Below are 71,500 nucleotides of genomic sequence, written 5' to 3'. Positions count from 1 at the left end.
CAAGTCATTGAGGATATTTATGTATATGTGCAAGGAAAATCTCTTTCTTTTGTTTATTTTTCATGGGAAGGGGATTGCAATGCAGGAAGTTTTATGTTTGATATCTTAATCAGTTAGCATCTTTACTCATTAGAGAGTACATGCATTTTATTTGTCAGGTTGAGGATGCTCAAGGCCATGAAGCACCAATAGAAGGGCTTGCTGATCCAATAGCTGGATCTTTTTGTATACAGTATAATGACTCTCAGCTACAATATTTGGTTTTTGGTATGTGGTGATTTTTCTTTCACGTAATACAAGTGTTTACAAAAATGTCATTATGGTGAAGTTGAAGTTTTGGATAATTGTAAATGTCAACAGAAACAAAGGGAGGTGGAATCAGAGGAACATGTAGTCGTGAACCTGCTTTCTAACTGTGCTCGAGGCTCGACATGGTAAAATATTCCATCTACTAACTTTGATTTTCCTTTTTGTCTACATGCAGTCAATTTCAATTTGTCTGCATGACTGTTGTTAATACTTGTAAACATGTGCAGTGCATTTGCTGTTGTATTTTATTTGTAGTAGTATATGAATTGTATAGTATATTTTAGAATTATACAGTACATTTTGGTGGGCCAAATTGTTATTTTTTTTTTTATATATTCACCAAATTTTGCCACTAATGTTGGTGGCATTGAGAAAACACATTGATACAGTAACAGTGGGAGAGAATCATTGGTATGCCACTGTTGTTTTAATAGTGTGGATTGTCCTAATAGCACATGCAATAGAGGGGACTGATATAGACTGATATCTTATTAGTAGCTGCATGGTGGCTAATGCCGGCTAATGACATTAGCCACTATTATCAGTGTGCTTTGCCCCAAATAAGGACTAATTCAAATAAGTGTGCTTTGGGGAAATTTGTTGTAGTGGAATTAAGGGACTGAAATTTCGTAAAAGGCCAAACATGGACACTTGTATTAATATTTGAAGTTTTGAATTAAAAATGGTGATTTTTCTACTTGTAATACCCTAAAATTGAGTGAATATAAACAATCATTAGATGGCTAAGTAGGGATGGAGGCTTATACAAAACCCGCAGTCTTCGCTGGCTCCATTCAATTGAGTCCACTTCCTATTTTGTAGAAATTCCCAACGCCCTTGAATGCTAATGCTTAAATATTCACACCAGTCATCGTACTTTGTTTTTCTAAAAGAATGTTTCTTAATTTAATGGCTTTGGGAATATGGAACTCTAAGCAAATTTGCTGCCCAACCTTAGCGAATTAAGGGACTGAAATTTCGTAAAAAGCTAAATATGTGCCCTTGTATTAATATTTGAAGTTTTGAATTAAAAAGTTGATTTTTCTACTTGTAAATACCGTAAAATTGAGTGAATATAAACAAGCATTAGACGGCTAAGCAGGGATGGAGGCTTATACAAAACCCACAGTCTTTGCTGGAATGCTGGCTCGACTATTAAAGGATAGATAATATCCTGAAATGGACTTTATGATGGCCACAATTCGGGGTGATGTGTCTTTTGCTCGGCGGAGCATTGTGAGAGGGCAGGATGTGTTGAAGAGGGGTCTACGTCACAAAGTGGGTGATGGAGCCTCAATCAGGGTCTGGGACAACCCATGGTTGCCTTTACTGTACAGTTTCAAGCCGTTCACTTGTCCTATGGAGGGGTTTGATAACCTAATGGCCGATACAGGACCTGACGGACAATGAAGAAAAGGAATGAGTTTTTCCCATGATCAAAGAATTATTTTCTGAGACGGAATGGGAACTTATTGCTAGTATTCCATTGAGTCTTTGGGCAACTACGGATAAGTGGGGGTGGCACTTTGATAACAAGGGCCTATATAGTGTGAGAAGTCGGTACCATGTCTATAGAATGACAGAAAACCTAGCGAGTTTGGCTTCTTCGTTTTCGGGAAGTTCAAGATCGATATAGGAGATGCATACACGTATTGAAAGGGAATTTGGAGTGCACGTGTTCCTCCAAAGGTTCAGTCTTTTATTTGGAGGTTGCACAGAGGTATAATTCCTACGAGTGCTGCTTTGATTAAGAAGTGACCAATTCCGGATGTCACATGTGTTTTTTTGCTGTGATTACTTGGAAGATGACATGCATGTGTTCATGGAATATAAGAGAGTGGTGGACTATTGGCTGCATGGACCTTTAAATCTTAAGCTACGTACTCAGAATGGTGGTAGTTTAAATGATTGGCTATTGCTTATGTATGACTCTTTAAAGATTGTCTCTCTCTGTATGACTCTTTGTCCCACTCTATGTGCTTGAGAGTTGAGTACAAGAGAATTGGCTCCGTACTCCATAAAGTCAGAAAAAGCATTGAGACCATGAGAGCTAGCCTGCGAGAAAACCATTACGTCATCTGCAAATAAAACATGAGATGGGGGAGATACCCTTACTAAGAACCTACTCTGCAAGACAGAAAATCGATCAGTTTAGGAAAATGCTTCCATAGCCCGGTGAAGAAGGATAATTGTTCGTTCAATAGTATGATATGGGATGAATGTAAATTTGGAGCTTTCGAAGAAAACTTGGACTCAATGACCTCTGAAAATGAAAATAAAAAATAGGGCTGGAGCATCGATTATAGCATTGACATCATGACACTGTCCGTGTAAAGAAAACCCTTCCAAGTACTGAGCACATATATTCATATGTTTCAATTTCAAGCATCTTTCCAAGATCACGCTTTCCAACGGAAAGTCTGATGAAACGATGGAAAGAGATTCAAGAACTTCGACAAAAAGTTCAGCTCGATAAGCCTTGCTGTGCTTAATTTCCAAGGATTTGAGTGTCGGATGACCTAAAAAACAATCTCGGAGAGTTCAAAAGAACATGAAGCTAACCAAAGATGCTCGACTAAACTAAGAAGAAGAGAGCATTGTGATCAAATTGAACAGTTTTAGGAGACATGGTTTCATGGCATATATATATGCGCTTTATTTGGTGCATGCTTGACGATCACTCAACGGTCGTAGGCAATGAATGGCTTCACGACCATGGAGGCGTTTCGGATATAGTGCCATCCAACCACCTCAGAAACAAACTGTTCGTCAGCCAGCACCACCCAGCCCTGCTTCGGCAGGTCCATGTGAAATGCCATAGCAACATCATCCCCAAGAATACTGCATGAGATAAAGAATCAGAGACGTTAAATACATAGTTGTTCGACCAACAATAAATTAGGATGTTATATTTTAATGTATAAAAAGTTAAACTTTTAGTCTTTTACCGATCCAGATATTCCTTGATTTCGTAGTATTCAAGGGGAGTGTCTTCATCAACACTGAAAGTCAGGTAAATGGTCCGAGACCCTGGAGATAGAATAGTATGTTTATATAGTAGATCGAATAAACAAGGCACATTAAAATTATAAACAAGTTCTATCTATCCAGTAACTACTGGGCTAGCTAGCATCAAAATGTTATGCTATGGGCCAATCTATAACTGCATGTCTTTCATTTATTTCATTACTGTACTTACCTAAGAGCTATAAACACTAATATATGAAATAACTTGGTTTTCAAGTATCAATTTCATTACCGTACTTACCTAAGAGCTAGAACACTAATATATGAAATCACTTGGTTTTCAAATATCAGTCATCAATTGAACCCAGTAATTAATGCTATCTAAACTCAACCTAATACCAGAAACATAATTATTATTACTTAAACAGAGAGAGCAAGAGCAAGCACCCAATAATTACAAAATAAGACCTAAGCATTTAAAAGGTAATTAATTAACATGAATGACGCACTTTCATAGGAGTTGACTCTTGCCCGGGCCTCGCTAGCTTTGTGCTCAGGTTGCTGTCGATGAGGTTGCCTATAAAAAGCCCCGTGGCCTGCTATATAGAGTTAAGAGAAAGATTAACTAAGATTCTTCAAATTCAGACCAAAAAACAAAAACTAAGATTTCTCAAATATATATAAGTTTGGAAGGGAAAGAACCTAAATTTACAGTCCCTTTATATACAAACCAAATCTCAATTATTAAAGGCCCACTATATAAAGGCCCATAATCCTAATCTCCAAAAAAAAAAAAAAAAAAAAAAGCCCTGTGGCCTGCTATATAGAGTTAAGAGAAAGATTAACTAAGATTCTTCAAATTCAGACCAAAAAACAAAAACTAAGATTTATCAAATATATATAAGCTTGGAATGGAAAGACCCTAAATTTACAGTCCCTTTATATACAAACCAAATCTCAATTATTAAAGGCCCACTATATAAAGGCCCATAATCCTAATCTCCAAAAAAAAAAAAAGAAGCCCATAATCCCTGGAAGTAGAGACAAACTAACCAACCTGCATGAAAAGTGAAAACCAACCAATTAAGAACCTAACCACCCCCTAGCCAGCATGTACCAGTATCTAAAAAGATGCAGATTTTCCAGAAACAACCAAAGTTTCCTAGCTAAATGCAAAATCATGAGAAACTCTTAAGGCGTTAACCCAAGAACCTAGCTAACCTCGCAAAAAGCTTTCAAGCGCATCAATTCGGTTATCAAAAAACGATACGGAGTTGAAGAAATTAAAACCCAAATGCAGAATGATGATAAAGATTTGACCTTTAACTCATGCCGTAGATAAAAGATTTAACCTTTCACGTACCTGCTTGGTGTGGCCCATTTCTGAGAAGACTCCCAGTGCGGCGGTTCGTGAACGGGAAGGCTCTCCTGGCATTGTAACGGTTGTTGCTTCTTCCTCCTCCGCCAGCTTCAACATTCAGAAAGGGAACCTCCGTCAAGAAACGAGAGAGAGAGAGAGAGAGAGAGAGAGAGAGAGAGAGAGAGCAACTATGGGAATCAGTACCCATTTCTGTTTCAGTTGAAAATTTCGGTGACAGAGACGTTCGTCTTGGAAAATATGAGAGAGCGATCAGAGCAATCTTGAAAAGACGAAGACTGTAGAAGACGAACTGAAATGAGAGAGCGCCCAGTCGCTATATATTAGTGTACCGTACGACGCCGTTTCCCAACGAACTTTTGTCTGCAGTCTCTACACCGTCCGATAATAACAGTCACTCCATCGCACCCGTTCATTGATCTTAAAATGTTTCCTGCAACTGTTAGTCGCCACGTGTCCCCTGCCCGGTGCATTTCCCTCGTCTGTGTGGGCTCATGGCTTTGGGCCTGATCCAATTTTGTTCATAATCTCCTCCAAATTTCTCTTTCTAATAAAGTGACGGTTTAACTTTGTTTTAAACATCCTTTGGACAAAGATTAGTGATCTCGTGTTTTTTTTATTTTTCGGTCTGAACAAAAACTATATACCTTGCAAAATCAAAATCAAAATTAAAATTATAGGTGACAATAATTTCATGCTAGTATTATTCTCAACCTCTGCTTCTAATCTTTCCGAACCCATTTTTTCCATTGGTAACGTCATCAAACCTTCTTGTTCACCATAAGCCCCTTGGCTATATTTATTTTTAAATTTGGGGGCACAGTTTGATTTTAAACTTTTTAAAAAGGATTTATTTGAGGCCCCATATATACTAGATTTATATGTTTAATAGAAGCGCTTTTCAATAAAACTAACACAAACTAGTATAATGTACCCCCTAATTTGCACCTCTTCAAGTCAATGGCGTTACAAGTTACAACACCCCTTGCCTTTAGACTGCTCCACTAAGCTACTTTAATATAACGTTATGCAAGGTTCTAAAGCCTTTTGATTTTAATAAAACTATTTGTAAAGTAAATTACAAAGCTATCGGAAACGTGAATGAAATCTTGTGGTGATTTCTTATGATTGAAGATTAGCTTTTGTTCTAAGCGTAAATAAATGTTGAATAATACAATATATAGATCCCAAAATTGTGTACAAAATTGCTTACCAAGTGACGTGGCATACACAATGTCACCACTTTCTTTTGAAAATTATGCTGACATAGATATCTTGTTAGCTATATAGAGATAAGAATTGATAATAATATCAATATTAAACAAAAATCGATCACAATTAAACAAAAATAGCAAATTAACATTCCTTTGAACTAGAAGGCCTCTCCGAGCTTCTCGGTGTGACTTGGTTTTCGAAACCTGGGTTTCGACTAGCGGTGGCGCTTCTTCCTTCGAGAAAGGCAACGATCGTGGATAGCAGTGACGTGGGGAGGGATCTCTGCGGCGATTGTGGGTGCGGCGAGGAGTTTTCTCAGACCATGGTGGCGGTTTTCTGTCCAGGCGGTGAGCGACGAGGGCGACAACAGCGGAGTGCGGCTGGGGATTGTCTTTGCTGTTGTCGTCTGGGCTGCAGAGGAGGAGCGAGCACAAGTCGGGTCTGACGGCGATGTCTGGGCTCGAGGTCGCAAGGCTTTGAGTCGGGCTTGGCGGCGAAGGTCCGATCGTGGTTGTGAGGTCGGGGCTCGGAAGGCAGAGGCTTCGGCAGCCTTTAATCGAGATGGTGATGCACGGTTGGAGAAGCCGGCCGCCAAAGCTATGGTGCGTCGCCGGAGAATAGACTGACGGCGGCGGCGAAAGAGCAGTGTGCAGGGATGCCTCTCCCTTATTGGCTCGGGTTTCGGCCTGGGCTCAACCTTGGGCTGATGGGGCAGGGGCCTATTCCTGCTAGGTAAGGTTTGACTTGGGCTTGGGCTTAAATCAAGACAATTTGGGCCCTAATTTATTAGGGTATGAGCTTGTTTGAGGGTGGGTTAACTTCTATGATTCTTCTAAAACATTTATAGTCTCTTGTTTGTACCACAATTTCATGATTGGCAAGTCAGGGCTAGTTGAATGATTTCTTATCCATAGAAGGCGAGGTTTTCTCATTCTTGTACGCATAGGCTCTCTTGAATGTGAGCGTGTCACTGATCTTTAAAGGTTTGCTTTAGCTTAGATAGGTAACTCCGGATTTTCTTGCCGGATTTCTTATGTAAGTTTTGATAGACTTCAGCCATTTTGCTGTTGATCTAATGCATGCAACTTGTATTTCAAAAAATAGCAAATCAACAATGGATGTTGAAACACTTGAATAGGTGCAGAGGTATTTGGAGATACCCCTTGCGGAATGATCCTGGAGTTAATTAAGTGTAACGTATTTGTCCCCAGTTACTCTGCCTCCTCCTTATTAGAACAGCTGCAATTTTCCTGTAATAAATTTTAAAACAGGCCTCTGTATATATTATATTTGTGAAAACAAGAAACAATTTTTGTTGTAACTTGAACGAATCAAGATTTAAAATGTCCCAAACCATTCTTGTTTTGCATGCATGCCTTTAACGATTTGATCAGAGAAGCTCCTATGTCTACGAGGGTAAAACGATCCATTACGGATCGATTCAGAAAATTAGAAACCTAATAGAGCAGGAAAAACAGCTTGGATTTCAGTCTTAATGAGTCGATCACATTTTGTCACGACAATATAATAAAAGGTAAACAGATTTGTGCTCCTGATTTCTACATATTCACCTAATGAAGAAACTAGCTAACTAGTTTAAATACACATCCGACTCAATAAGCTTCAGAGCAGGTGCCATCCAATGCAAGGAGTCCTTCAAGTTTTGCTTATCTCTCTCATATGTAGGAGGGTTCTCAATTGTAAGTTCAAGAAATTCGAGATCTGCCAATATTGGTGAAGCCAAGGTCTTTCTGAAATCTTCTGGAAATATGAGAACCTCAAAATCGTCAACATAGAGGACCATCTCTTTGCAACTACCAAATTCTTGGAGAAAATCTTTCAGTTTAGGAAAATGCTTCCATTGCCCGGTGAAGGAGGAGAATTCTTCGTTCAATAGTATGATATGGGATTTACATAAATTTGGAGCTTTCAAAGAAAATTTGGACTCTAAATGACCTCTGAAACTGAAAAAAAATAGGGCTGGAGCTTCGATTACGGCATTAACATCATGGCATTGTCCGTGTAAAAAAAAACATTCCAAGAACTGGGCACATATATTCACATGTTTCAATTTCAAGCATCTTTCCAAGATCACGGTTTCCAACGGAAAGTCTGATGAAACGATGGAAAGAGATTCAAGATCTTCGACATAAAGTTCAGCTCGAGAAGCCTTGCAGTGCTTAATTTCCAAGGATTTGAGTGTGGGACTTAAAAGACGAATCTCGGAGAGTTCAAAAGAACATGAAGCTAAGGAAAGATGCTCGATGAAAGGGCACTCCCAAACTAAGAAGAAGAGAGCATTGTGATCAAATTGAACAGTTTTAAAAGACATGGTTTTCAAAGAAGGAAGAAGGCGCAGAGAGATAGAGTAGTCAATAGGCTCGACCCAACTGTCAATGTTCTTCATTCTCACATACTCCAAATTTAGAGTGGTTAGAGTTTTTGCATTGATAAGGTTGGTCCGGCACAGGTAGTAGTAATTTTTCACGGTACACCCTCTAAGGCTGATATCCAACACTTTCACGCTTCTCTCGATTGAACTAGACAGTAACTTATACACCATACTGGCGTCTCTAGATGAGTATCTCGTCATGCGAAGCCTGAATTTGTCTAAGGGAGTTGTTTTTGTTGCTTCTCGATCTTTCTCACATAGTTCCAAATACTTTTGTAAGATATTGATGAACTTGCTGTGCTGAATAAAGTTGTCGTTTCGGTCAAACCGATGATCACCACCCTCGTCAAAGTCTAACATGGGGAGTGAAGACAACATGCCTTCCCATTGCTTGGAAACAAAGCTCATGCGAACAGCGGTTTTAGTGGTAACAAGTCGGAAGATTTGGTTGATAACCAGGTCCGGTAAGTGAGCCATAACGTGGTTACACTTGTGTGTTTTTGCTTCGTGCGTACTCCTCACCTATAGCAGCCATTAGCCTCTTATATACCACATATATAAGCTTAGATAGAATCCATCTGGGAATAGAATACCTAATCCTACTCTAACAACAAAACCTGACCAAAAAGAGTAATAGTAAAATTATCCATAATATATAGTAATTAAACCTTAGACTCCTTTAAAGTGAAATAAGTGTTAAATTATGTTAAGTTTATAATGTAAGCGGAGCGTCAAATCTAAGGGTTCTTAGAGTTAACACATCACTCTATCACTAATTTTATAAAGGGTGTAATTATTGTCACTCTACCATTTTCTAATTTCACCCTACAAACATATAAATTATTGAAAGACTATTACCAAAATGTAAAATGACTAGTAAGTACACTAATTTTTAAAAATTTAAATATGTAAGATAAAATTAAATATAAAGACCTACTTAATTTTTCATTGGATAACATTAATTTTTATCTTCTCCACCCATATTTGAATTTTTTTTTTGTCTTTTTGTTGCCTCCTCATCATTAATTCGTTATTCAATTCATAAAATCATTAGTGCTAACTTCATCAAAATCTTTGCAATACCCTTTATGAACACCGCAAATAGAAAATTTTAAACACCAAAAAAAAAAATCAATCTCTTCTTCATTGCTCATAGTTGTAAATTTACTAGTATTTTACATGGATTGAAATTGAGAACATTGAAATAGAAAGAAAAAATTTAAAAAGGAGGTAAATTTAATGAGAGATTTTAGTTATTTTTATTGGATAGGTCATATAAGGATATTATTGGAATAATGATTTGGAGGAAGAATGGTGATTTGGTCTAGGATTTGGTGTATTTAGGATTTGAAGAAATGTAAAGTTAGTGAAAATTCTCTTTTTTATTTTTTATTTTTTTATATTTATTTGGAGGATATCTGTTTAAAAGTAGATACATTTTTTGGAGGAAAATTTAGATCAAAATGTACATAAATATGGACTTTCTTTTAGATCATCAAAAGTTCCCATCAAATTGTCCTATTGGCAACTCTAAATCCTGTGCTTTCACCGAACAAGGGGACTGGGCCACGTTAATAGGTCGATGTACAGGCTTTAAAGCATTTCCGATGGTAATTCAGTAATTGTATGAAATGTGGTCAGAATATGTTCATGTATACTGTGTTAGTGTGTTATGATTGCATCAATATAAAACAAAAACTAAACTATGAGATTCCCTTACATATCCGTAACATATGAAGATGTGTAATCCATTACATATCATCAACATGATATTACAAGTAAATGAAAATTTATGATTTGTTCTATTTAAAAAAGAAGGGTGAGAATGAAATGTGCTTGTCACTTACAAAATTAATTAATTTTTTTTAGGGGAACGTAATCAGGTTGCATTAATATTAACGGCATCACTCGATCAAGCCAGAGGAATTCGAAAATCCCTCGTATTACATCTCAATGCACAAATCAGCCTGCAAGAGCAGAGCTACCGAAAGCTAAAAAACCAAACTAAAAAAGAAAAAAGAAAAGTAAAAAGACCCCTACACCTATCCAACCTAAATCAAAGCAACCGACATGACAAGTATTGACGCCTGAGACCTTCATGGTGTACATCACGTCACTTACCGATTAATTAGTTTGTCGTCTTGCGTTTTTTTTTTTTTCGAGTTGAAAAGGTCATCCAGTATGCAATTCAGCAAGTAATACAATAATGACTTGCCCACATGGCTGTCAGAAAGAGCCATTACATAGAGCAACTATACTAGCACACCTCTCACACAAACATACTACTCGGTACACCCCTAATACACTCACCTTTTTGTTAAGCGCAAAAACAAGAAATATAGCTACCCCAGGAACAAATGAAATTAACCAAGAAGCAGCTCGTTTTTGTCGATCTCTCCCACTAAAAAAAAAAAAAAATTACCTAGTCTCCTTTTCTAAAAAAGAAGGCAGGCCCAAAACTAAACCAACAAAGAAAAAACTAAAGAAACCTAAACCCGCACAAGGAACGCCCAATCTTTATCTTGAGGAGGCCAGTCTCCCCACCCTTGGAAAGCCCTAGCCTGCACCATGTTCCCTACAACAACTTCTCCACCGTTAGCAGCATCACTTTCGGCGCTGCTACCACTGTCGCCGGTATCAATCCCAGCACATGCAAATCCACCAGCACAAAGACGTCGTCGGAAAAGCTGCTGCTTCGGAAGTTGTCAAACTTCATAGCAGAGCCACCAATGCCATAATTGCCACCATTACCGACAGAATGAACCAGAACAACACCAACATCGTCCAGTTCCATCAAGCTGCCAATCCAAGAACCAACATGCAAATTTGGTGAACCACCATCAAATCGCTGCACCATCACCGCAATAGATAGTTTCACTGCAGCAGCCCTTTGACCCGAACCCGAAATCAAAACCACAGACCTACCATCAACACGTCTCCAAACCGGAGACGGCATTGGAATCATCACTCGCCCAGCCACCGGATCACTGACAAAGACACAGAGAAGGAAGAAGCCAATAAATAGGGAAACACGTCGAAGAAAAACATCGCCGTCTCTACCCATAAGCCAACCAGAGAGAAGAAAGGAACAGAGCCCCGCCCACCTAGTCGTAGGTATACCACCATCGATCATGGTGATGAAGTTTTATCGAAGACGGCAGTTGTCGAGAAAACTCTAGCAGAGCTAAGTCAGAGATTCATAACCCTCTTACCTGATTAAGTGAACATGATTAGTGCGCTTTTATATTAAGGATTAGTTGGCAAAGATCCCTAATAAGAATCAGAAGATCGATATGTAGCAAAAAACTTAGGAAAATTATCCTCACAATATTTGGCAATTACATGTCATCAACATTATTTGTAGTGAAAAAGAATATTTTGTAGTGTTACTCTTGTCACACCCCAAATTTTGAATAAGCAATTCAAATTAGAAACATGATTAAAACATACTAACCTGTTCACAAAACTCAGAATTTTTTTTTTTTTTTTTTTTTTTATAAATAAACCAACACCACTCAAATGAAATTCCAATCTTAAGAAGAATATCTCTCGAGTTGATTATTACAACATCAACTTAAATAAAAGTTAAGCTCACAGGAGTCTATAAAACACACCGAAATAAACTTAGTGCCACTCGTGAGCCGCTGCACTACCCAACTCGGTCACCACCCTAATTCTCCTGACCTGCAGGATTAGCCGCTACATCATTTGAATAGTGTACTGTCATTGCAATTAACAATTAAGCCTTTTACAAATCTTGTATGAGTAAACTTAAAATAAGACCAGCTAACAATTTAAGTCACAAATCTTTTAACTCAATAAACAAACCACAACCACAACATCCACAATGAAATTGTTAACCCAACTCACGGAAAAACAAACAAAGGAGACAATTAACAATCCCCTAACTACATAACGTTGACGTTAAATTGGTATCCCACAACATGTTAGAGCTCTAACTACATCGTTATCGGTCACCTCGGCCAAGGTTCAAGTAATCGATATATTCTCAGGTTATCTTAATAACCTTCAAACTTTGGATCATTCTCCCCTCAGAACAACAATTACTTCGGTGATTTCTAAACCGTCGAACTTTAGACATTCCTGTCCTCAGAACAAATCATACTTCAGTTATTACTATAACCATCGAACTTTAGACCATTCAGCCCTCAGAACGGACATACTCAGAATCCTTTATGACCCACCAATGTCAACCATGATTTCAAACACACATTCATCAATAATGATCATCACATATAATTATGGCAATGCACATTCAATTCCATATTATAACTGAAAATTATCACAATTCCACACTACTCAATGTCACACCATTTCATATATATTCACGTAAACATATAGATACGTAATCACCCACATAGGAATTACTATTAATACCAACTATCGTTCACACGCATTAAAATCGTGAAATTCATTTTTATATAGTTAAATATCATTTTACTTACCTATGGACCGTAATAGATCAAGCCCATATAATTTAAAAAAAAGTATTTATTCCATAAATATTTTCACAACAATTACAATACAAATAAGGAAATTAAAAGTATTCAGTTCGTAATATGAACCATGTGAGATTTACTCACCTCTAATCCAGCTACGTCTTCTTAACAGCTCGAAATATACGATTCCCAGATCATCCACCAAATCAATCCGTCAATCACCTAATCAAATATGATTTTAACTTAGCGCACAATTCATAAAACACACTTAAACGATGATCCAACGGTTAGATTCTAAATTATACGATGATCCAATGGTCGGATCTAAATTAATTGATGATCCAATAGTCAGATGGAAATTAAACAATGAACCAACTATCCGATCCTCACATATCCCCCTTGGGATCATCCTCTCAAAATTATACGAAGATCCGACGGTCGGATCTTCCCAGATTGTTTTATAACATCTCCCTAAATTATACGACAATCCGACTGTCAGATCCTCACGGATCGCCTTTCGAATAATCATTTCACAATTATAATAAAATCCAACAGTCAGATCTTCATCATGACCACACAAAGTCATAGGAACAGTTCTAGGATCAACATATCAAAATTACTAGTCAATCGGACGGTTTGATCCTCACAGATCGAAACCGAAACGATAGAAAAATTCATAGCTTAATGATAGGATATCCAACAATTAAGTATTGTATATCAAAATGATCGTATCGATATGTAGAACACAAAGAGGACAGAAACTGTCCATGAGGTGGCCAGAAAACATGGCCACAGTGGCGGCGCCGCCGCTTGCCCAAAGTCAGAATTTGACCAAACTTCCTAAACCAAAAATCTTCTTTACAAATTACAACACTAATTATAACTTTCCCAACTACATCGAAGTCAAATTATAAGCCAATTGATCGAATTTTATGTTAGACCAATTCAGGTCGATTGAAACCCTAGGATTTCAAATCCTCTATTCGTCTTCCATGCGTGAAATCGATGCAAGCCACCTTGAGAGAAACCTTCCCAGCCTCTGGGCTACAAAACCTCTCAAGAAACACCGGCTATGGTGGCCGAAGGAGGGAGAACCGTCGATGGCGATTTCAGCTCAGTCGCCCTACTTCTTCGTCCTCAGCTCTTTTTGTGCTCGATTGCCACCACAAAATTCAAGAGGAGATCGAGGCGAACAAAACCCACTTTGTTTGACTTCCTATGGTGGCCAGACAGTGGAGAACAAAGCCGGCAAAGGTGAGTACAGCGCGCGGCTCGAGGAGAGAAAAAGAGAGGGACGGGTTTCCGTTTTTGGAAATCTATCCTTCTTTGCAATTTTTGCAAACTTTCATCCTTTATACTAAAAGATAAATTTTTTCCGAATGTGATAATTTCTTCATATGAACTCTGATTTTCGCATTCCACATATGCACGAACTCGTATCGATGACATCTACAACTTTCATGGAGGAAGTTTTCCCAAATTATGTACGTATAAAAAGTTGATTTTCGTAACCCCCCTAAAAACATGCGTTTCGAATAAATAATCGTTCGAATTTAATTCCATCGCACAAATACAACCGAACCGAGCTGAAAACTCATAATTCAAATAATGATTACAAAAATCAATTAAAAGAAAAGGGAAATGATCATTTACCCAATTTCAGCTTACAAATTGCCCACTTGCTCCGCTAACAGTTTTTTAACCCCATTTATCCAAAACACTCTAAGGGATTATTTCCCTACTACCCAATTAGTTCTTTTTTTATTCTTTTTATTTATTTTTGGGACTTTTTTCCCTCTCCTTCTTTCTCACTTAGAGAGAGAAGTCATCAATCTCTCTCTCTCTCTCTCTCCATCCCTCCAGCAGGTCGCCCACGACGCTGGCTCTCGCCATTGCCTTCTCCGAAACTCGTCGTCGTGCTCTGCACTTCCAGGCTCGACACCAAGCCGACGGTCCTCGTCCCTAAGAAGCTCGGTGAGGCCGGGTTGGACCTTCTGAAAGAATCGACAACCGCTAGTAGAATCGGGTATGTCTTCGATTTGCTTCTGTCTCTCTCGCAGGCCACTGATCATCACAGAAATCACAACTTGATTGTATCTCTAGTCCCGGGCTGCAACCGGAGTCGTTGCAATAGGAGTCAAATCAGTGTGAAGGCAAACGGTCAACCGGAATTGTGGGCAAAATCGTCAACCGGAGTTGAGATTATTGGGGAGCAATAATCTTCCTATTGGGGGCAAATAATGTGTCTTAATTGTTATAAAGTCTTTATAATTGTGTTCAGTGATATTTTCCTTTGTGTTTAAAGACTGCTTCTAATGTATTTTGGTATTTCTGATATATTATTGGGGGTAATAATCTGTTTAATGCGGGGCAATAATATATTTGTTTTGTTATTTTTTGCAGGAATATGAGTGATCCTTTTGTTGTTAGGTGCATTTATTCTTGTTAAGAGGCCACCCGGGAGGCCTAGGGTGAAGCGGTTCAAGTGAAGTGGAGAGTGTGAAAAAAAGCCAATTCGTTGTGGACTTAAATTCACCAAGTATTGAATTTGAATACCTGTACTTTTGTAAACTAATTTAAAACCAAACTGAGTTACTTCTTACCATCTATAAAAAAATTATTGGGGGGCAATAAACTTTTTATGACCCCCCAATAAACCTAATTATTTTGGATAATGAATCTAGCAGCATTTTGTTGAAATGACCTGTAATAAATGAACAACAATTAAGACATTATTGCAGGGCAATAATCTGTCTATTGCCTCTTAATAAACCACCCCAAAAATCACCAGTTTCTATCATTGACAGATTATTGTACTTTAATAAACTCAAAACAACATAAGACTTATCAAAACTCTAATTTCAGTGATTAATTAACCACAGTTAAGAAATTATTTTGGGGGGGGGGGGGGCAATAATTTGTCTATTGCCCCCCAATAGACCACGGTTTTGACGTCGTCCGAGACCTGCAAGCGAAGCCCAGACCCGATTTCGGCTTGGAGCTTCAGAGCTTCTCGGACATCTGACAAATAAAACCAGCAAAGCCCAAAGGGATTGGGATCGTTGAGTTGGATGGCGTCATCCCCTGGTGGTCCGATGGTAGGACAGAGCGGCGGCGGTGGAGGCTGACATCGACGGTGGAGTGATGGGCGTGGTGGCTTAGAGAGAGAGAGAGAGAGAGAGAGAGCCTGAGACGAGGTTAGAGAAAGAGAAATCGATGAGGGGGAGGAGAGAGAGATATAAGTGTAATTTGTTAACTAAAATGAGGGCAATACTGTCAAACACTGTTAGATTGGGTAAATGGGGTTAAAAAACTCTTGGTGGAGTAAGTGGGTAATTTTTGGGCTAAAATTGGGTAAGTGGTCACAGCCCCTAAAAGAAATTCTGGGTCTTCACAACTCTTCTTTTGGTCACAAAGAAGTCAAGAAATTTATATTACAAAGAGACTAAAAAGAAAGAAGCCCAACAATTAGCTGTCATAGTGCGGTGGTATGGCACATTTTCCTTGTAGAGCTCTTGTTTCTCTCTTCTGGTTCATGCTGCAACCTAGGGTTTGGCCTAGGCTTGACCTTGATTTCTTGACAGATCGGTCTCAATCTCTTCTTGAGAAGCGCCTATGTCCGTGTTCCGACACTCAGGCGCTCTGGCTTCTTGTTTTCACTGGCCTTTTCTTCTTTTTCTGGAGGTGGAGAGCTATTGGGTTTGGTGGCACAATATAACAACGGTAGCTTTGGGGTGGTTGCAGACAATTATGCAAGGGCGGCGTGATGATCCAGACGTCGTTTGTCTGGTGGATGCGAACCTAAGGAGGGACAAGCCTAGGTATATTCTAAGGTGGTCAGTGTTGCCAGGGATGATGGACGAATCATGATGGTGCCGTGTTCAAGGTGGGCGGTCGATCGTGGTGCTGGTGCAGGTGTTGTGGCTGACTGCGTGGAAGCTAGGGTTTGGGTTTCTGGGTTGTCTTCTCATGTGACTGGGCTTGGGCTATGTGTTGTTGGGTCTGGGCTCTTTGCTATTGGGTTAGGGTTCTCCCGAAACTAGTTTAGTTTGCTTTAGTTCTTTAAGAATAATGTAGGGTGCATTGTCTTCGGATTGCGACCCTATTCGTCTGGTTACTTTATCGGTGCTTATTCTCATAGCGACATTCATCTAGGCTAGCTCTTAGTCTAGGCAGTGATTCAATATTGACGTAGCCTTATTGGGATGAGTCATTGTGTAATGTAGCTTACAATTTCATTTTAATGGATTGATGCCCTCCCTCTCAAAAGAAAAAAAAGAAGAGAAGAAGCCCTGTGTACTGGCTGTCGAAGAGTTGTGGTGTGAAGTGTGATTATGTGCCTAAAATAGTAAAATGGATGAAACACCATATAGATGAAGACCAGAAAAAAGAAATTGCTAAATCAACAACTCATCGAGAATGAAATAAAGTATAATAAAATAAAGTTTTTTTTTCTTTTATTTTTTCACAAAATAAAGTATTATTTATGATAGGTACCATGTTAATTACCTACTAAAATAATTTTTTTATTTCATTGTACCTTGTTATTATTTATTAAAATAAGAGAGAAATTTTAGTGAAGACCTTAAATAAAGGCTAAATGAGGAATTTCATATCAACGGTTGGATAAATGATCTCAAATTTAGTTGAAATATTAACTCTACAACACACATGTTATCAAACCGTTAATTTAAAAGTCTTCATAAATGTCTTATTTTAAGGTTTTCATTAGAGCCTCACCCATCAAAATAATATTACTATTTTTTCCCTTTCCTAACAATTTAGTGTAAACAGTGATTCAATATTGATGTAGCCCTACTAGGGTGGGTCATTGTGTAATGTTGCTTACCGTTTCATTTTAATAGATTGACGCCCTCCCCCTCAAAAAAAAGAAAAATGTTGTAGAGTATGTTGTATGGTTCTGGAATACTAACTAAACGGTCTTCCTTTTTGTATATAGGAAAAGAGAGAAACATCAAGCAGATGCACGCACAACCAAATGTTGTTTGGTGCTTAAATACTAACAAAACTGTCTTCCTTTTTGTATACAGGAACAAAGAAACATCAAATAGATGGATGCATGGGTAAGAATTCCAGTTTTGCAAAGATAATGTGGAGGTCGCCACAGAAGAAAACTGAAGGATGTTATGTTTGTGAAGTTGGTTTATAAAAGAAAATTCAACCATTGACCAAAAAAGAGAAAATTCAACCTCCCTTGGTTCTCCCCACCCAGATCACCTAAGACATTATGCTCGAAATTGGATCAGGCCCAAAACGAGCCCACACATCGAATCCCTTGGTTGTCTCCACCCATAGAATTACAAAGGAGTTGCATGTAGAGTTCACTTTGTAAAGTTCCAATGTTGTTTACCTAGTGGTCGAATTACAAAGGATTTGCATGTAATAATCCTTGAAAATTAGAGAGCGCAATTTGCATTTATAATATGAAGGCGTGTTTTTTTTCTTTTCATTTTATCATAAATGAACCAAAAAAAAAAAAAAAATCACCGAAACAAGTCTCTAAAAAAGCAAGGAGAACAAGATTTGAAATGCATAGCTACATTAATTGTATCACATATTCACCATGGATGTAGTAATCATCCCTGGAGGGCTTGACAATCATGGATGATGGATGCATTTTGGATTCAATGCCAACCCGGAATCTCTGCCACGTATCGTTGATCATCCAGGATGATCCACCCCTCCTTTGGGAGCTCCATTTGGAATGAGATGATGTAATCACCCCTGCTAAATTGGAGCATCATCTCTCACGTATCCCCGGAACGGATTCTATGCACTGTCAGTGTTTATACACTGACGCACGTGACTTCACGCGCTCATTAAAATAATAAAAATTATGCAATCTCAGCCATTAACGTGATCTCACCGTCCACTTGTCATAAATTTGGACTCACGGTCAACGTTTACGGTTGAATCCAAAAATAGTTAAGTCAATGGGGTTAAAATTTTCTCTGTTTTGCGCTGAAGGGTAGAAATTTTCGGAGATGGGGTAAATTGGGGAAGGAGACAAGGTCAGACCGCGTGCTTTGCAGATGCTCTCGCAATCGAGGATGGAGGGAGAGGATCGACCAAGGTGAGACGCGGCTTGGAAGATGAGCGGCCGACGGCGGAGTTTTGGGGCACGAAGAGTACCCAACTCCGATCGATGTATCTGGATTTGTTGATTGAGGTGATGCAATGGGCCGGCGGTGGATCGCTGGGATTCGACAGAAGTGGTAGAGGAGATTGTGGCGGATGACGACCGGTGGTCTGGTACTCTTTGCCTCTTTGGGGGAGGGGGTGTCCGCGAATGAGGATGTTGTCGTGGGGCCGGCCGGAAGTCGCTGGTTTAGAAGCAGTTTTCGGATCGTGCGAAGTCAAAAGTGGAGGAGGGACGATGGGTGATCTGATTCGGTTTGATCTATGGGTAATCCTAAATCTGAGTTGGGTTGGATGATGGCTAGAACCTTAGGTTGCGAGGCTGGGGGAGCGCTGATGACGGCGGCGACCCGAAACAGGTGGAGCTGCGACGGAGGTACAGGGGTCAGTGGTGGCTGAAGCAGTATTGGGCTGGGCTTGTCATGTAGGCTGTGATGTTCTTGCTACTTGGGCATGGGTTGGGCCCTGCCTTAAGTTTTAATTTATTTTATGTTTATGTTTATTTATGCTGTTTAGTTGTATTGCGCATTATACAAGTGATAAATTCCTACATTAGTGGCCGGACATTCTTGGTTCGAGCCATGGGTAGCGGTTTATTTATTTTTATTTTTAATGAATTATTTCTGTTGTAATTTTCTATTTTTGCTTATATCACTATAATCGTTCTTTCTTATTTCGAATTACACTACATTACTTCGTGGTTTTTTTTTTTATATAAATTACTGTATAGAATATTGATTGGAAATATTTTAAAGTTCATTAGACATTTTATATTTATTAGATATGTCACTTTAATTTTTAAAGAAACGTCGAATTACTGTGCTCCGACTAATTTTTCTTGTTAAGTGTAAATAAAATTTAAAAATGAAATCATTAGATTTGATATTAAAACTCATGGATTCCCATAGTCTTATACGAAGTCAAAAAGTTAGCCATGCCCGTTGTCGTTTTGACCTTCATAAAGGCAATCCGTAAACCACCCCACCCCCAACCGCGCGCAAAAAATATATATAAATATCTAAAAATATATATATAGACACACATTGGTTGATAGAGGTCAAACCTAACAAGAGTGTGGATGCAACGGTTTGTCGAAAAGAATTGTGATGGAGTGGTTATAAATGTTTTGTTTGATGGCTGATAGTTGATCAAGTGGATCAGTACAAAAATGAGGCTAAACGGTTATAATTTTTTTTTTTACCATATGTATAAAACATGAAATATCTTTACTTATGGCATCAAAGTCAATTTGGCCAATTTCTTTTTCATCGACCTTATCAATTTTTAAAGATAGAAGTTTATCTTTTTAATATAAGTAATAAACAAGTAAAACAACTCTAGTAAACACATCGGGATTTCTTCCGATTGATAAATTAAAAGTGAAAAAAATTGTGGATTCGATCTTGCTTGTGTTTTTGCCCGTAGTAGTACGCACAATATGGGTCAATGTGCTTTGGGTCAATGTGGTCAACCGTACAAAAAATATTTTTGCATAAAACACCAACAATGGCTCTGATACAACTGTGGTTTCCAAGAGTTTTGCAATCACACTCTTACATAGCCAAGGTATGTCTGCCTACGTTAAAATGTTGAACTCAGCATCATGTGTCAATTTAGGGTTTATCTTTGAGAAATCTAACTATTTATTTAATACATGAATATAAATGCATTTTCAGTTGATCATGTGGATCGAGGTTGATATGAGGATAAAATTGGCCTAAACCCTAAACCCTAAACCTAGGATATTTACCACAAACATAAAATATCTCATTCATCGCATCAAATGGTTGGTTTAAGCAATTTCTTCACCGTTGACCATGTCTGTTTCTAAAGGTATACATTTATTAATAACCCTAATAGGTTTATTTGGATTTTGCATGATCTGAATAATAAAAAATGAAAGATGGTGCGTTTGACTTTGTCCATATATTTGCCCCGTAGTATTATGCACATGCAGTCAGGGGCGGAACCAGGATTAAGATTTTTTTTGGGGGGGGGGTCCGAAATGTAAAAGTATTATTTTTTTCGTCATCTGAACTATAAAATTGAATAATATATAAAATAAATAAAGAATTTACAATAGTTAATGTCCTTTTGCAATCACATTAACGGTGTTGCTAGATAAAATTCTAATGTTTGATACATATCATTCCTTACTGGATGTTTTGAAAATATTAAATATAAACCAAAAACAAGAGGAAAGACTAAAAGTATGAAAGTACAATATGAAACTATGAAATGAGAAAGGAATGATTAACGTAGAGGGGGTTCTAATATAACATGTATAGGGACAAAGAAGGAGGCCATTCTATTCAAAAAAAGGAGGCTATTCAAACTGGCAGGGGTCCGAACCCCCCAGACCCTAGCACAGGTTCGCCACTGCATGCTGTGTGAAAAACTGGTTTTGTTCATCATAGTTTTTGCCACGGTTAGTGCTAGACTCTTATTTAAGTCAACCATTTGAAAAATCAATTTCGCTAAATCTCCAATAACGGTTATGTCACATCTCCGATTTTAAAGTGGTTCACGACCACACTCTCGCAAGATTAGCCTCTATCAACGATTCAACATACAAAAAATGTTCAGATTGCCATCATCTCTCGATGTAGTTGTCATTTGATAAAATTGCCCAATAAATGTATCTTTGGTTGACCGCATGGATTAAAGTTGACACGAAGATGAAAATTGCTAGGAAAAAATTTTTGGAGCAGAAACTCCTCACCATTTAGTATTGTCTTATTTTCTTGAAAATTTTTAATTACTATAATATCGCTAATATGTATATATATATATATATATATATTTTTTTTTTTTGGATACAGGGCTGGTGCAGCTGCCCTCAAGTTTTGATTAATGAAATTGTCGAATACAAAGGGGGGATACTGAGCCTAAACCCCTGAATACAACAAGCATCTAGAGAACGATCTGGAATGATATCAGAAGTTTCTACTAAAAAAATGTATTCAACTAGGCACCAACTAATAAAGAGCGCTGTACTGACGACTCTATTTGCTTTAACATAACGATGACATAAAGGAAAGATAACTCGATATCGTTAATATATAGAAAATTATTTAAAAATGCGTGGCATGTTATTAATAATGATTTTATTTCTTTCTTGTGCATCATTTTAAAAATAATAGTCAAGAAAAAGTAAAAAACTTTGAAAAAGAATCAATTTTTTTTTTTAACATCGGTTGACACTCCTAGATCCCTTAAATCCGCTAGATCTGAAAGTTATAGATTAGGCCGCTACACCAGCACACCGCACCACACCACACCACACCACACCACGTGGTTTTTGAAAAAGAATAATGAGAGCATGCGAACTAAAGTAGCCGGCAGAATTTAAAATTTTCCCAAATAAGTGTGGTTCTTGGGTTCTTCAATTTCAGCCCCCAAAATATTCAGCTCAACTTTAGAATTCCTGCTATCTACATGTTCCCTCCATTTGACTGAATTACTCCCATTATCCATGTTCGTCACACCCAGATTTCCTCCATCTCGTAGCAAATCCAAGGCACCAAGATTCCCCTTGTTAGGCAAAGCAATCTGTGAGCCCCGAGAAATTTATCGAGCTTACATTGAGATCGTTCGACAAGTTATTTATTTACGATCTCGGTAATTGTCAATGTGCTCGAGAATATTTTCAGAAATTTTCGTAAAGTGAAATCCTCAATGTAGGAGTTGGATAATAACGTACACGTCACGACGAGCTCGTGGAAATTTTGAGAGATTTATTCGGATACCCGGGCTATTTATCATGGTTGTCCGAAGTTTTGGGATTTTAGAAATTAATTCAAGGAATAGAAAAACGTGGAGCAATCCTAGCACTCAACCTTTTCCACCGCTTGATCCTAGCTGTCCATCTTAATTGGGACACATTTATTTAAAGTTGTGAACAGAGGAAGACCCAGGAGAATTCGAGAGAGAGTTCGGTGCTCTCTGAACAGAGACACAGTGCGACCCGGCAACGTGACCCGGCCACCACGCCACTGTCCGGCCACCGATCGCTGACGGACGACCACCCTCTGCTTCCTCTCAGTGTCGCCTACGTCCCTATGTTCCAGATCGTACATGCAGCGACTGGGAACGAAGATTCGACGATCTAGAGCTTGAAGAACCTCCGGCGAGTTCTGCAATTTCCGGCAATTTCGGCCACTGTTTGGGCCATCTGTGGTACAAAACCTCACCTCCTTGTCATGCTATACATGTTTATGCAATTTGTTGTCCAATTGGATCGAGTTTTGATGGTTTTAGTTTCTGGTTGTTTCTGCCTCCGTCGCGTTTCCTCGCTGCCGGCGACTTCTCCGGCCTTCTGGGCTTCGTTTCTTGTTCAATTGCAAGTCTAGGAGACGTATTGTGAAGCCTTCTAGGCTGTAGCATGAGGAACCCTCGATTCATCCCCTTTCCATTCCCGGCAGTGCGTTGGGCTTGGTTGCAGAAGACTTCCGAAGGTATAATTCGACTTCTTGAGTGGAAGTTTGGTTCTTGTTGTGTAAATCAGAATCTGTTGCTGGTATTGAAACTTTGGAATCGATTGTTTGTGTGTGAAAGGAACTGTGGAGTTGTGGTGGAGTTCGCTGTTATCTGGCCTTGTGTTAAACTCAGTTGGATTCTCTTTCATTGAAATCCGTACCCCGTGTGCGCCTTTATCGAAGTTCTGAACAAACAAAATAGGCGCTAGCAATTCAAGTTTTCACCTCAAAATATTTGTAGCTTCCGCTGTAAAACAAAAAGTTTTTCAAACAAAATGCCTAACGGTTCTCTAGGATATAATTCGAGCGTTCGGTTTATATTTTAGAGACTCGCGGCACTGTGACGTACTTAAGCTGGTGAGGTGCAGCTTGGGGCGTTACACAATCTCACTGGCTTTGTGGGATTCCTCATCCTCCTCTTCCTTCCTCTATATGCTTCTTTTGTGTGGTTGGGTAGGCTCAGGCTTAGGGGTATTGAGAGATCTTGATCTTGAAAGTAGAGATACATAGAGGTTTCTGAGATATCTACATTTTGAATATAAAGATACAAGAAATTGGGGGTATGTTTCTATTAATTTTTCAATTAATCATTTGGGGAGTAATGGGTTTGTTCGAATTTGCCCAAGTTTAGGGTTTAGGAGTGTGAACCGATGTGTGTCCGCTTCCCAAATCCCTATCCTTCACTGTTTGAGGCAAAAATTCCTTAATTATTCCCTTTTATGTAATTTGTTTTGTTTGCCTAAGCACTGAATTTTAATCCTCTGTAACCTGTATGCATCTTATTGTTTGGGTTTGTAGGTTCTTTGTATATTATTCGGAGGATTGACAGAACAAATGGGGGATTTTGAGATTTCAAACCGCTGAGTTTCTCTCTATTTTGCTTCAATATCAGAAAGTTACTTGGTTTTGGTAAGAACATCTAGGTTTAGTTAAATTTCTGTTCTTAAATGTTTTCAAGGTTCTTGTGGAATACACTTTTGATTATTACCTAGATTGGGTAACTCCATTAGGATGAATAGAACTGGAAAAGATCAAAGTTCAAATACTGCACACCATGTGCTTGATGATACCAATCAAAGACAACAACCAAGCTGAGCCCGTGGGCTATTCTATTATTTTTGAAAAACTTAGACTTCTTCTGTTAATCTCAGTTTTCCACACCTTAAAGTAGACTATTCAATGGTCAATTTGAACTTGGTTTCATGAAAAACAGAATTGAAATGAGATAATTATGCTATTTTGAAGTTCGTATAGTGTTCCTGGATTTTTATGCAGAAATCAACATTTTATGTTATTTTGGATCCTTGTTTGACTATTCTTTAGAACTGCGAATGACATGAAATTTTGCGAAATAATAGCTTTACATGTCTACATCAGCATGTGGAGAGTTCGGCTTGAAATCACTGAAACAGTAGTTGTTACTGAATTTTTCTTTCTTCTTACCAGTTTTCTGAAAAATTTGGGTAAATAGTCTTGCAGAACCTTGTTACAAAACAATTGATTTAAAAAATTTTCACACTTTAAACAATTGATTTAAAAAATTTTCACACTTTGTCAGTCCTTAAACTTTAGTACGTTAAATTAGACATTTAAAGCATGCTTTGAAACCTAATCTTTAGTCCAAGAAGCTTGTTCTGATTGAAAAGTAACAGCAAACTGTTTAACCTTCAATCTACGCATTCTGTGCAAATCTGTTTGAAAGGGTCATTTGGTCTTGGGAAGTTAAACTTAGAAATCTGTCCATCTGCTTTGAAATTGGTCTTGTATAAACAACTACACCAGCCATCTAATGAGTCACTCTTATTAATTTTTTTTTTCCAGCCATGCAAACAATATAACCATGTTACTTTAAAGTTTAAACTCCTATTGTTTTCAGCTCTGTATCCTTTTATTTTTTATTTCTGCGTTGTTATGCAGTCGATCATGTCATCCTTTCTGTTGGACTGATCTGTCTTGTTGCTTGTCAATTTCTTGGAAATTGTCCGCAAAGTGTACTGATGTGATTCTCAGATTTTAGACCCTTTAATTGTCAATTATTGTTATATTCCTCAACACCAGGTTATAACTATCTGGACTTTTGTAGATATTCAATATAAATGCTAAGGATAAAGTATGGACATAGATATGTGGTTCTGTTGAATAGTTTGTTGTTATTTAATTACACACTAACACATGGTTTGCATACCAGGTTTTAGTTGATGGAGAGTGGATTGCGTTATTCTGAACATAAGTACTCCTGTTCTCTCATGGATTTGAACAGTGAGGAAGGATCTATCAATGGAAGTTCAGAATTTATGCAAGCATCAGAGGACTGCTAATGTACTTTAGCTAGTATAAATTGGTCAGAATTTATGTTTCTGCCAATACGAATTTATACTTTTTTGGGAACTAGTTATGTGTTTTATTATGACTCGGGCACTTAAAAGCTGTCTTGCCAAGGCAACTCTAGCATTAACAGAGACTCTTACCAAATTAGCAAACACAAAATTACAAAGTATTTCCAATGGAAATAGTTGTAGTTTAGGCACACCGAAGCTTACTCCAGAAACCAAGCCATGTATAATTTCATTACCTTCAGACCAAATCATACAAAACCCGATCAATCTACATGAGATGACCGACGGAAAAAGAAAATTCTTTCCCAGTTTTGTTCGCACAAAGGATGTTGTTTCATCTCGACCAATTTATTTATATTTAAGAGAAGAGACTTAAAACTGAATAAGTTGCACTACCCAGATAAAATTCTAAGATGAGAGATAAACATCAGAAGTATTGAAAATAGAAAGACTCCGACAAATACCTCCTACAATCTCTCTGCCCTTAAGGAGTACAAATACAAATACAAACACAATCATAACTGCTTTTGGTTAAGTAATCGTTACCTCAAGCTGCTCCGTTGAACTGGGGACCAAATCCACTTGCTTAACCGCCTTCGCAAGCCTCTAGAGGATACAATTCTAATTCTAATTGCAAACAGAATTGAACTTGGGCTGCAGGAACAAGAACGAACTTGCATTAGCCGGCTATGAACGATCGACTAATGGTACCCACGATTCGCAATTAACTAGTAAAGATGATAACCAAAACCAAAAGTCCAAAACCATTGATATTCTTTTCAATTTTTGTGATGCTGCCAACAATGATCTACAGAAGCTTTTGCTTAATTAATACAAAAACAAATATAAGAGACTTAAGTAAAGCTTTTGTTTGATTTTTGGTTCTCATCTGTACAAATTACCCAGCAATGACCTCGTTCCAAACTAACAAGAAACAAGAATTGTACGACATCACTTCACTTGAAGCTTTCAAAGGGTTACCGACCTTAGGCTCCCAGATCGGATGGAAGGTGGGGTGGCCAGCTTTCTTCGAGGCCTCGAATATCAACGATTTTTTCAATCCGCTATAGGGCACATGTGGTGGCCGGGGAAGACATGGGCTGGAGCTTGAGGGAGAGGGATGATAGCCTTCAGGAGGTTCATGCCAGAGCCGTGGGAGACGAGTACGGTGCTTTGGTTTATGGGAATTGTGGGGGATTCCCTTCAGGAGGTTCTCAACAATGGAGCTCTCTTGATCAAGATGGAGGAGAAGATGGAGGAAAAGGAGGCTTTCATTCTGAAATGGGTGTTTGTTGGTGTTTGTGCGTGGGGAGGGGGGGGGGGGGGGGGGGTGAGAGAGGTTGTGAGAGGTCATGGTAAAAATCTGGAATAGGTTTTTTTATCTTATGGCACAGATCTTGACTAACGCCTTTAGTAGTAACGGATCCCTATTTTTTAACGTCCACGTGACTATCACATGGTCAGTTTAGTTGCACATAGGTGCATGGAATACACTCTCCACGTATCCCAATTGCAGTTCATTCTAACCCTTTCCTTTTGAATAAAGATTTCATAGTTCTTTCATTTACTCACAATATCATGTTGAGGGTGCACACTTCTTCTTATGAGAAGTTTCATGTATAGCTTGTGCTTGGTAGGAGACCCCGACATTATGACCCAGAATGCTACATGAAATATAAAGATAAATTTGTTAAAACCAACAAGAAACAGTAAAATAGTAGGATCATTAAAATAAATGCATAAAAAATTAGCCATTACCGATCCATATACTCTTTTATCTCATCATGTAAGATTTCTCCTCCATATTGAATGTTACCGATCACAATTTTAATTTCCTCAAATATCTCATACTATCAGTCTTATAAATTCTTAATTAACTAGAAATTTATTTAACCAAGGGCTCAAAAACACTATACTCCAACCTACTAAATTGGTAATGGCAATTGCAGTTCATTCTCACACTTTCCTTTTAAATAAACAGTTCACAGTTCTCTCATTTACTCACAAGTCATGCATGTTGAGGGTATGCAAGGCAATTACACTTCTTATTATGAGAAGTTTCATGTATAGCTTGTGTTATGTTTTTATCAAGAACGGAACTCAATCTGCATGTCAAGGCAAAGATGTCTATACATGAAAAATCTTCTCATCCCCTGCTGGAACTACTTTTCAACTGCCTATGGTCGCTAATACTATTTATTCCCAAAATCTTATAAGCCATGAATTCCTTGTGTTGTTTTTATCAAGAATGGAACTCAATGTATGGGCACTAAGCTGTTTTTTAGGTCTGGCTTATCCAAAAAGATGGTTTATCTAACATTATTCTTACAAAGATCAAGTAAAATGTATGAAACTCAAAAATGAGAAATATTAATTGTTACTGACTACTGTGGCATGTTAAACCAAGAGAACACTGAGCTGCAGCAATTAGCAACCCAACCATTTCCTTCTTTTTCCCCATAGTGCTCAACAACATCAAAGTGTTAGGATTTTTTTTTTTTTTTTAATTGCTTTCTTTAGCTCTAATCCTGTCAAATTTCTGGCTGACACAGTGACATGCTCACTCAATTTAAGGTTTATAATGTCCACTAGGATTATCTGGGCAAAGAAAAGGAAAGGAACCAAAAGCCAACTAAAGGCTGTTTGTCCTGGACTTGATCAGATTTCATCACAAATTGAATATATTAAGAACACAAAATGATTCTTGGATCAACAAATGAAATACATGTACTCTAGCTTAATGATATATAATTTTTCAAAAGCAGAAAAAGAGCTAAGAGTGTATGGTATTACACTGTGAACAATTAAGAGTTAGATATGTCTTTTAGCTACTCTTAAGAGGTAGACGGGTTTTCAAAACTCGTGATTCGATGATTGGCTGGGACATAATGATGGTTATCTTTGCCTAATCTAAGGTTACGTTGAAGTTAAATATTCATCATGGAATGATGCCGGCTCTTTGAATTCATGGCTTTTTGCACTAAATTAGCTATTAGTTCATATGATACAGCTGATCTCATCAATGATATATAGATTGTGTAGTAACTATTGTCTTTATCCAGTAATCAGACAGTGTAATCTTCCCTTTAAACATTTTTAACCCGATCGAAGTCATTTGTAATCCTTAAATATGGAATCAAGGGCCAGAAAGGAGATGTAGGCTTAGTTTCCACTCTTGCTCCCGATTTTTAGTTCTGCAGTACTGACGAAAATATCAAAGTGATGACATTTTTTCTAAAGTAGCTAAAATAAATCAGGAGTATATGCCCAATTAATATACTTTCTTTCTGTTATTGCTTTTATGTTTTGATCCTTTATTTTCTGTATATCTATCCTGAATTCAAAACTTGTTAGTAATTAGTTGAACTCTACAGCACTATTATGAATTAAGATTTTGCTGAATGAAACAATTTATCATGGGAAAAACGAATATGAAATTGTTACTAGTCAAAAACGGAGACATAATATCAAAAACTACTAACAATATAGTGTAAGAGTTGGACTTACATTAATCACATTATGAATTTAACAATTGTATATGATTACTGTTGAATGAAATAACCGGGATTGCATAGATGATTCTATCCCTGGAACAATAAGGAATTTGTATCTGAAATCCATATTGTATTGGGAAACTTAATGTGCTTGTAATCAAGTAATGTATATTGGTACAGGATTTATATATAGAGGACCTAATTGATTTAGGAAATCTGTTATGGGAAGTTCCTGATATCATCCTCTATATATAGGTTCAGGTCCCTGCACTCTCTACACGCAAGTCTTTAGATCTCAGCCCCATATACAGAGAACTTGAAACTAGAGCAGTTGCAGAAGACCGAACCTGTTCGTCATGGCATTCAACTCATTCTCAGCTTCAGGTATGTCTTCTGTCTTTCATACTTGTTCTGGCATGCCTTAAGCTAATGTGTTTATATATATGTGATTGTTTCTAGTTAAGTAATCCTCAAGTTTAAGATTACATGTGGTATCAGAGCCACGATCACAAATTGTATAAACCACTTCGGAAATCATGCATGCTAGAAGTTTAGTAAATTTAAAACGTTTTCTTTAAAAAAAAAAAAAAAAAAAAAAATTTAATTAATTAAAGGAGCTACAGATTATATCGAGCAAGTAGGCCGAAGGTGTCCAGTTTCTGATCCAACACAGCCTAAGACCCATACTCGGCATATTAGATATATTCAGAATATCAGGACGTTAATTGACCGTTGTTCATAACGGGTATTTTTCTGTTCCTCGTCGCCGAGTATGCGTCTTTAGTTCATCGTAATCCCAATTGGGGTTTTTCGATTCTGGGTGTAAGAAGCAAAATTGCTTCTTGTTTTGGGGTCAGAAAGGCTCGCTAAAGGGGCTGCATAGAAGGATTGCTTCCGCCTTGTGTTTCTATGCAGTCAGGATTGAAGTTTGGCTCGGGTAAATTTGAAAAACTTCTTCATGAACAGATTGTTGATAATTTTGTATCGGAGTTGCACAATTAGATAGCTTTCATCCTTTTAGTATATTATGAAACTTGTTTTATAGTTGTGATGGATGTTGTCTACATGTGTGAATAAATATCTCGTTGCAAAATTGTTGGCCTATTGTTACTTTGACTATCAAACAACAAGCTACAGACCTTCTCCCTATGAATCTTCTTGTTTAAAATGAATAAATCTAGTTGAATTATATATTAACTAGTAATATTGTCTGTGACTTATTCGGTGCATTGAGGGAGAGGGAGCCATAGCACTTTTTCCTCAGTGTTCTTGATAAGCCATTCAGTTTTTAACAGACAAACCTTGTATTCTGTATTCTAGAACTATGACTGTAGCTTCCACAGAAGGTCACTTTCTTTACATAGTTCTAAAACACAGGAATAGCGCATTGCAATTTGAATGTCACATATTCAGATACAAAGATCTTTTCTTCAGCCATATAGGTGATGACTGATTTTTGCATACCAATGTGCCATTTATTTTGGCCTTGTGATTCAGTTATGCTATAACTTCTGCTCACAAGTGATGTTTGGCATGAATTCAGAATATGTTGTTTTGGGGCTTAATGCAATTTTTCTGGTTTCTTATTGCATTATATTGTTTTATTTTTTGCTCAGTCTTATGTTTTAAATTCTTGATATCTTCTGTAATTGTTTGAATGCTAAGTTTTGTATTCATAAAAGCTTAACGCAGGAGATAACTTTTGAGCAAGATAAAGATTTAGATCCTTTAGTATTCAATAAAATTTTATATGCATAAAACTTACACAAATTTAATGCTTCCTATAGGTTCTGTACCTTTAAACTTCATGAACATTGAACCTCTTACTGGATCAAACTTTAAGAGATGGAGAGCAGACATAGAAATCTACCTAAGTGTCAACCACTTAGATCTTCCTTTGTATAAGAAACCTCCAGAAGCCCTGACTATAGCTAGCACCAGTGAACAGCAGAAATATTTTGATGAGTGGCATAGGCTGAATCGAGTTTGCAAGAATGTAATGAAAAGAACCATGTCTGATTCTGTTAGTGGCAGCATAGAAGAAAAGGAGTTAGCTACAGAGTTCTTAGAATCAATTGGTGAAAGATTCAAGGAGAGTGATAAGGCCCAGATTGCAAACCTGTTGAACAAATTGATGAACACCAAATACACAGGATCAGGAACCATTAGAGAACACATCTTGAAACTTGTTGATTATGCCGCTAAGCTGAAAACCTTGAAGAACCCTATTTCTGATGAGATGCTTATTCATCACACTCTAAACTCACTACCAGCGAGCTTTGAACATCTCAACACCACCTACCTAGCTCAAAAGGATAAATGGGACATAAATGAGTTGATTTCGATCTGTGTGCAAGTAGATGAAAGAATTAAGAAGGAGAAAATCGAGAGAAGTGTGAATCTGGTAGGCAAACCAAAATGGAAAACCCAGAAGGGGAATAATCATAAGGGAAAGAAGTTCAGCCCTAAATTAGCCTTAGCTCCAGCCCCTGATTCTAAAATTCAGAAACCCTATCAGACAAAGTGTTACTTCTGCAGAAAATCCGGCCACCTTAAGAGAGATTGTACTGGTTTCAAAGCTTGGTTAACTAAAAAAGGTAATCTTGACTTAATTCCTAGTTTTTCCATTGAAATAAATTTAGTTCAAAGTAGTTCTAGCAACTGGTGGATTGATTCAGGGTCTCCTATTCACATAACTAATTCACTGCAGGGATACATAAGGAAGAGAAATCCCAGAAGTGAGGAACAAAACGTGTGTGTTGGCAATGGATCAAGGGTAGCAGTGAAGGCAATTGGATCTGTTAGGCTAGAAGTAGGATCTGGAAATTTTCTTATCTTAGACAATGTCTATTTTGTACCTTCTATGAGAAGGAACTTGATTAGTGTCTCCCTTTTGGTTAAAAACGGTTGTAGTTTTCTTATTGACAGTAATGGAATAAAAATTTCGAAGAATTTTCTTCCTATTGCTTCTGGTGCCATTGTAAATGATTATTTACAGTTACATTGTTCAGTTCCTAAGGAGATTTTATCTATTGAAAACAGTGTAGATGGCAATTCCATTATTGGTCTTAAAAGACACAATTCTAATGAAAACTCAGCAGCCCTTTGGCATAGGAGATTAGGACACATATCAAAAGAAAGACTACAGATCCTAGTTAAGCAAAACATTCTGCCTGAGCTAAACTTTCATGATTTAGGGGACTGTGTAGAATGCATTAAAGGAAAAATGACTAATTCTAGAAAGAAAAATGCCACAAGAAGCCTAGGACTCTTAGAACTCATCCATACTGACATTTGTGGACCTTTTAAACATCAAACCATTTGTGGAAACTCCTACTTTATAACTTTCATTGATGACTTTTCTAGGTTCTGTCACATTTTTCTAATTTCAGAAAAATCCCAAGCTGTCGAAACCTTTAAGATCTTTCATGCAGAAGTAGAAAAACAATTGGGGAAACAAATTAAGGTGGTCAGGTCTGATAGAGGGGGAGAGTTTTACGGGAAATATACGGAGGCTGGACAAAGCAAAGGCCCTTTTGCTTTGTATCTTGAAAAGCATGGTATTAAGGCTCAATATACCACGCCAGGGACACCGGAGCAAAATGGTGTCGCAGAAAGGAAGAACAGGACTTTATTGAACATGGTCAGAAGTATGATGTGTACTTCTGGACTACCTAGGTATCTGTGGGGTGAGGCTCTCAAAACAGCCAACTATCTCTGCAATAGGGCACCTAGCAAAGCTGTGTCTAAGACGCCTTTTGAGCTTTGGAATGGCAGAAAGCCAAGCTTACACCATGTTCATGTTTGGGGTTGTAAGGCTGAGGCTAAAGTTTATAACCCTCACATTCAGAAATTAGACCCCAAAACCGTTAGTGCATTCTTCATAGGGTATCCAGAAAAGTCCAAGGGCTACAAGTTCTATTCCCCTCACCATAATACCAGAATCATCGAGACAAATAAAGCAAAGTTTCTAGATGAAGTGTTTTATAATAGAGAACCTGAAGACTTACAGTTTGAGTTTGAAGAAATCCCTGAAACCGAAACACTAGCTCAGGTTTTACCTCTTGCTCCTGCACCACCCATCTTTGTACCTCAGCAGCTAATTTTAGAACCCGCAGAGGCTGTCCAAGAAGCACCAGAAAATCTACAACCTCAGGATAATGTTGTGATGCCTCAAAACGAAAACATTGAAGTATCTCAACCAGTAAGAAGATCAAACAGAGTTAGAAAACCCACCATTGACCCAACTGAGTATGAAGTATATCTTCAAGAACAAGACTTTGATTTTGGGGAAGACAATGATCCCATTAGTTATAAACAAGCCACTGAGAGTGAATTTTCTAAGCAATGGAGTGAGGCTATGGAAGCTGAATTACAAAGTATGTATGACAATAGAGTTTGGGAGTTAGTTGAACCTATAGCAAATCAAAAACCTGTAGGTTGTAAGTGGATTTACAAAACCAAAAGACATGCTGATGGCAGTATAGAGAGGTATAAAGCGAGGTTAGTAGCTAAGGGTTTTACACAACAAGAAGGCATTGATTTTAGTGAAACTTTTTCTCCAGTTTCGACAAAAGATTCCTTTAGGATGATTATGGCTGTAGTAGCGCACTTTAATCTAGAGTTACACCAAATGGATGTGAAGACTGCATTCTTAAATGGGGAACTTGAAGAAAATATCTACATGAAACAGCCCGAGGGATTCATTAAACCAGGAAGAGAACACATGGTCTGTAAACTGAAGAAATCTATTTATGGTCTAAAACAGGCATCTAGACAGTGGTATAAGAAATTCGATTCAGTTGTCACTACTTTTGGTTTCACTGAGAATATAGTTGATGAGTGTGTTTACTTAAAGACTGTAGGTAAACACTTTATTTTCTTGATTCTGTATGTAGATGATATACTACTTGCCAGCAGTGATGTGAACTTGTTGAAATCAACTAAGAACTTTCTATCTAAGAACTTTGATATGAAAGATCTTGGTGAAGCTTCGTTTGTGCTGGGAATTGAAATTAAAAGAGATAGGAAAAGAGGGTTACTGGGATTGTGTCAGCATAATTATATTTCTAGAGTTTTGAGCAGATTTGATATGCAGAAGTGTGCGCCAGGAGATGCACCTATCTCAAAAGGAGATAAATTGAACAAAGGTCAATGTCCTAGGAATGACTTGGAAAGGGAAGATATGAAGGGCAGACCTTATGCTAGACTAATTGGTAGCTTGATGTATGCGCAAGTGTGCACTAGGCCTGATTTAGCATATGCAGTGGGTATATTATCGAGATTTCAGTCAAACCCTGGGCATGAGCATTGGATTGCAGCAAAGAAGGTGCTTAGATATTTACAGAAAACTAAAGACTATATGCTGGTGTACAAGAAAGTTGAGAAGCTAGAAGTAATTGGATACACTGATGCAGATTTTGCAGGAAGGTATCCAGATTCAACCAAGTCTACTTCTGGATATATTTTTATGATGGCAGGAGGTGCTATAGCTTGGAGGAGCATTAAGCAAACATTGACAGCCACTTCAACCATGCAGGCAGAATTTATAGCGATATATGATGGTGTGTGTCAAGGGTTATGGCTTAGAAATTTTCTAATTCAGACTAGGTTGTTGGATTCCATCAATACCAGACCTTTGAGAGTTTATAGTGATAATTCTGCAGCTGTTTGCTTCACTAAGAATAATAAGAGGTCTAATAACTCTAAGCACATAGACCTGAAATATTATAGTGTGAGAGAAAGAGTGAAGCATCGGGAAATTGAAATAGCTCAGGTTAATACACACTTACAGTTAGCTGATCCATTCACTAAGGCATTATCTGTAGCAGCTTTTCAGAAACATGTAGCTGATATGGGAGTCCTTCCTACCTTAGATGCCTAGGATCAGTGGGAGCATTATTTTTGTTAAAAGTTTTATCTTCAGTGTTGTTTAATTTCAGTTCTTGTTTTTCTGAAATTTGAAGTTTTGTAATGACTTTGTCTTCATTATTCAGTGATAAATCCATGGTATCATTCAGAAGTTTTTATTTTGCTGCAGCATTTGGTGATTGTGAATATTTCTGTATTTTGTTTTGGCAAATAGCTATTTGATTTATGTTGGATAGATTGAGTTGATTAAGATCAACATTTCAGTTTTGTAAAGTTCAGACACATTCAGTAATAATCCATTCCAGTTTTGGTTGTGTCTCTGATTTTGATAGTCAAAATCCTTCAGTTTGGACCATTTACATATGCACTGCAGATGATGACAGATACATACTGCATATGTATGTTTTATCTTTGGTTGTATCAATTGAACTTATGTGGGTTATGGTTCTGGTTTTGTAGTTTTGGAGTGGTGTGCTTTTGAAAGCATTATTTTTCCTTAGCTCTGCCAGATTCCATAACTTGACCAAGTTTGTGATTAAGTTTGAGAATTTTATGCAATTTCATGTGCACACTTCAGTGGTTATTACATTGTTCTAATTGTGTACAATTGAGTGAGTAATGTAGTCCAAGTGGGAGAATGTAAGAGTTGGACTTACATTAATCACATTATGAATTTAACAATTGTATATGATTACTGTTGAATGAAATAACCGGGATTGCATAGATGATTCTATCCCTGGAACAATAAGGAATTTGTATCTGAAATCCATATTGTATTGGGAAACTTAATGTGCTTGTAATCAAGTAATGTATATTGGTACAGGATTTATATATAGAGGACCTAATTGATTTAGGAAATCTGTTATGGGAAGTTCCTGATATCATCCTCTATATATAGGTTCAGGTCCCTGCACTCTCTACACGCAAGTCTTTAGATCTCAGCCCCATATACAGAGAACTTGAAACTAGAGCAGTTGCAGAAGACCGAACCTGTTCGTCATGGCATTCAACTCATTCTCAGCTTCAGGTATGTCTTCTGTCTTTCATACTTGTTCTGGCATGCCTTAAGCTAATGTGTTTATATATATGTGATTGTTTCTAGTTAAGTAATCCTCAAGTTTAAGATTACATATAGGTAGCAGATGTTTCAAAACACGTCGATCAATCAAAATTGTTGAATACTTGAATGCTTTCACATTTGAAGGCTCTCTACTACTCTAGGACAGAAATTTCATTGCGGCTTTGAACAAACTTTAACAAGATTTAGAACATCCATGCACTGAACCAAAGCATCTCCATCTATAGGTGTAGTCAGCCATGAAAGGCTTCATATCACCAATATTGATGCGTTGTGCTTCCAGTGTCAGCCTAATATATATGTCTCCCACATTTTGTTCATCTGCATCTGCTAACACAATCTAGCCCTGCTTTGAGAGGTCATGTGAAAGGAGATGGCGGCATCATGACCCAGAATGCTACCTGAAATATAAAGATAAAGATGTTAAAACCAACAACAAACAGTAAAAATTATCAGGATCATTAAAATATATGCATAAAGAATTAGCCATTACCGACGGATGCACTCTTTTATATAGTGTTTGAGGGGAGAGTCCTCCTCTAATAATTAAGAGGACTCATACTCATGTATAATCTTAATTTCCTCAAATATCTCATACTATCAATCTTATAAATTCTTAATATATAGGAATTTATCTAATGAAGGGCTTAAAACACTAGTAGTAGCTACTAATTTGGTAACGGCATTTGCAGTTCATTCTCACACTTTCCTTTTAAATAAACAGTTCATAGTTCTCTCATTTACTCACAAGTCATGCATGTTGAGGTTGAGGGTATGCAAGGCAATTACACTTCTTATTATGAGAAGTTTCATGTATAGCTTGTGTTAGGTTTTTATCAAGAATGGAACTCGATCTGCATGTCAAGGCAAAGATGTCTATACATGAAAAGTCTTCTCACAACCCTACTGGAACGACTTTTCAACTGCCTATGGTGGCTGTCATTTATTCCTAAAATCTTGTGAGCCCCATCGTCCTTGTGTTACGTTTTTATCAAGAATGGAAATGAATCTTTGGCCACTAGGCTGTTTCTTAGGTATGATCTATCTAAAAATGTGATTTATCTATGGAAATTATTCTATGCACCGACGATGTAAGTGACCCAACCCTTATAAAATAATCTCAACCCTTGATATTTATTATCAACTTTATTTTTAATAAACAAAAAGTGTATTTAATGCAATCTAACCATTTATTTGTGTTGGTGCTCTGAATACTCCCTCGATTTATCTAACATCACTCGTACAGAGATCAAGTAAATGAGTATAAAATGAGAAATATTAATTGTTACTAATTAATTTTACCGTTCTCAATGGGTATGGTTTCTGTGGCATGTTAAACCAATAGAACACTGAGCTGAAGCAATTAGCAACCCTACCATTTCCTTCTTTTTCCCTAGCCTGTAACCCCATAGTGCTCAACAACATCAAAGTGTTAAGATTTTTTTTAATTGCTTTCTTTAGCTCTAATCCTGTCAATTTCTGGCTGACACGCTCACTCAATTTAAGGTTTATAATGCCCACTAGGATTATCTGGGAAAAGAAAAGAAAAGAAAAGGAACCAAAAGCCAACTAAAGGCTGTTTGTCCTGCACTTGATGAGATTTCATCTCAAGTTGAATATATTAAGAACACAAAATGATTCTTGGATCAACAAATGAAATACATGTACTCTTAATGATATATAATTTTTCAAAAGCAGAAAAGGAGTAAAAGAGTGTATGATATTATATGGTATTACACTGTGAAACAATTAAGAGTTAGATATGTCTTTTAGCTACTCTTATGGGGCAGACAGGTGGGTTTTCAAAACTCGTGATTCGATGATTGGCTGGGACATAATGATGATTATCTTTGCCTAATCTAAGGTTACTTTGAAGTTAATAAATATTCATCATGGAATGATGCCGGCTCTTTGAATTCATGGCTTCTTGCACTAAATTAGCTATTAGTACATATGATGGAGCTGATCTCATCAATGATATATAGATTGTGCAGTAACTATTCTCTTTATCCAGTAATCAGGCAATGTGATCTTCCCTTTAGACAGTTTTAACCTGATCGAAGTCATTTGTAAGTCCTTAAATATGGAATCAGGGGCCACAAAGAAAATGTAGGCTTATTTTCCACTCTTGCTACAGATTTTGAGTTTCTGCAGTACTGATGAAAATTTGAAAGTGATGACATGGTTTCTAAAGTAGCTAAAATAATTCAGGAGTATATGTCCAATTAATATAGCTTCTTTGTGTTGTTGCTTTTATGTTTTGATCCTTTATTTTCTGTATAGCTATCCTGAATTCAAAATTTGTTGGTTAGTTGAACTCTACAGCAATATTAGGAATTAGAATTTTGCTGAATGAAACAATTCATCATGAGAAAAAGGAATATGAACTTGTTACTTGTCAAAAAGGGAAAGATATAATATCAAAAACTACTAACAATATACGTATCAGATGATTCAAAACACATCAATCAATCAAAATTGTTGAATACTTGAATGCTTTCTGATTTAAAGGTTCTATACTAGTCTAGGACAGAAATTTTATTGAGGCTTTGAACAAACTTTAACAAAGATTTAAAACATCCATGCACTGAACCAAAGCATCTCCATTTATCAAATTTTTTGAAAGAAGGAAAAGACATACACAGCAATAACTCCAGTTCTATCTTTTTCTCATCCCCCTGCAAAGGTCTGGCCCATCTTTGTCCTCACAAGCTGACAGTGATGTTGACAATGAGTAAAACCCAACTTCACTCGCAGTCTTTCTTGAACGAAATGTTTGCTGAGATTGCTTGCAATGCGCAATGGCCCCCTGAATTGAACTCTCCATTTCTGAATTTGCACTGTTGCATCTCTTCAGAAACTTCGGCTCCTGAGTCCCATTTGAAAGGTTTGAACATGAAGATGAAGAAGAAGCTGATGATGACGAGGAGGAGGAGGATGGTGAAGTAGAGTCCTTTGTAGAATGCCGCTTGATAGCTAATGAAAATGACCTTCTGTGAAGACCAGCACCATTCTCAGTGATCTTGTCTTTGTTGAAGCTCCTCATGCCAGAAGCAGACATTATATATTTATCCTTCTGAATTTGTCCAAAGGGGTTTTTCCTCCCCGCCTTCGTGTACTTGCTCAAGTCCTCGGATTTCATAACCATTCCTTCATCTGCATTCTTAGCAGCTGCTAGAGCACTGGACTCATTGGAGCAACCAGTTTTGCTAAACAAGGACTTGAGATAAGCCCTTGAAGCCTTGAGCTTAGACCCAAGTGAGGAGTACTGCTTCAACTTTTTGGTCCAAGATTTTTTCGAGTTTTCATTGACGTATCCAAATCCACTCCCATCAGTTGCATACTCGAAATTATACTCATCCCGGTTCAGCTCTCTGCTAACTTGACAAGACTCCGAAGGTGAGATGTTGCAGGACTCAAATGGGGTACTCATTGTTGTTGGAGTTGTGGCTGTAGTGGCTAATGGGGTGCTATAGAACTCTTCAAATCTATCTTTTGGGTTATGATCAAAGCATGAAGTGGAGTTTTGGAGTAGTTTTTTGACCATTTGTAAACGCGGTGGGAGGTGAAGAGGAAGGAGCTTTCCTTTGTAGAAAAGCTCATCAGCTGGTGAAGTAGTTGAAGGCTCTATTTCTAGTGAGCTTGATGACATTTGAAACTCAAACTCTCTGGGACGTGGAGGAGAGCTCATAGAGTGGGAGAAGAAGGCTGAGTATGAACCGACTTCCATGTCTATGTAGTCATCTTCTGAAGGATCATAAGATAAGTGGTCAACAGCCATCACTACTTTCTCTATGGTGTTAAGACAAAGAATCTATTGTTTGAAACCTGAAGAGAAGTAGTTCAAATGAAGCTGAGCTTTGTGAGGGTTTTGAAGGGGTTATGCAACCTTTAAAAAGGGTCCAAAGTAATAACTCTGTTTATTCCAATTTCCAAATATACAATTCCAAACATTATGTGGAGTGTGGACCTCAATCTGTTGGCCAATTTGTTTAATTCTTTTTCCTTGAAGAAAAATGTTTCTTGTGGCTCATTTCTTTAGTTATATGTGGAAGACAAAGAATTGACTGGGAGGAGAAAAACTTCAATGGTTAAGCAACCTTGATCACAAGCATTGCAGTCAGCATCGATCACTAGGACTTTAATTTATTGGGGACCAAACAACTGAAAGCTAAAAAGTATATATAGGTAGAATTAATAAGCACCATGATGTAAGAATGAGTTCCTTTTGTTGCTTTAAGCTCTTGATCATCAATTTGTCTTTGTTCACTTAAAATTGTTTGGATTTACTTGAAAAGATCGTAATATCTGAGACTGTAGTATATAGAAGCATAAGAATAAAAAAGTACAGTAGCCTAACTAATATAACTTATCCTATTAGCTAGTGAGTGAAATACTCATCAGTTAGGCGAACGTACAAGAAAATATGTATACGTTTGTGTAGGTACTCCTCAAACTCAGATAACCTTTTGGCCAAATTCAACTGGGAACCGACTCACATCTTAAAACCTGGCTTTTTTGCACTCTTCCAATATAAAACTATCTCTCTCTCTCTCTCTCTCTCTCTCTCTAAACTTGAAAAGCTCTTGTAATCAATAGAGGAGTAGTGAACTACTTAGAGCTAAAGAGACACTTTATCTCTCACTCCGTAACTAATAAGAAAGCAAAACCTGAAAAAGCATTCTAATCAATAGAGTATTGCTTAGAAGTTAATTAGAACTAAATAATCACTTTATGCTACTTCACCTGATGATCTGCTACTTTTACTGAATTCCTGGGTTTGTTTTTTACTTTCATTTTCAATGATCATGATAAAGAAATTAAACAAAACGAGCCCAACTTTCTAACAATTTTTATCAGTACGTGCACACAGATCTTTGATGCTTTTAGATCTTCGATCATGAACTTGGTTTTCTTTATTCTATTAGAAACAAAATGAGAGATAAGTATATATATAAGATTTTTATAGAGGAAGAGAGTGAGACGTGTGAAGCTCATGAAAAGCCAAACAGAATCCGACATTTGGTGGTGGGAAATAGAAATTCCGGATGCAATGCCATGCGAAGCTCGAGACTTTCATTTGTCTTCTCCTTTTAACCTACTTCCCCATCTTTACGTTCAATCTTTTTCTATCTGTTTCTGTTTTCAATTCTAACCACTAAACAAAGCCATGGGGATTCCCTCCTTTTCCAAAGTCCAAATGGCTGGTTATGTCTTGCTTTTCTCTTAGAAGCTAGTCATTTAGAAACAATGGATATATATTTTGATATCACAGATGCATTGTTGGTAATGTCACAAGTATCTTCATTTTCATTTTCATTTTCGGTATATAACAAGAGAAGAAACGAGTGTAGAAGCATACAGAATAGTGTTTTTCTGGTTTGAAACCATGAATGAGTTTAATGTCACCGTATCCAACGAATTATAAGGACGATGCTATTCACACTCTCAGTTTGTTATTTTGTGATGCTTCTTTTGTAAATGGTCTAAACTAACAAAATATGAAATTTGGGGTTCATGGTGACAAAGTAAGAGCGTGAATAGCAATTTCCTATCAAAAATTGGTTAGAGACGAATAGTATTGAACCCATAAATTGTTGGGAAAGAAATATGAAGAAATTCATTGTTGGGTCTTTTTTAAGACAAACAGCATTGGTAGGATGCCCTAGTGTTCTCTTTAGTAGGCATCAAGAAAGTGTTTCTTCTTTACCTTGGACCCCCCTGCCTCAACTCAATCTTCAACTCTTGCATCACCAAATTTGGGTCACTGGCCAACATATTGCATTAACAATATGCAGGGACAAATTATACTACGAAGTGTATGAAGCAAAGAAAAGCCACAAATTCTACATAAACTACCCTCAACCCTAAATTGAGGATGTATCTAATTGGTTCCAGGTCTGACAAAGTAGAGCCTCTCCGAGTGTTCGGGCACCCTCCTACCAGCATCAAGTAGGGTTGAAGATTGCCAGAAAGCTAAACAGCTCTGAGCATCATCTTTTAGAAATCATTTTAGAAACGGACTTTAGAGGGATTTTGGGTGGAAGAAAAACCCAGTCCACTAGCTTCTGTACCCTGTTGCTGAAATCATAGGAGGACCTGCATAATGATGTTGCCATTGAAAGATGAAACAAAAATTTTACTTCTATATCCGGAAACCTTTTCAAAGCTATATTAACAAAAAATCCTAACGCACCCACATTCTCATCTGGGCTCCTCCATTTCTTGGTGTGTGGAAGCATGAGGCCCGCTTAAAGTTAAACATCAGATGGGGATGCCCACTTCAGAGAAAAGAAAGCAATTGACACCACATTCTGAGTTGTAAGTTTTGTGAAAGAGATGGCAGAGAAGCTAAAATATCGTCATCCAACACCAACACCAACACCAACACCAACACCAACACCTTCCATTCCACTCGTTTTGTCAAATATTTGACATTACAACATTACGGGTTTGAGAATTCAAAGAAGAATTAACAAATCAGTAGAGGTTGATACAAAGAAGTTACAAGGAAAAGTATGTAACGCCTTTGGGTACAGATTAGATCATACTTTATACAGAGGATATCTTTTTGAAACTTAAATAGACAGCCACCTATCCGGCATAATTATAGGTCTATTTGGTAGTTGATGAATCACCAGATCTTAGTTCCCTCTCAAGCTCGTCAAATTCCCACTCACCCACCTCCTCTGTTGAGTAGTCTTGACCAACCTTGCCAAACTCTGATTCGAGCTTTGCTAGGTCATCTTCAGGGTCGAGCACTTGCTCTACCTTGACTGCACCTGACTCCGAATGCTTCACTGTCTCAGCTTTCTGTGCAACTGAGCCCTCTGCTGAGAGATCAGATGGAGCACTCTGCAGCTTGTCATCAGACGGAGTTCCAGCTTGGGGAATTGGAGTCTCTATTTCTAGAATTGGTCTCTCAACAGCTTCAAATTGTGCTCTTAGTTTTTCAATATCATTGAACAGCTCCTTAACCCTTGGGTCTTCTTTCCTAGAATACGCAAGCAAAGTCATATTTAGGGGTACTGTGAATCGCATCAAAAACGAAAAAGAAAAAGAAGAGAACTAAATACACCACCAGGAATTCATACCTGGAAGTTCTAGCCTGTTCTGAATAAAAGTGCGCTTTCATATTATCAACTACACTGAAGGTGGTAATAATCTGAAACAAGATAACAAAAATCAATGTATGCATGTCAATAACAACAAAAGTTCCCCAATAGGAATTGGGTGCCTCACAATACCAAAGTCTGAAGCATTCCTGCTTGAGTAGTTTTTACAGACTACATGCAAAAAAAACAGTTTGGATCATTACCCAAAATTGACATGAAAAATTAACTTTCACAGGGAACCATCCTAGATTCCTAACTCATGATACTAAAATAGCAAACTTGTAATTTCTTTTTCTTTTATCTTTTTCAATCTGCATGCTTTAGATTAAAAAAGTCACCCTATTGAATCACTAAAGGAACCCAAAAAGTCCTTATCTGGAGATCTGTATGTTTTTACCTTGGTTTCATGATCCAAATATTCCTCCTCAAGACTTCTTAATGGATTTAATGCTTTAGAATCCTCATTCTCTGCATTAGATACCACCCCTGACCTGTTTTGTCAGGTCAAAATACATTAAGAACAGAGAAAACAGAACGAAGGCACAATTATCATAGTGCCAAAGAAAAAATGATAAAAAAAACATTACTTCTTGCTCAAATTCTTAAGATTCTCCACAAATTTCCCTATACGGCTGATAGAAGGCCCCAACTCTTTCTGCATTAGAACATGAGATGTTTACTTAAGGAACAGGAGAGATAAAGAGAGAAAGATGAGGAAAGGCAGAGCACCAATACCTTGTAGGCAGAGAGAAGATCAATGGCGAAGTTCACAAAATAGTGCTCTTGTTTCTCCAATTCATCACTTGAAATGCAAAAAAGTAATAACTATTTAAAGCACAGTATATACAGCACGAGAAAGAACATAAACCAAATTTAACTACAACTTTCGGTCTAAATGAACAAAGTGACAACAAATGGAACAATGAGCATTTAGCAATTGAACAGAGTTGAAGAACATACTTGACCTGCTTCTCCTTGGTCTCTGCATATGAGCACTTGAGTACCCAAGTATCTTCCAAAAAATTAATCCATGTACGTAGAACATCTGCCTCGACCTTGCATGAAGCAATGGATTTTGATAGTTCATCTTCCTGTCAAAAATTTTGACCAGAAAAAATAAGATAAAATGACTACAAATGATGAGCCACTGTGGGTTAGGGGGTTAAGATCCAGAATATTATCAAAACCTTTGTTTCCAAGTGAGCCACAATCTTGGTATTAGCTTCCTCAAATTGGTCCCTCTCTTCCCTGGTATTGCGAAGGCGAGAATTAGCTGCAGCCAAGGAGATATTGACCTGTATCAAAAGAATAATCATAACCAAATTGGTCCCTCTCTTTCAGATATTCACAATCAGGGAAGAAAACCTAATTTAATATATACGAATTTGGAGAAGGAAAAGATCACATCAAAAATACCATTTGTTCAGAAAATAATACAAACCCTGAAATGTAATGAAAAGAGAATCCAAGATCACAAATTTATCGGAAACTATAAGCTCAGCATTATTTTGAAAATATGAAACACTTATTTCCTATTTTTCATGAATTTTCTAGTTTTCCATTTGGAAAATCGTAGAGAAAAATTGGGACAAGATTTTTGAGTCCTGTCAGTTTGAGAAGCACTTAAAAATCATTATTTGAGGATGGGATGATTTTTGTAAGAAAATCAGAAAATGCGATTTCGGCCAAAAATTGTGTGTCCCACAGTTTTGATGAGAAATCATGGTCTTGGACAATTTTTTTTTTTTTTTTTCAATCTAGAAAGAGTTCCGGAGTCAATTCCCACGCAGCTGGGACATCTTTCTAAGGTGAAACCGCATGGTTGGACCTTCATGGGCTACTCTTGCTTAGCCTTGCTTGCATGGGCACCATTAGCCTTAAGTCCTTAACTAACTGATGGTGTCAAGGCTTGTAACTAATAGATGTACTTTAAAAGCATGGAAACCAAACCAGGAACTATTTTTTTGAAAGTTCTTTTAATAAAATCAAACAACATCCTTCAACCAGACTCTCAGATAAAGTCATCTATTGCCTGGATCAAGGAATCAATGTCTGTGATCCTCGAACTTGATCAAGATGCTTATATGATTCTCATCGGAAGCATATATGATTCTGCCTCACATGAGGAAATGTATTTATGTATATGAGAATTGTATAACAACATTTATTTTTTTCGTCTGATGCATATATGATTCTCATATACATATCTTTTTAAACTGCTTAAATCAATAGAACCAGAATATAGGAACAAACAAGAAAACCAGGGGGCAAATAAGAATATGTTCGTCAGAGGAAACCAGAGTATAGGAATAGGGCAAATTACAACTAAACAAAAAATCTAAGTAGGTACGCATTTAGGAAATCATAGAGAAAAAACCAGAGAAAACCTTTTTCAATTGAGCCTCAAGGTCATCCCTTTGTCTTTCAAGCTCTGCAACCTCAGCTTCTATTTCCTGAAAATAGCCGTCAAGATAAAATCTAAAATTTCCCTCCCAAACTTATGAACCGAAGAAATAAGCCCCTAAACTTCTGATGTAAAAAACAATATTAAAGTATGCACATATTCAATGGACAAAATTCGGCCGGTTATTAAATGCAAAAGACCAAAAGCTGAAAAGAGGGGAATACAATGTCTGCCCCTGTGACCTTGAAAAAAAAGTATGTGAAACACCACATAATTGAAGTGTTTTGACATGTTTCCGTGATAAAGAGAGAATGATAGCACCTAAGAATTTCTTTGAAATAGGTGGCATTCAAGTACAAACTACATGTCATCCCATGTTTATATGTAAGTAATGTTGAAGCACATTACCTTCTCTCTTTCACCCACTTCACTAGCTTTAGACGCACGAACTTTTAGAGCTTCCTCCTTTTGGATTCTGTCATATACATGTTACAATGAATTTAGTTTTTTTTTTTTTGGTCTAAACCATACATTCTGAAAACACTTGTAACTAAGTGAAGACTACATGAGAATACTCAATTAATGGTATAATTCCAAAGGGCGACAAGGATTTCACAACTTCATTTAAGGTCCCTTTACAGGCAATATAGGGTAAAGGTTGTAGAGAAACCCTACTAAAACAGCTATAATTCTTAGAAGTGTCTAACTTAGGTGAGGCAAAGTTATAACAGATAAATTATACAGTTTTCCTGCACCTGGTGACTAAAGAATTTGTGGTCTCACCGTTGGAACTAAATCTGACAATGGATATAGATAGAAGTGAAAAAAGTGAAGCCCATGACTTGTTTGGTTTGTTCTCCACTGCTAGATTTAGATCCCAAGGTGAGTGACTGATGGTCTACGGTCATTTAGGCTGTTATGTTTCAATACTAAATCTACAGGTGATTGTAAATTAGTATAATCTTTTGTCTAAAGATTCTAATAACTCTGTTTAGATTGACATGCAATGATGCCAATGCCACCAAGAAGTATATCCATGAATAGATCTGATACATCAGAACTCAACATGAGTATAAAAGGTTCCTAAAATTGTGTTGTTCTACCTGTTATCTGAAATACGATTTTCCGCTTTTGCAGAGGAGCTAGCAAGAGATTCTGATAAAACCTTCAATTTGTCAACCTGCTTATACAACCAAAATAGTGTTGGTTATAAGAGTTTTTTGTAACATCGTGCATGAGTAAGAAATCAAAACATCAAGTTGCACATAAACTGGAAAACATAAAAATGAGATTGAAGTACAAATATTCATCATCTCATAAGGCAGAGATCAGTAGCAATTAGATGGCAGATGCAAAAAAAGAAAAGGATTAGCTCTAACATATCAATACTAACTTTCCAATCAAACTATGTTCGCAAACTGTTAAAACTTATGCATGCATCACAGAAACATTGATTTCTTGACCCAGGCACTAGATAAACCTTTTACCCATTTTGAATCAACAGATGTAGTCCTTCTACTACACATATATAGATGCATCTCCATAACGGAGGAGTTGTAGCATCTAGCAATATCCTTTGTTTAACAGACACTTTGTCCGTATTTACAGCCAACAGGTTGACGGCCACAAGTACCACATGGCAATGCTAAAATCTCAAACGTAAACATAAAATTCACCAAAGATAATATTCAAACAAATTTTGAGACTATGGTTTCAGATATGTACTAATTGGAGATAAAGAAGACAGAGCAAGACGTACTTTTTGAGCATGGATCTCTGAAGAATCTCCACTGTTCAAGAGTTGCTTCTTCAGTAAAAGCCCTTCTAATCTGGAACAAGCTCGAATTTGTGCAAGTGCTTTTTTTAATGCCTATGAGAAACGCAAGGCAATTAGATTACATATCATATACCTTTCGTGCTTCAGGAAACAGTATCCAATGTAAAATTTTTATCATTCCATTAAATTCAGCCTTAAGAAGGATCAAATGCAGCACTTGCATCTGTACATGTATACCTTTTCAATGGCACAGTTCATTACACCATGGGCATGATGTTTTACAATTTTCACTAAGTTGCCCGTTAAAAGACAGTCCATGGAAATCTTTAAATGGATTCATTTACTGTATGCGTGCTAACCTTGTGCATTATATATTAGGGATTCAATTGGGCTCTTTTTACATGGAAACCATTGGTGGATGTACACAACAATTACTATTAAAATGAGAAGCCAGCAGGTTCAATTGCTTATGACCATAGCAGTAATCTAAATCGGGTCAAACAAATAATAAAAATAGCATCATAAATCTGTGAATCTTCTTCTTCAATTTCAATGTCTTTGCACTTAAGTCCATCATACAAAACCAACGAGGCAGTGAGGCACAGTTAATGACAGCACACCTTACCTGTACTGTTTCCAATTTTGTTTCTTCCGATACTTTGTCATGACCTTCAGTTGAAGGAGATGTCAGCAGTGGTGTCCTTCCATCAAGCTTCTTCTTTAACCTAGAGGCCTCATCATCTATTCTGTAAAAAGGACATATATTTAACTATGGAGGTAAGAAACATGTTTATCAGCCCAACCTCACTGCAGATGAGTGAGGTTATTCTTTCCTACCAGCCTGAATATAAAAAGCTTCTGAAAATAAATCTTCCGAAAGTTTACACATAAATCAGAACAATCGAAATTCAATCTAGAACATAAATTCACTGCTTATTCTAGTCAAACATGGTAGATTAACATGTGGAAGATCAAAGTTTCTCATGATCGTTTATCAACTGAATGAACCGACTTATTGACTTTCATTCTTTGGGATAAATGGGTGTGATTTTGCGTAGACGTGAAAAGTTACTCTTGAAATTGCTATATTAAGACACTGAGCATAACCTACGACGGGGTAGATTGAGAAGGAATATATTAGCTTGATAACACCAACATAAATCAGAAACAATATATATATATATATATATATATAGAGAGAGAGAGAGAGAGAGAGAGAGAGAGAGAGAGAAGATCCATTTTTCACACACCTTCCAAGATCAGCATTTATCTTCAATCCTGTAATTGCACTTTGTGCAAATTGAAGCAATTCCTCTCGCTTTACCTGTATACAAAAGAATATGATGAGCTAACATGCTTCACTTAAGAAATAGAAGGAACAAGTCTTGCATGAATTGAATGGAGTAATCAATACTCTCATTTAAGTAATGGAGCTAAGAAAATTGATGTTTAGTGAAAAGGATTTGCATTATGATTTCATGACCCTTGCTAAACTAGTAGAGACAAAAGGGACAGCTTTATTTACATGATAAATCCCACATTAAAAGAATGAGAACAAAATTGTTCAAACTTCACGAAAAATATAAATCAGGTTTCCCAGAACTCTCCAAATTTGTTGATGTGATGTAAATTGTACTCATAGTTTTATGTATTTACCAATACTTCATCGTTGTAGCTCGAAAAAGCCGTTGCCAAGTCCTGTATGCTGCTCACAATTGCATTGTGAACTTCTTTCCCTCCGGCAAGACAGAGCCTGTAGATTTCATATAAAACAAAAATTAGAAAGAGAAAAAAGAAAGAAGAAACAAAGTCCTATTCATGCTAACGCCAACACAATTGATTAGTGTTTGTTTTCACCTAAACATCTCTGAGAGTAAGGCAACCTCTTCATCATTTGGTGCTTCAAGAATCTGAGTCATAGAAAAGAGTTAACCTGCGGTTAACTTCCATAATCAGCAATTTAAAATCATGCCAGATTTAGGGTTATTAGGTAAGTATGTATGATAAAACAATTAGATTTTTAATAATCCTATTCCTTCTTTAATTAAGCGAGCACCAAGTGTTTCATAACCCAATTGCATATGAGGCAATGCAAAGAAACCATCTCAAACTTAGATTACTTCCCATCCTGCTCCGTTGAGTTCTGCCATTCACTTAATACGCAAGAATTCACTCCATGTAGATCATTAGGTAATGCATCTTAACAACATTTGTAGGCCAAGAATCATTTCTCAAACACACTTACGATGATAAGGCCCTACGGAATCATAAGTTATCTCCCCGCCCCCAACACGACGCGAAGCTACAATCTTACAATAGTTCAAAAGCTTTCTATACAAAAATCACCCCCATTTCCTTCTCAGCAATGCCATATTTACTTTCAAGCACACTTGCAGAACTCATTATTGAAACACATACCATAGACAATGTAATGCCCTCCAGAGCCTGACTCAGAAGAAAAACGTCACGGAAATTCATGGGCTCACCACCAGCATCAGAGTCATAATACAAAACCTATTGACAACAACAACATGATATTCCATTAGCTCAGCTGTAAACCAGAGCCAAACACAAGAACAGGACCAGCACTAACCGTCGATATCTTCCTCCGAATATCACTAACATCCTCCGAAGCACCACCGCCGCTACTCTGCTCCGCCGCCTTTTCCTTCTCTTCCGCCTGAGACAGCTTCAGTCTCTCCACCTCTTTGAGCAGAATCACCCACCTCCTCAGTATCTCAGCCCTTTCAGGTCCTCTACACGACACAGCTGCTTCCTCCAATCTCTGTACACTCTTCTTAACGCTCCGGAAGCTCCGATTCCCCTGTGAATCATCAATGTCTGAGCACTGAGCACAAAATCAAAACCAAGTGAATATGAATTTCAATTCGGAGTTTGTTAAGATTTACCAGTCGATCCTGAAACCGCTTGGCGCCTTCAGCGACGGCGTGGCCGGCCTGCTGGACGACGGAATCGGCGTAGTTCCTGACGGTGCGGGTGAGGTTGTTGCTGTTCCCAACCTCCACGGCTTTGTTCACCGCTGATCTCAGCCACGACATTTTGCTCGGAGCCGAATAGTCACGAAATTTTAGGCCAGAAATTAGGTTTGATTTGAGAGAGAGAGAGAGAGAGAGGTTTGGGGTTTAGGGGAAATGGGGGAAGGGTTCGTGGTGGATTGAGAGAGCCATTGTCAGTTTGGGCAGAAGAAAAGAGGGTGAGGGAGGCAAGTCAGCGTTTTTATTTCGCTCCCACGTTTCTTTTCGAGTAAAGCGGTGTCGTTTTGGTTCTCTTGCTACTCCGACAAAACTACCAGTCTGCCACTTCCACGTAGCTTAAAATGTTTGCTTCTTTCTTTGTTTTAGTTCATTTCCAAACCTTGGTCTTAAAACTGTGTGATACCATCTCCTAATTCTTTTAGGATGTCGATCGGATATAAGATATATAGCCTATAACTATGTAGGCAGCAATATTACAGAAAATACTATTCGAATTATTTCAACTTCAAGCATGTCCATGATTAAATTCTATTTCTTAAATTCGAATTATTTCGAATTATTCGATATGTGGCAACAAGAAACAGTTGAAATCGTTAATAATAATGAGAAAACCACTAGCGTTGACTTGATTTCAATCATACTTTAGCTCATCGAGATTACTGTTGAACAAGATGAAAATGCTTCAAGAGGAGCCGAGGATACTACTCATGCTATTTGAGACTAAACTAGCACAAATTTCTGAACAAGCATTTTCTAAGCAAAGCAAAGGCAATAGAAGATAATTCCAAAGGAGCCGATCATGTGCAGTGCTCGTGGGAGCTCCGACTCTTATGAACTGGGCTTGACCTTGATCAGTTAATTTAAAACGAAGCCCAATGCTTGTGAGGGTGGAGAGGCTTTGAGACTAAAATCTTTCGGGCTTAACCCCTAAAGTCCATTCTTTTCATTTTCAATAGAAATTATTCTATGCACCAACGGTGCAAATAACCCAACACTTATAAAACAATCTCAACCCTTGATAATTATTATCAACCTTATTTTAAAAAACAAAAGGTTTATTTAATGCAATCTAACCATCCATTCATGTTGGTGCAAGTGCAAGTCGGTGCTCTGAATCATTCCCCTTCATTTCAATAGGGTATGCATCTATGTTCTGATAGATGCATGTGGGACCACTCCCTATCTCTTTCCACCGAATATGGGTAAAGCTACTCTATACATAAATGACAAACATTTCCCTATATCAACACATGGTTTTCTATTTGCACCTCCAACTTCATTTCATACATTTGTCTTAAATTCTTGTACTACGTTACAAGAATCGCCCCATATTTCACGACATTTTAAATCTCATTTCATCATAATCACACTTTTTTCCACTCAACCAACATAATGAATGTTAGAATTTCTCTTTAGAAGATACAAATCCAAACGACAACAACTATTGCATCGAATGAAAAGGTGAAAATAAGGGAGTGAACTTAGTAAAATTAGAAACACAAAAGAAACAAATTTAAAAAAATATATCTTATTTTCCCTTCCTTTTTGTATTTTTTTTTTCCTTATAAAATAAAATATATACAGTGGTGGTAGTTAGGAGTTAAGGTCCAGTTTCCCTCCATTGATCGACCGGTGAAGCTTCCCTCCACGTTTTAAAGCCTCCGACCTTTCCCTCACTCACGCGCCGAGCACGTGCTTACATCTACCTCTAACCGGACCCTCATGAATGCTTTCTTCAATTCTCAAACGCTGCCAATCCGTCATCGCCATGACACTATGAATACGACAACCTCTACCAGACCCTCACCGGTCCACTCTCCCTCTCTCAATCTCTATATAACCAAACCTTTACAGCTTCCTACACCAAACTCTTCTCCATCCCAAAACAATAACATCAACACCAACACCAACACAAACACAATCAAATGGCTCAATCAGTTACCGGAATTCAGGTCGAAGCGACCACGTTTCCTCCCGCCGTCAAGCCTCCGGGCTCCGCCAACACTCTGTTCCTCGCCGGCGCAGGTACTTAAACTTACAAAAAGTAATGTTCTCTTTTTGTTAGATTTGGTTTTGGCTTTAATCTGTGCGGTTTGCTAATGTGTCCAGGGGCGAGGGGGCTGGAGATACAGGGGAATTTCGTTAAGTTCACGGCGATTGGAGTCTACTTGGAGGATAAGGCCGTGCCGGCGCTCGCCGTTAAGTGGAAGGGTAAGACGGCCGAGGAGTTGACGGAGTCCGTTGAATTCTTCAGGGAGATCGTTACAGGTAAAATGACTTGGCTTCGATTAATGTTGTTGAAAAATGGTTGGACTAAATATAGTACGTCGATCCTTATGATTGTATAATGTACTTCAATCATTGGAATTGTATGCCTAATTTTGTCCTAATCTATTTGCTCGTGTTCTGATTAAGAATCAGTATTTTTATCTTACCAATCGACAATGGTAATGATCTTGATTTTACTAGTGTTTAAGGTATTGAACCTATGAAAGTTCGAAAATTTTGACCTATCCCGATCCATAACCTCCCTCACCAATTGGGTTAATTCGAAGTGCTTGCTAAACTTGTTTGCTTGGTTAGCTTAGCTGATAGAGATAAATTAGTGTGGTAGATTCGATCCAGTTGTGAGATCAGAGTATCAGAATCACAACAGAACAAATAATATAGACATTCAAATGGGCTGCCTTTGTTTTTTGCTGTAACTGTGTTTGTTTTTGTGGGATCGGTGGATATAAACTTGGCTATCATTTTGCAGGTCCATTTGAGAAATTCACACAGGTGACGATGATACTGCCATTGACTGGCCAGCAATACTCGGAGAAGGTTTCAGAGAATTGTGTTGCCATTTGGAAAAAATTTGGAATTTATACTGATGCAGAAGCCAAAGCCATTGAAAAGTTTGTGGAGGTCTTCAAAGATCAGACCTTCCCACCTGGTGCTTCTATTCTCTTCACACAATCACCAAATGGATCATTGACGGTTAGTAAACATAGTATTCACATTCACAGTTGTATTTGACAGCTGAGTTTTTGAGTTTTGACATATTTGTTTCCCTTTCGATACAGATTGGCTTCTCCAAAGATGGTTCCATACCAGCAGTTGGAAATGCGGTGATTGAAAACAAGCTACTTTCAGAGTCAGTTCTCGAGTCAATCATTGGAAAGCAAGGAGTTTCTCCTGAAGCAAGGAAATGTGTGGCTACAAGGCTATCAGAATTGTTGAAAGAGAGTGATGATTGCGTGGCCTGAAATGGGGAAGTAAAGGAAGCAGAAGTTAAGGCATGAAATTGAGAAAGGAGAAGAAAACAAAAAACTTATACTGTATTTGAAGGCCTGCTTTAGTCTGAGAAAGGAGAAGAAAAAAAAAATGAAATAATCTTATTCTGTATTTAAAGGCCTGCTTTAGTCTCTGATCTATTGCCATATATCTTTTCTGCATTATCCATATGAGGAATAATCAAGCATGTTCTGTTTGTCCTGTTCTACAATGATCTTATTCTGTATTTGAAGGCCTGCTTTAGTTTGTGTTCTATTCCCAATTGACCGATGAAAATTAAGGGTGATCTGGTTGGAGATATCAAAGGTGGTTGAATTTTCTTCTATTTATGCAAGTTAAGTAACTGCATCTTTCAGTCTTTTCTCTTTCGAGTTTAATCTGTTCAAACTCAGGATGGTTTTAATTCTGTGTACCAGTGCTGCTCTTAGCCCTTCATTTGTTCTGCGCTTCTTCCCAGAGCAACCTGCCATTTACATTTGTACTTTTGTTTTTTCTGCGCTTCTTTTGCTATCATCCACATTATCTTTGCTGAACTGAAATAGTGAGATTCAGATCCAAACAAATGATTTACAAAACAAAAAAGAAAATCAAACGAAATTGAGGGTCGAAACAATCATCTTATCCGTTGATCTATCAAAAACGACAACCACCCCCTCAATCGGCTTCTACTGTGCTCTACTTCACTGAAAGGACAACCTTAAGAACGGGCGACTTCAGAATAATTCAGGTCTACATCGATGGCGAGATGAAGTCCAAAGTGACACTAGAATTACTCGATCAAGTGCAAGATGGTCACCATCTACCTTGTGATTGCCGTAGGTCCTACAATCAATTATGTGACATTGGCCTCGGGTAGTAATTAAGTCCAACCTACGTACCTTTGTAGAAAAAACACAAATGGATGGTGCAATTTTTCTTTGTATTGAATTGTGTTGTAACATTTACATGAATGAGTAAATATATAGACAAATAAAAGAGAAATAAGACTAAGAGGATTCACACTACTCCCATGAATGAGTAAATATATAGACAAATAAAAGAGAAATAAGACTAAGAGGATTCACACTACTTGAATAGTGTGAATCCTACCTAAACTGATTACAGTAGAAGAAAGTCAATAAGAAAGGACACCATGCTTGAAACTCCATTGAATGAGAGAAGACTATTTGTGCCATGCTGCAGCAGCAGCACCATGCTTGCTTTGCAATACCACATGCACAAACGTAAATTGCAAGTTAACCATATCTTGACTATATCACCAAATCTTCAATAACCTTCAATGGTCAATGCCATTGAAGTGTTCATTAGAGAAGGTAAAAGCTCAGCTCCTCTACTCCAATGTAGCTTCTCCATTGCATGTTAGTCTCATCATTTCTTGTCCTTGCATGTAGTTCTCTTTTTAGCCTAATAGTCTTCCACATAACATATAGATCCTAGACAGTCAAATGATGAACATGTAATTTACATCATTAATTCAAAGTGTTCTCAAATCAAGAGAATGAATTCCTTTACACTTCATAAGTTCCTAAGTAGTAGACTTATCCTTGATCTGTTACAAAAAATGTGCGAAAGGAAAAGCTTTAATTGGAACATCTAGATCTTGCGAACTTCACAAAAACTATAGATTTTGGCATTTTGTAGGAGAAGCCGGATCCCACAAAGAGAACCTTTGACACAAATCCTCAAAACCTAATTTTTTTTTTGTTTGGCTCACTAAACTTAAGGAATTAAGCTAAAAACCCTTTTGACCTATATTCTAATCCTAACACATCTCTCAACTCTCTCTCCCTCTCTCACCACTCTAGGTTAAAGAGCTAAAGTTGTTCACTTGGTTAATTATCCGATAGAATCAAGTAGTGTTGTTGATTCTTTGTCAAACATGTACCAGCTGCAAGAACAGAAATAATATTTTCAAATGGATGCCTTAAATCCATTGGCGAAACGCATTGGGGACATTCTTGGTCTGTACATTGATGTCGACCATGACAATGATTTTGACTGTATTGGAAGTACTCTTCGTATCCGAGTTCGTGTGGATGTTAATTAGCCTCTACTCCAACGGACTACTGTGACTCAAGAAGACATTGGAGATTTAGAGGTGGAGTTTTAGTATGAACTTCTACCAGAGTTCTGCTATTTTTATGGTGTCCTCTTTCATTCAACTAGTTGCTGCCCTAAGTGTGGAGAACATCCAATTAATCCGGCGGATTTTCCATTTAGCTCTTCCCTTCGCAATACTTCACTAATGTTGCCGGGATTCAGTCCTCCCAATTCTCAATCCTTTTTTGTTGGTTTGGCGGTTTTTCATGGCGGAGCTGATGTCGGAATTAGTCATGTTGCAACCGGCGCAGATTTGGTGGTGGTGCATAGTGAGCGGTTACCAGCAGTTAGTGACGATTATACTAGGAGGTGATGTTTGTTTCACCTGTGGTCACGAGCTTGTGTCGGTGTTGGCAGGAATGAGATCGATTGTACTCAGATCTGATCGAAATGATCCGACCCTGTTTGGTCTAATGGATCTGATCTGGGAGGGGGTTGATTGGGATGGGTGATGTTTGTCAATGGCGTGACGAGGATGGTGGCGGTCCCGCGGAAGTGACTGTGCAGTGCAGCGGGTAGTCTTCAGGAGATGGGTTTCTGCCAGGCTTGATTGTTGGTCTGTGATATTCTTTCTTCCGCCGGAGCGCCGGAGATGCTGATCAACACTCTCACCGACTTCAAGAAATGCGACTCGGAGAGAGCCCTGGCTACCATAGAGAGCTCCTCTGCGAAGAGTAGAAGGAGGCTTGCACAATCCCATGGTTTTTGGTGGGTTTGTGGTAGAAGGTGTTGGGGCTACTGTTGGGACTATGGAGTTTCATTAAAAATAGTCCTATTTGCTGCCAAACATGGGATAACTGGGTTTAGACTACATAAGGATGTCCAATCCCATCCAATCCCATGTAACAAACACGACCGGAGTGTGCAGAGTGGTTTTCATTCTTGTCAGATTTCATGGGCCTCTTCTAATCAACCCTCTTCTACTTCTATATTGGGCTCTTATTTTCCCACTCAGCTCCAATCTATTTCAGGCCCTTTTGAAAAGTCACATGGCTTTTTAACACCACATGGACAATCTGCTGGCACATTCTCAACGCAGCAAATTGATTCTATGGCTGCTCTTATCCCTGCTACAATTGGAAAATCACATTCTTCTTTGCTAGTTATTGCTTCTTCTTTTTCGGATCCATTTCATCTCAATTCGGGTTTGGTGGAAGTACCTATTGTTTCTCATAGTGAATCTTTCTCTTCTCATCGTGTTAATTTAAAGAAGGCAGCCCACTCAAAGACCATGAAATCGGGTTTGGCGAAGGAAAACTTGGTTTTATCTGATGATCATCTTCTGACTTCTCTGAGGACAAAGAAATCTCTTACTACATCACATCCCTCTTCCATTGAAACTCCGATGGGACCTCTCCAAGATGTTGGTGATTGCATTTCTTTAGTTGTGGCCTCCTCTCGGACTTCCAACTCTAAAATCAAAACTAGTTCTGCTTCACGAGCTATTACTAAAGGAAAGGGTCCTTTGGGTTCGGGTCGGCAAAGCCAATTCAAAAAATGACTTTTCATGGTGTGCTCAAGTATTGGGTCGTCTTGGAAGCAAATTATTCTGCTCCTACAGTTGTTACTGCTTGTAAAGGTTTGGCTTTTAGCGCTAGTTGCACTGGCTCTCATGCATTCTGGCTCTCATGCATCGTTCAGAGAACTCGGAATCCAGATAACACGAGCACCATCATTGCTGGAAGACGCAACCCTAGGGTTGACCAAGGTTTTAAATATCTGCGATATTTCCGATATGTCCCCCGATATCTCTTTTTTTTTTACGGACCGATATATCTAGGGGGTAAATATCTTATCTTTTACCGTTTCTGCCAAATTTCTCCGACATCGTCAAATATCCCCGATATATTATATATTTGCGATATATCCCCGACAAAGTGAAGAAATATCTGTAAAATTTTAGGTAAAAAAAAAAAATCAGTAATTCTCTACATGAAAATTCGTGTGAAGAGAGATCTCTTAAAGGCAAATCTGAGTGAGGAGAAATCCCCTCAAGGTGAATCTAGGTGACTAGAAAATCCCCTCAAGGCAAATCTAGGTGAGGAAAAAAAATCCCCTCAAGGCGAATCTAGGAGAGGAGAAATACCTTTAAAGCTATATTAGGTGAGAAGTGATTCTCTAAAAGTCTAAATGCAAATCTGTGTGAGGAGAGATTTGGTACTGTGTAGTCTGTGACTATGTCTGTAACTCCGTATGTAGTTTGTAACTCTATAGTTGAATAATAGAAAGAAAATCAAGCCATAAAGGTTCAATTATTCAAATGAGGCCAAATGACATTGCAGAAAGAAGTCAAGGAACCATATATGGATGACATGATGAGAAGAGAGTGCAGAGTACGGAGTATTAAATTTTGGCTATGCATCTTGAAAAAGTGAGGAATAACGAATGTAAACCAGCGAGCGGCTTTTCAACCGCCTAGAGTCTCTTTTTGGATGTAGATGAAGTTGACATTCATATGTATTTATATGTAGCTCTAAATTTATAATAAATTGACTTTTTTCAAAAACGACATTTTGTTACCCTGTATCCCCGATATTTCCGATATCTCCTTTTTTCAAAGTACCGATACATATGGAGATACTGATATTTAAAACCTTAGGGGTTGACAGCTGCTGTAGAGAAGAAAGAGCGAGATCTCTCTCTGTTTTTTTTTTAAGAATGTAGAGTAGTGGACAGAATTTCTGCTTGCATCCCAAAATTGTTGTTGGCTAATGGCTACTAAAAAAAACTATGATTCCTCGGAATATCTGTTAAACTTGTCACATACGAAAAAGTAACAATTAACAAAAGCAAATCAAAATTTTCGTTGATGGATATGCATGCCATGGTTGGCATTGTAATAACAGCTAGTCGATGTGCAAAACTTGATACAGTTCCAACTTGCCGGAAAACATGGTTATTTTTGGTATTTCTTGTATATGTATATCAGTATATGAAGCCGGCCCGTTTTGACAGTGACCGATGAAACTAAAGGGTCCCCGGGTGGAGATATCAAAGGGAGCTTAATTTGATATCTTTTATTTTTTTATTTATATATGTTAATTTTGATAATCTTGAGAAGCACTCCATCAAAGGGCTGGTGCAGCTCTCCGATTTCACAAATTCAATTAAGCCTATCTTCATGAGGAATAAAAAATCCTGGACAGCAGTAGTGGTGCTTCTGGCTTTTTATCTGCTCGAAGCTTCTTCTCAGAGTACGTAAATTATTAGACTCCGACATATATAACACGTACAAACCCTGTTTCTTGTTTTCTGTTTCTGTTTTCTCTTTTGGATAGCTATCATCAAATTACAAACTAGTTCTGCCTCTTGCTTGTCTCAGCTGAATTGAAATTCATATAAATATGCATATTATTTATTTTAGCTTTGTGGTAACAACAACGTACTTTAGGACTGTAGGCATATGAAAAGCTACTATGTATTTTCTTACAGCAAAGTTAGTCTTCGTTATCTTCTTGTTAAATTTTTAATTTGAACCAAAAAAATTAAAATAAATATATATATTTTTTCAACATCCTAGTGTCACCGAGTTCAGGATCAATTTCATGCTTAGGGTTTAGGAAAGTTGCATTTAAGGGAATAATATGTGATTAAGTTAGTTTCTTTTATTAGTGATTTGTTAATAGGTTATGAACTTTTGATTAAAATGTACATGATTGGTCGATTAAGTTCTATTTTAATCACTCTTCAGTCACTATTGGATGGTTGAACATCGATTGCGGGAACAATGTTGTACGTGTAGATCCCACAAACTTACTGACATGGGTCACAGACAATGATTTGATCCAAACGGGCATCAACAAAGAAATTCCACAAAAGCAATCACTTGAAGAAATGAACACCCTCCGTTCATTCCCAAATCGGACACCACAAAATTGCTATGCTTTGCCAGTCGATAAGCAAACCGTACGCTACCTGATTCGGGTTGGGTTCTACTATGGCAACTATGATGGTCTCTCAAACCCTCCATCGTTCGATATTCATATCGATGGTCAAAAATGGTCGACGGTCAAAACATCAACTCTGGGAGAAGGGCCAATGTATCATGAAGCCTTGTATGAAACTCAAGGGTTAGGTTCTATTAGTCTTTGCGTTGTGCAAGTTAAGGATGGAGGGGTTCCCTTTATTTCTTCAATAGAAGCTGTTCCGTTATTGGCTCCTTTTAATCCATTGTACTCTAAGATGGAGACAAACAACACTTTCGATTTAGTATCCAGGATAAACTTTGGTGGTGATGAAATAAGGTATTTGCTCAAATCCTAAATTATTCAGTACGTAAGTATACACATTTGAACTAATTAGCGTATCTTCTTTACAAACATTTGCATGATATTGCCATTACAATAGACTATCAAACTGTCTTGATACGACTCATATCATATGACAGTGAGTGTCGCATACATGTTATGAGAATATGTCATGTAAAACTAGCTAAGAAATATCCAGAAGTTAATGTTGAATTTTGATTGATGTTCAGGTTCACAGGGTTATTATCAGAAAACTATAACCGAATATGGACACGAGGAACAACTCCGCCAAACTGCAACGAAGTTTCTACCTTACCAGATATACTCTCCCCAGAAAATGACCCTCCTATTTCAGTGTTGCGCACGGCCATAGAATCAATAGACCTTACCCATCCAATAACCTTGCCCGTTAGCCTCTCGCAAACAACCCCCCAGTCAGCTTACTTTGTGCTCTATTTTACCGAAACGACAAGCCTACCTAAACCAGGCGACACCAGAATAATTCAGATCAACATCAATGGTCAAATGAAATCCACAGTGACACTTGAGTTCACTAAATGCAAGGTGATCACATTATACCCTGTGATCGTCGAGGGTACCACAATTAACGTGACATTGGCATCGGCTAGTAGCTCTACCCTACCTCCGATCATCAGTGCAATGGAAGTGTTCACAAGAGTGGATCATGAAAAGAGTTCATCTCCTCCTCCTGCTTCTCCAGCCTCACATGGAACTAGAGGAACTTCTTTTGTGCGCACATTCATATTGTTTCTTGTGTTTGGTTGTTTCTTCCATTGCTAGCTTGAAATTTGTATACATATTAATTAGATGGACGTATCTTTCATGCCATTGTCTCTAACATGTCATTGTCTAGCTACTATCTACAGAACTAATACCACACCAAGTGACTAGAAAAAAAATTCTTTGCTTTTCTCAAATGATTTGTAGTCATCAAATGGTAAAATCACCTTAATATTTTAGGCAAGAAAAAAGTTAATGTTGGAATAAATTCAATTAACGATCCCTTTTTTTTTTTTTTTTTTTTTAAGGTCAGACCACAATGTGTATTTCAATAAAAAAAGCAATGGTTACAGAGAAGATGCTAAACTAGTTAGGGATTTGCTTGCACGGGAAGTGGCTGGAACCAGGTAGAAGCCATTATTACTAGTCAATCTTATACTAAAGCACACCAGGCAGCTCCTTAGACAAGGTAATGCTTACTGTCTTTGTCAATCAATGGGCTTGCTTTTGTAAGGGACAACAAGTAGCTCAGATCATATGTCTTCGAAACTGGCTCAATCATCTCTATAAACATTGCTTCTTCTTCTTCAGGCTTTGCATCATGATTGGCAGTAATGGCAAGTTGACTACAAAAGTAGAAACGCTATGAAGAAACCATCCCTAATTAACCATAATCATTCATCTCTGCTAGCTAGTATAATTATAACAGACTAATAAAAACGATATATATGTGCTTACTGATTGAAAAAAACACACAATTATACTTTTTTTAATTTCATGGATGATGACAATATATAATTATATATATAATATAGTATTAAGATCGCCGAAAATTACAATGACTGCATATGCACACTTGATCATTAACATTTGAATAAGACTAAACAGATTAGGAACAATGCAATTCATAAGCCAATTAGGACTATTTTTGAACCAAATAAACAACATAACATGTCACTTTATCGGCCACAAAATTACAATCTAAAGATTTTGAGAGAAATGCCTCCCAAATCCAAAGGAAAGAACTTGGCTGACCAGCCCTGGTCAGGAGGGGCTGACCACAGCCACTAACAATCTGACAGCTGTCTTTTTTTTTTTTTTTTTTTTTTTTTGCCCCTTTCCCTTTCGGTTCTCCTTCTTCAGTTCTTCCTCTTCCTCTTGTTCTTCTTCCTCTTCCTCTTCCCCGTGCTGCTCTGCTCCAATTTTCAAATGCCGAACACTACCCTCCACCACCAGCACCACCCCACCCACCCAACCCAACACCAGTCCCACCACCTCAACAACCACACCCACCACTCGCCGCCGCAGCCTCAACCCCACAGACTCCGCTTCAACCGACTCCGCCTCCTCCGCGGAGCCCAAGCTCCGAGACCACGTGGACCTCCACAGCCTCCACCGTCGCCGTCGTCCACGTGGGATTTCTAGGACCCTTTTGTGCCGGCTTCGTCTCGGTCGGTGATCGAGGAGGAATGGGAGGCTACGACCACCGCGTCGGAGGAGGTGGTTACAACTGTCACCGTGGCGGCGAGCACCGTGGAGCCGCCTTCGGTTGTTAGTGGGTTTTCGAAGGACAGTGAGGAAGAGGAAGAGGAAGAGGAAGAAGAAAAAGAGGAAGAGGAAGAACTGAAGAAGGAGAACCGAAAGGGAAAGGGGCAAAAAAAAAAAAAAAAAAAAAAAAAAAAAGACAGCTGTCAGATTGTTAGTGGCTGTGGTCAGCCCCTCCTGACCAGGGCTGGTCAGCCAAGTTCTTTCCAAATCCAAATATCCAAATTGTTTGTCTCCCCAATGATGATTTTCCTATCAGAGTAAACATCAGTGCACAATACAAAACAAAACCTCAAGGTCACCGAAAATCCTCCATTCTTTTTTCGTCTTTCTCGTAAGTCACACCCTCCTCACCAGCAAACACTGCTCCAAAAGTAAATTGTTTTCAATCAAAGCACAGTACCTAATATATAAAGAAAATATTTTAAACTACCTAGGGACGCCGTCCGTCCTCGTCCTTGACTATAGGAGTCAAGTAGAACCTAAAATAACTCGTCTTTGCAATTTTGTAGTCAACCACAACTGGCAGCTGCCGAGACAAGTTAATCCTAAATGTGTTTGACAGCGGGCTAGCTTCTGTAAACGGCTTCAAGCAGCTCAACTGATATTCGATCGAAACCGGCTCGTTCATTTCTATAACTGTTACTTCTTCTTCTTCTTCTTCTTCTTCTTCAGGCTTGTCATCCACACTAGCAATACAGCCAATACTATTGTTCTGCCTGCAGAAAACAATGTGATAAAATAACCCCCTCGAGGCCGCTTGTACGGAACTTCACCTCTTCACTGGATCCTAAAAATATCATCACGACCATCAGGGGCGGAACCAGGATTTAAGAGGCGTCCAGATAGAAGTATAAATTATCGGAAATAAATTATTATAAAAAATTTGTTTGTAAATAAATACAACTATAACAATAATTTAATAAATTATGTAGTATATAATTCATAAGCCAATAATTAAAACTAAACCAATGATAACTCGAATGAACAGCTCAATAAATAAAGATAAGACAACTTTTAATCAACCAAGTATCAAAACTAATTTGACGATCAGCAAATAAGGAAAAAAAAAAGAATTAATCACTAATCATCCTTTATTTCTGTATATTTATTTATGGTTATGTTATTTATCATAATCCCAAATATTCCTATGGTCAATCAATCAAATACTACTACTATTTTTATCAGTACTCACCTAAGTTGTTAAAGAGCTTGGGGAGGGGGTCCAGTAGCAGATTTTCCTTAGCAAACTCAACTTTTGCTGTTTTCATTATAAAGCTTAAGCATAATTAATTAAGAGCCAAGTGAAAAAGCCCGGGGGGGGGGGGGGGGGGGGGGGTCTGGACCCCGTCAGGCCTGATAAAAGGTTCGCCCCTAACGACCATGACCATCAATCAAGCTTTTGATTATCCTGACAAACTTAGCCGAAGGCATCCTAACAGTTGCTTGGTATTTATGAGACTCTGGAATATCAAAGTAATAATCCTTCTCGATTTTCCTCAGTTGCATCGCATAGTAAAAAGTAGTGTCACTTTCGAACATGAAGGTAACAGTACCACTATTATCACCATCGTCAGCCTGATGGTGACGTCGTCGTCGTTTACCGCAAAGTTGAGGATCTTGGCCATGCTTGGGAGGACAATTCCCAAAGAGATGGGCCGATCGCATTGGTAGTGCTTGAAGGCGTCAGGTCTGAGCCGCAAGGCCACCAGAGACAAATAGCTGGGATCCAAGGCTTGGAGGCAGAGCTCGGTTGGCGAGCAATCGAAGAGCTCGGTTGGCCAACAACCAACGAGCTCAGTTCGCGAGCAATAGTTGATGCCATACACCTTCATCGTCTCGATGAATTGCTCGCCATTCACCTTCATCGTCTCCATGAACACCAGAATTTCCTTGAGGACCGATGCTTGAAGTCTGAGTTCCAACATCCTTTTAGGGTATCTCTAAAATCTCCATATTCTTCCTTAAAATTTTTGAGATTGCTGCAAATATAGGGAATTTGGTTTTCTCTTTTCTCACTTTCCCTAAAATAGGGGTAGTTATAGGGAATCTGTTGGAGCAAAAGAAGTTCATTTTTCCCTAAAGTATAGATAAATCAAAATATGGGGAAGCTGTTAGAGTTGCTCTTAGGTGGTTTTGGGGTTATGGTTAGAGTTTTTTTTTTTTGCTTTTGGGGAATAGTAGCTGTATATGACCTATGTGCTCATTAACGAATGCCTCTGTGTGTCCATTTTTTTTTTCTTAGTAACAAGAAATAAATAGTTATGTGTTTAAGAAAAAAACTAAATTGGGAGAGAATTGAATAGTACTTTCATTGATAATAGAAGTCTCTTTATATAGAGAATTACAAGCATAGAGATAGAGTTGTACATGGAAACATAATCGTACATTGATTGGATATCTCCTAAGATTCTCTGAGAATATCTCTAATATAAACCATATTTCAACTAGAGCAACTAACCTCGAGTTTGGGCCAGACACATATTTTGAATTTACTTGAACACTCCCCCTTGTGTCGCCCAAACGTGGTGCTCATCTCGTTGCTTCATTAAAAACCTTACCGAGTAACAAACCTTGTGGGACAAAAATAACCTCGGTCGAAAGGGAAAAAAAGTACAACATACCCTTCACGTTTTGAAACCATACATGTAGACATCTCCCTATGATGTCTGCATCTCCCCCTGATGAAAACGGTCATGGGAGTTCAGATAACTTCCTCAAACGATGCTACCAACATGTTTCTCAAAAGTGGAATTTAGGCAATGACTTAGAGAACAAGTCTGCCACACTATCCTCAGATTGAACCTAGTTCACTTTGTTCTTGAGGAGAGTCTGTTGTTGCTGATTATGCTTGGCGTTGTCGCTTTTGATGTAGCCTTGCTTCGTTTGTTCAAAACAAGCAGTATTATCCTAAATGCTCGTAGGCTCATCTGTGGTAGACTTCAAACCACAATTATTCGAACATGCGTAATTATGGATCCAATCCATATACATTCACGAACCACTTCGTGAAGAACAATGATCTCTGCATTGTTCGAAGATATAGTGACTAGGGTCTATTTCTGTAGACCTCCAAGATATCATGGTCTTTACCCATGGTGAACACTTAACCAGTTTGGGAATGACCTTTGTGTGGGTCAGAGAGATACACAACATCAGCAAAACCTTCCAAAACACTTATCGTTTTGGGATGGGGATAGTGGACGCAGGCCAGTGTTAGCGGTGTTCCTAGTGTGTGATGGGTCCAAATTCATCGTCTCTCTATAGGGATAGAACAAGCCCCTATCAATCGTACATCTCAAGTACCGAAAGATATCTTTTACACCAATCCAATGACGTCAAGTTGGCGCAGAGCTATATCTTAGCTAACAAGTTTACTGCAAATGAGATGTCTGATTTTGTGCATTGAGCTAAGTATAATAATGCGCCTATTGTACTTAAGTAAGACACTCCTGCCTCTAGCACATCTTTGTCATCATCCTTTGGACGAAGATGATTATTTTCAGGATCAAGACTACGGACGATCATGGGGGTGCTTGGAGGCTTGACCTTGTCAAAATGCCTAAGCATCTATCAACATGATGCTCAAGTTCCAAACTGAGACATAATCGTGTTCTCCCAAAATCCTTCATCTTAAACTTGGATTTCAAGTGTTCAGCAGTTTCCCTTAACTCTTTAAGGGCTTCTAATGAAGATCATGTCCAACATGAACCGCGATAGAATCCGAAACTTGTTATGCAAATGCGCAGGCATATCCCTTCCTAATGAAGTAGTCATTTTAGTGAGCGTTTCAACGTTATTGCAAACGCGCTCCGTGGTCTAGAGCCACTTGACATGGGTAAATGAAGTCCACTGATACGCCCAAAATAGACGCTCAATTTAACCCTGCAAGATGTAGTCGTTAGCAATATAGAGTAACCAGGGATGGTTCAAGCCGGAGATTGAGGGTAACTATATTAATCACACAAAAGAAAAGAAAACAAAACTAACACTAAAGAAATCGTCACACACTAGAAAAGAAGAAAGAAAGATGGAGGGTCAGAGAGGGGATAGAAGAGGGCACTGCAATCCTAATAACGAAACTGATTTGGGGTTTTTGGGTTTTTAACGAAAATAAACAGAAAACAAAGAAAAGAAAACCAATTTGAGTTTAAGGTTTGAAAGATATGGATGAAGATGTTAGGAACTCGGAAATCCACCACCAAAATATGCTTGAGACAAATTTATCATCCTAGTTTCAATTGCTAAGTCATTAAAAATGTTTCAATCAAGAACAAACCATGAACGCATACATAAGTTCTTATTACTTCCCTAGATTACTTAAGCAAGATGAACGCACCATTACTAAGCTTTTAGAATAAACAATCAAGGTATAGAACGCTATCCTATCAACAATTTATTCTAAGCATTAATCACATGTGGAAGTTTGATCGAAACAAGTATACAAAACTAGTGTGGAATAGCATGCAATCCATTTTATTTGGTTTCACCTATTGTCCTATAGGTTTTACTACCATTGAAACAAACATTATTAACCGTTTTGGAGATTAAAATACCTATTTCTAGCCCCACTCACATGATCATAATATTTTATGTGTGCATTCATAAAACATAAACATGTAAGAGTTATCTGTAAACAAAACCAAATAAACAGATTCACAACAAAGCAATCATGAAACTAGGAATCAAAATATTGTCAAAAACATATCTTAGGGGCTTCAAACCTCACCCCTAACAAAAGTGAATTAGCCACACATTGTCTTAAAATTCTCAACTAAAAACATATGAGTTTGAATTACAAGAAAGTAAAAACCGTAAAGGAGAGAAGATGAGAGCCACGAATTCACTTTTAGGCAGCCTTGGATGCAAGAACTCCCTTCAAGATGGTACACGGCAAAGCTTGATGAAGATGGATGATGGTGTGCACGGTTTTTGCTTCTTGAAGTTGAGGAAGTTTAGACTTTGTGAACTAGGGTTTTTAGACGGAAGATGGCGCTGTAGATCTGTTGTTTTCAACGTGTTCAGAGCCTTTATATGTATGGAATACACAGCCTAAGTTTCCTTTTCCAATTCTGCTTTGAAAGCCTCCCCTAGTTGCTTGAGGATTCCTCTAATTAGTGCACAATTAAATAATTTTCAAGCCATAGTAATCTTCCCAAAATCTTGAGGAATCATTCTAGGGCTCTCCTTCATATTTGCAGCATCAATAACCTTCCAAAAATGCTCAAGAAATCCGTCAAAAGAAAAGTCTAGGCCAAAATACCCTGTTTTGACTAGGATTCAATTTCTGTCTCTAAAGCTTCCTTCTTGGACAAGGAACAACTTAGTTTTGCCAATTTTCTGGATGGTTCTTGACTCCCATGTGCTCTATGACATCATATATTCTAGATTGATCAATAACCTTCTGCAAAAACTCCAAGAAAGTTGCCCGAAAAGATCTCCCAAAAAGCTTCGTGAAAAGCTGACAGTTTCTGCCTTATCGGGAAGCCTACTTTGAGCTTGGTTTCCTACTGCTTTGTTGACACTTCTGACCAGTTATTTGGTTCTTGTTGAAGTATAACATCATCTCTTTAAGGTTCGCTGCCCTTTCTTCAAAGATGCATCTAGAAGAATGCAAGAATTGCTCCTCAAAATAGTTCTCAGAAAGCTGATTCTGAAACTGCAGTTTTCTGCTTTGCAGCAACTGTTTTGCACAACTTTTCCCATGGAATTCCCTTTTAATTTCTAGCCAAAAGGTTGATCAAACTTATTCCTCTGCATCAATACTTCATGATCCATGCTTCGTTGCTCCCTTTAAGCACTTATTTCTCTTGAACCACTCCACGAACTACCTAAAAAGAAAACAAAGTTAAAACTGACTTTTTAAAGGAAATATCTAAGAAAAGTATAAAGGTTACACATTATATTTGTCGCATTTATGCTCCTATCATCCACCATGAACCTTCATGTATATTCCGTATCTAGATCCTCATAGAGATACGTGTTGACCACATTTGTAATATGTATGATCAGTTATTTGGAAACTACCAAACTGACAAGATAGTAGAGTGCAATGACATCCATTACGAGAGAATATGTCTAATCGTAGTAGATTCCAGGGCGTTTTTATGAGAAGCCTTGTGTCATAAGGTGAGATTGCCATCTCTTTTTCTCATCACGCTTTCTAATGAATACTCATTAGTCAATAGGTTTTATGTCAGAAGGCGTTGGCATCACTGGCTCGAAAACCTTCCTCTTCCTTTAGAGAATCCATCTTAACCTGGATCTCATCTTTTCATTTAGGCCAAATTTCTCTACGTTGTCATTCATTCATTAACAGAGCGTGGTTTGATGTCATCAAACTCAACAAACTCATGCGCAACGAAATGCATGACTACGTCATCAATTATGATGGAGTTTCTATCCCACGTCTCATGTACACTAGTGTAATTTTCAAAGAGCTCTGTATTCTCAGGAATAGGTTTTGACGTTGAGGCGTCCCCCAACGATAACCATAATCCGGAAGATTCTCATGAGATGGATTTTGAGTGTCAATGATCAAAGGATTGGGTTGTGCCAAAGCATCATTCAAACCCACGGGCCTCCCACGCATCCTAGCTGGGGCCATGTCCTGTAACGCTAGAGTGCCACTCTCTTTGGCTTTGACGCCATGCCTACCTCCGTGTAGGGTGGCACTATGTCTTTTCGTAGCGACGTCCATCCTTATAGGCATGTTTGCAGCATATTTGTGTGATCTCGTCACTTTAATGGGGATCAAGATGAGACATAGTGGGGACAGACCACTACAATTCCTGTCGTTCCTGCTAAACATCTATGTTCTTATCTCCTCCTAACTACGGGAAGACTGTCTCATCAAAGTGACATCCGCAAATCTAGCGGTAAGGAGATCGCCTTGAAAAGGCATTAAGTGGCGAACGATTGTTGGAGTCTCAAATCCAACTGAGTTGCCTATTCGTCTGTAAGGACCCATCATAGAGTGTTGTGGCAGAGCAATTTACACATAAATGGCTCACTCAAATGTGCGTAAGTAGGATACTTGTACCCAGTCACTAGCTGTAACGCAGAGGTAGATTGAGTGACGGTAGGTCATAGATGGATTACCATAGCAGCATGCGATATCGCATCACCCCAAGCAGATATAAAGAGATTGGTGCGCATTACCAATGTCTGGACTACCATCGTAGTGGTTTCCGCGAGACCATTTGGGTGTGTTCATGTGAATATGATGTCCAACATCAGTCCTAATGGAATAACCATCCAAAGTCTTCGATGTAAACTCTCCAACATAGTCAAATCCAATTGACTGAATATGATGATTCAGGGAGTGAGCCCGTTGTCATATGCAATGTGCTAGGAGTGTAGCATAAACAACATTACAAGTGGACAATGGCACAACACATGACCAGCGTGTTTGCGTGTCAACCAACATCATGAGATATTTAAACGTCCGCAAGTTGGTTGAATCAGTCCATAGAATCCCCATGGATTCTATGTAGGAACAGAATGAGTATTTTCATATCCTTTGCGTAGGACTGTCTCAGTCCTAACTTCCCTAAGGAACGGGCTTTGTAAAATGAGCGAGAGGCCTTAAAATCAACCAATGAGGATTTTGGTTGGGGCAAAGTGTCTGAAACGCTATTTGAAGCAAAGTTAGTGATTGCAACATCACCTGGGGCGTCATCGCCATGATGGACGCCATCCATGGCTTCATGGATAAGGACTGTGCCAGCCCGAGGCTAGTGGTGGATGACCGCGGTGCCAGAGGCAGCAGCGGCGGTCACACTTAGTCTAGGAATCAACTTTTGATTCATGCTTCATTTCGCTCGAGAGAAAGGATGTCCATGTGAAGTGTTTGGTAGACGGATCATCATATCATGACCAGAATGACCTATCTTGTGGTGATAAAGCCAATATGTGTCTAAATCCAAGAGATCTTCTCTAATAACGTTATTGGATTTAATAGCTCGAATAGTGACATACAGTCCACTAGAGAGACACATAAACTTCTCTAAGATGCGCATTTGTTCGCAATCATTAGAGGCATTGCAAAGGAACTCATTTCCGTTCTCTACATGTGTTTTCGCAGGGAATCCGTTGGCTATTCATATGGGCGATTTTCCATAGGAGCGTAGAGAGTTTCTGTGACAGTAATCAAGGTGTCATTTGGCAAGGGGAACTTGAGCTATTCAATGTTCTCGAATTAATACTGATGGCCCAGCCATCGTAGTCACAAAGTACTATGCTTAGAATCAAAATGGAGTCATAATGAAAAGAACTCAAAATTTTATTCATTAGCTAACAGAGTACATCATTGTCTCTTAACCATTAGGAGAATCTAATCCAAATGCTAGCTAACGCAAAACAATGGTAGTCGTCTAACTTCTTTCGGTAAATCCAAAATAAATGTGACCAGGTGAGTAGAGAGATGTCAATAAAGCAAGGCTCATTAAAGTACCACTAATCTCATAACCTTCCTAGACATCACACTTACTTTGGATGAGCCTACTTTGAAGAAAGACTAAACCATTGGCATTTACTACAAAGTATATGGTAATTGCATATTACATCTCTTGGAAAAATAAAGACTTAGACAGAATTGGCGATCTATTGATCCCAGCCAGATTTGTAGTCTTCAACCCTTCACTCTAGATCATCTTCTTGATCTTCTTGTTCCACATAGTCAGCTTCTCTTGCTTCACAATATGCTTTGTAGGCGGTGACAATTTCTTCACGAGCTCTACAAATGTATGCCCAATGACCGGGTAATCCACATCGAGAACATATATCTCTTTGCTCAGACTTCATTGATTGAGGCGCTTTGAAAGCGTCATTTAGATGACTCTTAGTGTTGGTGGCACCACCAACATGGCCAAAGGCGTTGCCTCCCTCTCTCTTTCCACGTTGACCTCTTCACTTTCGTGTCCGCCTATTTTAGTGGTTACCTTCCCAAGTAGAGCGATTATATGGACCAGAATGTCCAGAAGTATCCCTAAGATTAGGGTTTTGCTCTTAGTGCCCTCTTTTCAAGGCGCGACTATAATTGAATTCCGAAATATGCTCTGTTTCTACGGATCTCGAATTATAGTTCTTCACAAGGATGTTGTCATGCTTTTCAGCAACATTCATAGCTCCAATGAGCTCATGAAACCTTGTGATTCG

The 71,500-nt window shown here is 38.1% G+C and overlaps 5 protein-coding genes and 2 long non-coding RNA genes across 7 annotated transcripts; 3 read left to right on the top strand and 4 right to left on the bottom strand.

Moving 5' to 3' along the window:
• The first annotated feature begins 22,793 nt into the window (after nucleotides 1-22,793).
• Nucleotides 22,794-25,885, top strand: LOC112182575. Its single transcript, XR_002929504.2, has 4 exons — nucleotides 22,794-23,059; nucleotides 23,141-23,337; nucleotides 24,157-24,267; nucleotides 25,547-25,885. It is a non-coding gene; the product is annotated as an uncharacterized LOC112182575 (long non-coding RNA).
• Nucleotides 25,886-25,898: 13 nt separating this feature from the next.
• Nucleotides 25,899-26,996, bottom strand: LOC112182574. The gene is made up of 2 exons (XR_002929503.2): nucleotides 26,680-26,996; nucleotides 25,899-26,348 (listed from the first exon to the last, which is right to left on the bottom strand). It is a non-coding gene; the product is annotated as an uncharacterized LOC112182574 (long non-coding RNA).
• An 11,639-nt stretch (nucleotides 26,997-38,635) lies between these two features.
• LOC112182052 (probable membrane-associated kinase regulator 4) lies at nucleotides 38,636-40,009 on the bottom strand. Its single transcript, XM_024320482.2, has one exon. The coding sequence runs from the start codon at nucleotides 39,916-39,918 to the stop codon at nucleotides 38,797-38,799; it is 1,122 nt and encodes a 373-aa protein (XP_024176250.1). The 5' UTR covers nucleotides 39,919-40,009; the 3' UTR covers nucleotides 38,636-38,796.
• Nucleotides 40,010-42,511: 2,502 nt separating this feature from the next.
• LOC112182553 lies at nucleotides 42,512-50,654 on the bottom strand. Its single transcript, XM_024321062.2, has 18 exons — nucleotides 50,343-50,654; nucleotides 50,027-50,257; nucleotides 49,852-49,947; nucleotides 49,291-49,343; nucleotides 49,090-49,186; nucleotides 48,684-48,757; nucleotides 48,059-48,179; nucleotides 47,416-47,526; nucleotides 46,760-46,836; nucleotides 46,065-46,131; nucleotides 45,640-45,705; nucleotides 44,440-44,547; nucleotides 44,213-44,343; nucleotides 43,988-44,054; nucleotides 43,840-43,907; nucleotides 43,650-43,743; nucleotides 43,232-43,302; nucleotides 42,512-43,131 (listed from the first exon to the last, which is right to left on the bottom strand). Exons 1-18 carry the CDS (start codon nucleotides 50,490-50,492, stop codon nucleotides 42,753-42,755), a joined length of 2,061 nt encoding a protein of 686 aa, XP_024176830.1. The 5' UTR covers nucleotides 50,493-50,654; the 3' UTR covers nucleotides 42,512-42,752.
• Nucleotides 50,655-52,222: 1,568 nt separating this feature from the next.
• LOC112182551 (chalcone--flavonone isomerase 2) lies at nucleotides 52,223-54,033 on the top strand. Its single transcript, XM_024321061.2, has 4 exons — nucleotides 52,223-52,454; nucleotides 52,539-52,697; nucleotides 53,188-53,411; nucleotides 53,498-54,033. Exons 1-4 carry the CDS (start codon nucleotides 52,355-52,357, stop codon nucleotides 53,678-53,680), a joined length of 666 nt encoding a protein of 221 aa, XP_024176829.1. The 5' UTR covers nucleotides 52,223-52,354; the 3' UTR covers nucleotides 53,681-54,033.
• A 5,450-nt stretch (nucleotides 54,034-59,483) lies between these two features.
• On the top strand, nucleotides 59,484-60,883 carry LOC112170253 (probable LRR receptor-like serine/threonine-protein kinase At1g05700). The gene is made up of 2 exons (XM_024307471.2): nucleotides 59,484-60,052; nucleotides 60,286-60,883. Exons 1-2 carry the CDS (start codon nucleotides 59,643-59,645, stop codon nucleotides 60,854-60,856), a joined length of 981 nt encoding a protein of 326 aa, XP_024163239.2. The 5' UTR covers nucleotides 59,484-59,642; the 3' UTR covers nucleotides 60,857-60,883.
• Nucleotides 60,884-62,774: 1,891 nt separating this feature from the next.
• Nucleotides 62,775-64,269, bottom strand: LOC112170247 (proliferating cell nuclear antigen). The gene is made up of 2 exons (XM_024307460.1): nucleotides 63,893-64,269; nucleotides 62,775-63,060 (listed from the first exon to the last, which is right to left on the bottom strand). The coding sequence occupies exons 1-2, from the start codon at nucleotides 64,267-64,269 to the stop codon at nucleotides 62,775-62,777; spliced, it is 663 nt and encodes a 220-aa protein (XP_024163228.1).
• Nucleotides 64,270-71,500: the final 7,231 nt, after the last annotated feature.

This window comes from Rosa chinensis, chromosome 1 (assembly GCF_002994745.2).
Source record: "Rosa chinensis cultivar Old Blush chromosome 1, RchiOBHm-V2, whole genome shotgun sequence".
In the NCBI taxonomy this organism is placed as follows: Eukaryota; Viridiplantae; Streptophyta; class Magnoliopsida; order Rosales; family Rosaceae; genus Rosa; species Rosa chinensis.
The sequence above is the reverse complement of the archived record's forward strand: the minus strand, read 5'-3'. Positions and strand labels throughout refer to the sequence as shown.

Excerpts from the sequence above, each read along its gene's own strand:
- LOC112182052 (XM_024320482.2), bottom strand. The coding sequence starts at position 39,918 with ATGGCTGTTGACCACTTATCTTATGATCCTTCAGAAGATGACTACATA.
- LOC112182553 (XM_024321062.2), bottom strand. The coding sequence starts at position 50,492 with ATGTCGTGGCTGAGATCAGCGGTGAACAAAGCCGTGGAGGTTGGGAAC. Across the intron at positions 48,180-48,683 it reads ATAAATGCTGATCTTGGAAG|AATAGATGATGAGGCCTCTA; the intron begins GTGTGTGAAAAA and ends TCCTTTTTACAG. Across the intron at positions 44,344-44,439 it reads TGGCTCACTTGGAAACAAAG|GAAGATGAACTATCAAAATC; the intron begins GTTTTGATAATA and ends AATTTTTGACAG.
- LOC112182551 (XM_024321061.2), top strand. The coding sequence starts at position 52,355 with ATGGCTCAATCAGTTACCGGAATTCAGGTCGAAGCGACCACGTTTCCT. Across the intron at positions 52,455-52,538 it reads TCTGTTCCTCGCCGGCGCAG|GGGCGAGGGGGCTGGAGATA; the intron begins GTACTTAAACTT and ends TAATGTGTCCAG. Across the intron at positions 52,698-53,187 it reads CTTCAGGGAGATCGTTACAG|GTCCATTTGAGAAATTCACA; the intron begins GTAAAATGACTT and ends ATCATTTTGCAG.
- LOC112170253 (XM_024307471.2), top strand. The coding sequence starts at position 59,643 with ATGAACACCCTCCGTTCATTCCCAAATCGGACACCACAAAATTGCTAT. Across the intron at positions 60,053-60,285 it reads TTTGGTGGTGATGAAATAAG|GTTCACAGGGTTATTATCAG; the intron begins GTATTTGCTCAA and ends ATTGATGTTCAG.
- LOC112170247 (XM_024307460.1), bottom strand. The coding sequence starts at position 64,269 with ATGTTGGAACTCAGACTTCAAGCATCGGTCCTCAAGGAAATTCTGGTG. Across the intron at positions 63,061-63,892 it reads ATGGTGATAATAGTGGTACT|GCAGAACAATAGTATTGGCT; the intron begins GTTACCTTCATG and ends TGTTTTCTGCAG.